The sequence below is a fragment of the Apium graveolens genome, chromosome 9 (assembly GCF_009905375.1).
Source record: "Apium graveolens cultivar Ventura chromosome 9, ASM990537v1, whole genome shotgun sequence".
Classification (NCBI taxonomy): Eukaryota; Viridiplantae; Streptophyta; class Magnoliopsida; order Apiales; family Apiaceae; genus Apium; species Apium graveolens.
Window position 1 is genome coordinate 23037226 of NC_133655.1, and position 72089 is coordinate 23109314.

The 72089-nt window shown below is 35.9% G+C and overlaps 3 protein-coding genes across 5 annotated transcripts; all 3 read left to right on the top strand.

Moving 5' to 3' along the window:
- Window positions 1–22981: 22981 nt before the first annotated feature.
- On the top strand, window positions 22982–30093 carry LOC141687358 (uncharacterized). Of its 3 annotated transcripts, none has more exons than XR_012560992.1 (7): window positions 22982–23254; window positions 24104–24485; window positions 24780–24976; window positions 25954–26098; window positions 26652–26805; window positions 28999–29140; window positions 29466–30093. XR_012560992.1 is itself a non-coding variant. In XM_074492600.1 (6 exons), exons 1-6 carry the CDS (start codon window positions 23205–23207, stop codon window positions 29019–29021), a joined length of 951 nt encoding a protein of 316 aa, XP_074348701.1. In that variant the 5' UTR covers window positions 22982–23204; the 3' UTR covers window positions 29022–29415. The 3 variants fall into 3 exon arrangements, 1 of the variants encoding a protein (XP_074348701.1); XR_012560993.1 differs by having other exon boundaries at window positions 29479–30093; XM_074492600.1 differs by lacking the exon at window positions 29466–30093 and having other exon boundaries at window positions 28999–29415.
- A 4842-nt stretch (window positions 30094–34935) lies between these two features.
- On the top strand, window positions 34936–35698 carry LOC141682522 (large ribosomal subunit protein eL39-like). The gene is made up of 3 exons (XM_074487211.1): window positions 34936–35079; window positions 35210–35313; window positions 35454–35698. The coding sequence occupies exons 1-3, from the start codon at window positions 35077–35079 to the stop codon at window positions 35500–35502; spliced, it is 156 nt and encodes a 51-aa protein (XP_074343312.1). The 5' UTR covers window positions 34936–35076; the 3' UTR covers window positions 35503–35698.
- A 7715-nt stretch (window positions 35699–43413) lies between these two features.
- On the top strand, window positions 43414–43821 carry LOC141685119 (uncharacterized). The gene has a single exon (XM_074490243.1). The coding sequence runs from the start codon at window positions 43414–43416 to the stop codon at window positions 43819–43821; it is 408 nt and encodes a 135-aa protein (XP_074346344.1).
- The last annotated feature ends 28268 nt before the right edge of the window (window positions 43822–72089 follow it).

The following is a 72089-nucleotide window of genomic DNA, read 5'->3' on the forward strand; positions in this document are numbered from 1 at the left end:
GTACTTGTAGCTGAAGGTCAACAACAACAACAATCTCAACAATTGGAGAGAATGGTACAGTGTTCCAAGGCTGAGGAAAATATGTTAGTAGCAGAATATGATCCTCCTACTACAAATCAATCAAGTGATGATTTTTATTCCTTGGAAGAGCTGGAGCAATTGGAAGACGAGTCAATGGCCCAAATTGTCAAGAGATTCTCCCATGTCAGATTCGAGAAGAATCACAAGCTTAAGTACAAGTCCAACTACAACAAATTCCAGAAAGGTGGATCTTCATCCTCTAACACCAGCAGTGGTGGATACAAAACAGGGATGGTTGATCGGAGCACCATTAGATGCTATAACTGCAATGAGTTGGGACACTTTGCCATCGAATGTAGGAAGCCAAAGCAAGTAAGAAAGAACTCTGAAAGGGCTTATCTGGCAAAGGGAAGAAGCTGGGATGATACTGACAGTGAAGATGAAGAAGAATGAAATCTTGCTCTTATGGCTATTGATGGAAAAGCTTCATCGTCAAGAATAGAGGTAAAACTTTCTGATGCTGAAATGGTTTATCATCTAAGAGGCAACTTAGATAATGCACGTCGTGATAATGAACTATTAAGTTTACAGATCAGAGACCTTGAGAAAGAGGTCAATGAATTAAGACTTGTGCATATTAATCAAGACAAATTAAAAGAACAAGTATCTTTTCTAGAGAATAGAGTTGACTGTTACAGAAAACTCGAAACTATTCTCAAAGACAAGATCACCGATCTTGAGACTAAGGTTAGAGCCTACTTCAATTCTTGTTCGAAGGCTAAAGAGTTCTACAGTAAGCAAGCTGTTAATCAAACATCTGGAATAGGTTATGATTACAATGCTGCTATTGGAGAATTAGGCATAAACTCCCCTCCTCGTGTCTGTGCTAAAGGGAGGGAAGTACCACATGTGCTTAAGGGTGTTGATGAACCCCTCTATAAACCATCAATTGCTGAACCATTTGATGCGACCTCTTCTGTTATTCAAGAAGAAATACGTGCTGAAGATCTTGCTAATGAGAAGGTTGTTTCCAAGTCGAGTGTGTCGAAAGTTCCAGTCAAAGTTGTAAAAGCAACTGAGACTAACTTAGACATACATGAGTTGGATAACAAAAATGCCATGTCTGCCATGCATAAATTGCCTGCTGTTAATATCTCTCATAAAGTATGTGGTGTTTCTAATTGTATGTCTTGTGCTTTTAATATGATGTATGCTTATTTTAATGGTAAGCATGTTTCTAATGATAAGACTACTCCTCGTCAGCATGTGAATAACAAGAAGCATGATAGGTCTAAGACTGCTAGTCCTTCTAAGGCTAGAAAGGAGACATTTGTGCCTAGGCTTAAACAGAAATTTGTTAAGGCTGTTTACAAGGTCAAATGTTCAGTCATTGAGAAAGTTGAGACAATTAAGATTAAAAATGTTGTTTTGCCTGACAAAGGACAGTTCTACAAGTATGCCGGGCCCAACCAAGTTTGGGTTCCGAAGAAGGGTTAATCCATTTGTGTTGCAGGGCATTAAAATAGGTGAAACCGGAAGTGTGGATTCTTGACAGTGGATCATCAAGACATATGACCGGAGATAGAGCCCTGCTCTCAAATGTGGATTGAGAAAGCTGGCCCCCTGGTTACCTTTGGAGATAACAACAAAGGTTTATCCGAGGGATATGGCTATTTGCAAGCTGAGAATGTTATCATTGAAAATTTTGTATAGTGTGCTAGGTTATTATCAGGAAGCATCATCTAACATATAGCACCAGTGACGAGACTTGAGAATATTACGATATATCAGGCACCTGCTGCACATTACACTTGGAATTGGACACTAGTTATATGTGTACAAGTGTACTTCTGGTTGGTGAGTCAAAAGAGGAAGTCAATGCACCACAGTTCATGGACTTTGCAGCTGCAGATCTATTGGACTATGCAATCTCTTCTTCACAATCTCACTTCAGGTTGGTATGAACTAGTGTACTACTCAAGCAATCGTCAAGAGCGTGGTATGGCACTCTAACTGAAGTTATTGTTTAATATGAACTAGTAGAGTCGTCATATTTTTAACTCTCTTATCATTAGGCACAATCATATTGTTTTATATGTGCAGTGATATATTGCTAATGCAACATAACAATTAGTATCTAAAGTACTTGACAAGTATCGGTCAATGATATGTTGTTAACATTATGTTGCAGATATTTGTAAGCTTTTGGCATGAATGAGAATTACTTAGACTTTACCCTAAGTGATCAATGTTTTATCAAAAACTCATTCATATTAAAAAAAAACAAAATCAAACTTCTTTCTACATTAGTGATTTCTTATTTCATGTAAAATCCTTTGAAATCACTATTGTACATCATTACTCTCAAAAGATTAAATGTATAATTTTCATTCATTATAAATCTTAAATACATTTTATCTCTATAGTGCCATATATTTTGTGTTACAGGTTCAGTCTCCAATGACTTTCTTTCATTGACAGTCATGAGGTTGAAAACCCACAACGTCTATCCCAGACTGTAAAAACAAACACAAAAACAGAACCAACCAACACTCTCTTACCACTAAATGTAGTATAAATAAGCGTGAGGGAGATAGTGCCTTAGTGCACCACATAAGAAAGGTTCTGTAGTCAACCCAGTAGCTCTGTCTCCTACAAAGATGAGTAGTATTTAAACCGAGACAACTGTTAACCCCCATACATCTTCTCAAAAAGATGTAATGGTTGAAAAGGCACAAAAATAGTTACTAGATTCATTCTCTCAACAGGGTGCGTCTATTGAAATTTGCCTGTCGGCCAAGTTATCCTATGTAGTGTCACCACCTCAAATATAAACAATTCTTAATGCACAAGGAAAGGTTACACACACAAAGGATGAGTTGACGAAAACAAGAGTTTCGACCATTTTAAGGTCAGATTCGATTGTTCAAGGTTCGTTAATGGACCAATTGCCTTTACAGGTGTTAGGAGAGGATACTGATCCAAAAGCCATATGTCAGTGGTCAGTGTCTACCTCCCCAGGCTTAAATCCCCTGGATGCATCTGCGGATAGTGGATCTGACATAGGCACAGATCGGCAACTTGTTGACAATGATTCAGATATTACCTGATGAGTCACAAGGAAATGTCTTCACAGACATTAGAAGGGAACTTTGATCTTTATGCTAAATTCTTTGGATCATTGTTTACCTTCCCAGAATTCAAATCTGGAACCCTAAAAGGGAAACTAGCAACTTGTAGATTATGACTCAGATTCATCTGATGAGTTTAACAAGGATGGGGATTTGCGAACTCCCATTGCACCACCTGTGACCTCCTTAAGGATGGCTACGGTGATTTTCCTTGCAGGTACAGCTGGATTATGGAGCTATGAGAGAAGAGTGATACACTTGTGAGAATGAGTGTAAACACGAGTGGAGAGAAGAGTGAAACACATGGGAGGTACACTAAACAGAATCACACACTCACAGTGAGGAAGAAAGAGAAACTTCTTGTTATTTCTTTTCCAACCAAGTGAAATATGAGAACTCCTTCAGACGACGGCAAACATTCCTTCTTTAAGGGGGAGATAAAAGCTTAAGTAATAGTTTGGAGGATTCCTCAACTAAGGGGGAGAAATAGCAGGGAGGAAGAAAAAGATCATATGTACACTACACCACACCATTGTTGTTTGTAACTACGGATCCTATTGTACGGGAGAGGTGGTAAACACAAGGTGATTTTCTAGTAAGGGAAGAAGCTGTTTTCAAAAGGGGAATACTATTGGTTTTTATCTGCGGATCCTATTGTACGGGAGAGGTGGTAAATGAAGGTGATTTTTCTTTAATCAGTTGATTCTCATAGGGGGAGAAGCAAGAGAGATATGAGCTTCTCAACAGGAAATGTGGTTGTACAAATGAAGATGGAACTACTTGAAGATATGTTCAGTCTAGAGGAACATCTACTTGGAATCTGGAAAATGTTAAATCTAGTCCAGAACTTTTCTACTATTTACTTTGCATTTCTCTTTATATCTTTTTCTTATTTGTTAGTTGAGTTACAAAATGTTAAATCTAGTCCAGAACTTTTCTACTATTTACTTTGCATTTCTCTTTATATCTTTTTTTTATTTGTTAGTTGAGTTATCCTCTAGGTATTTGTGTGTTATTGTCTAACAAACAAATAGGGGGAGATTGTAAGTCATATGTCATAGCCTATTTGTATATTCGAGGATTCAACTCAACTCAAATAAGAATGTAATAAGTAAATAGTGGATCTACCGTCAAAAGAGATCTCACAGAGTAATATCTGTCAAAGGATTCAGAAACAAGGTTCATCTACAGACTTGAGGAATTAATTCACTGGAAGAAGTTCAAGAAATTGATCATGCCTCAGTGATATAAATCAAGAGTGTGGATTTAATCAAGTGACAGAGATCTCGTCAGAGTATCATTAATTACAAGGATTTAATCTGAAGAAAATCAAAGTATCAAAGTCAAGACATGAAGAAACGTCACGGAAGTTAGTCACTCATGAACCAGACAGTACATCGAGTGTCAACGTTGAAGTGGTGGAATTGATTCATAATTCTCAGTGATTTTCAGAAGATATTCAGAAGATTGGTTGCTGCTCAGGGTTAGTATTAATTCTCTATTAATTAATTAAGCCATATAATTTAATTAAGAAAATAAATTATATCTGCAAAGATTAATTTATTTGATTAATTAAATTAATTGATTAATTAATTCAGAATTAATATTAAGGATTTTCAGAATTTAAATTGGATTAAAAACAGTATTAAATCAGCAAGACAATTGAAAATGAACTAGCATGACAATCAGGATTGTCATACCGATTGTCATGCCAAGTCATTTCAATTGTCCTACCGAAAGTTCTACTGGGAAGGAGATAGTCTTGCTAGTTCAACTGATTGTCATACCGAAAGTCATTGTAGTTCAATCAGATTGTCTTGCTAGTTCAATTCATTGTCCTACCGAAAGTCTTGCCAGCTATAGGATTGTCATTCCAGTTCAATTCAATTCTGTTGAATGAATTAAAAAGACACAGAAGCAGCAGAAAGAAATATAATCATCCAATCAAGAACACAGAACTCGAGAACAAAGAAAAAGAAGCAGACACAAATATTTCATCTCATCTGCAACTTCAAGATCAATTTCTAGATTGTAAAGTTAAATCCAATCAACTAGAAATCTTTATCCTGTTCTTGTGTAACAATCTAGCGGATCAAAATCCCTAGAACTTAATCTCAAATTGCGTTTAGCATTTGAATCTTTTTATTACAAAAATAGAAAAAGTTCATGTCGAATTTATTCTAGATTTGTGATAATTAATTTGAGATTAATTCCTTGTAATCGATACAGTTGTTGTAACACCTTTCAAGTTTAATAATATTTTTATTTAACTTGAATTTTGTTTCACATTTTTTATTCCGCATTTAATTCGATTATTCAGTACTGTTTGTATTCGACCCCCCTTCTACAAATATATTGGGACCTAACAGGACTCCTTTCCTTGCACGATCAACTAGGGTTAGACTCATTTGTCATCATCTAATTGTTGCATGATAGTGATTTGTGCTCATTTGAACACTTTTGACGAGCTTCTAGAAATGTCATAGATGAACTGAACCTCTTAATCTTGTCATCTTGATGTATTTGACTGTAAATGGGAATATATATCATAGATGTATGATCTACATCTTGTATTCCACTTTAATGCTTCTCATAAACCGTTATTTGTGTGGCCAAATAGCGTATATCTACAATTAAAGAGTCTTTGTCCTTTTTCCAACCATGATTTTGATGCCTAACTACAAAATCTCTAAGCTGAAGCCTCATCAGCTACCTAAATCTCGCAGACATCAAACATGTGAACCTTTCTGATGAGTGAAACATATGGATAAATGACCTTATAAATAAATAGACCTCCCTATTTATACCATTGAATTGGGCTTGTTCGAATGGTATCAGCCTTAACTGTATTTATACGAAAAATGAGGCACAATAAAAAAAGTAAATTGTAAATCAAATTATAAATTTACACTCCTTATTTTTATGTGATTCATTAATTTAAAATCATTAACTTAATTAAAAAATACTAATTAATAATCTGTAAAAAGTTTCATTTTATTAATAACTTTCAAACTTGAATTACATAACATAGTATTGAGACATATCATTTATGTGAGAACCCAGATCAAGTACCGATTTCGAGTCCGAAATAAATCGAAGTCTACTGACCCAAATACATTATAAGAATATGATTTGTTGGAATAATTAATAATAGTAATTGCCTTACAAACGAAAAAAAATCCTCATCGACGTGGAACCGAGGTGTTACAATTTTAGTTACGATAATCAATATATATTAAAAATATAAAACAAACTAGAATTTTTTATTTTTTAATACTAGAGCATGACACTTGGCTATTTGTTAGGAATATGTTGTGAACTTGATGATAAGTCAAATAAAACACCTTAGTAGATTTAACTTAGTATTTTTGTAACTCTCGACGGATGTTCTAATATAGTCCCGACGGATGATCTTTATAGTCCCGACGGATGACAACTGAACATCCATCGAGAGTGTAGCTTAAGTAATAATAAGTATTGCAGCACATTTCCGCAAACAACAATGTTTAGTCTAGTAGATTCTGTAGGATTCTCTAAGTCATGCTGACTACTAGATTGATATACAGAATAGGTTGGCTAATTGTAAATATCAGATGTCTTGTAATTCTGTATAAGTGAAATGGAGTCAAGTGACAGAAAGGCTTCCGACGGATGATCTACAAAGACTACCGACGGATAATCAACAAGGCTCCCGACAGATGATTAACATAGTCCCGACGGATGATCATAATTCAAAAAGAGTAGTTAACAGTGACAACACAGTCACATGCATCGGGTGTTTGTAAATGGAATGTGGCAGCCTAATTACAGGTTTTAGAGAACAAAGAAGCATTACTATTTCCATGCAATTATGAAGATATTCAAAGATGCTGGAATAGAGTAGTGAAACAACATGAAGTTAGACTAGATATAGTTTGTCTTTGTCTTACTGTCATTAACTTGGAAATATATAACACAAGTGTAGCAAGTAGAACTTAGAACTGAGTAAGCATTATTTTCAGAGAGATAGAAAAAAAGTTGTATCTGTTAAGAATTTTTCTGTAAGTTTGAAAGTTCACTTGTAAGCAGTTGTGTGTTATTCAAGCATCACAGAGTTCTCATACTAATATATATCTCTGGTGGTTAAGTTCAAATCCACCAGAAAGTTTTAAAGCTTTGTGTTTTATTACTTTGTGTTTTGATTTCTATTCAAGTTTTATTCCGCACTTCTTGCAAAATCAAACACTGTTATATATATATATATATTTATTTATTTATTTATTTATATATATATATATAGGGTCAGACTCAGTGGGTAACTTATTTATTAAAGTAACTAAGTAACTAATTTTGATAGGTCCACGTATATAATAGTATACCATACAAGTTCTTCACCCAGTAATCACGTTTACACCCAGTAAGGAACATTTATGCCTAACTTTTTACATTATTTACTAATTTTTTTGTTCTCTCTATCTTATATTTTGTACTTTTTATAAAAAATTTATACGTGTTTTTATTAATTGTTCTTCAATATTTTTGTATATGTGTTCTATAATTAAGTTTATTTATGTTTATGTTCTCTAATTATTTTAACACATTAGATTATAATTGAACACATATTTTCTGTATTGTGGTCTACTATTTTTTATATTTTTTACTTTTTCTACTCCAAAATTTTATATATCTAGCATGCATATGTCCAGTAAAATTTATACATTTGCTCTAACTATTTTGCATGTATACTGTATTTTATTTTTAATTATTAAGTGTTAGTTAATTTTTTATGTGTGTACTGTAAATTTCGGTAACTATGTACTCTAAATATGTAACTATGTACTCTAAGGATGTTATGTATCTATATGTACTGTCCGGTAACTATGTACTCTAAAGATGTAATTGTGTACTCTAAAGATGTTATGTATCTATATGTACTATAATGATGTTTTGTGTCTATTTTGTATGTTCTGTATTTATTTGTGTACTGTAATTTTATTTTTTCTTTAGTGTTCTGTATTTTTATTATTTATTAATGTTGTGTTCTGTATTATTTTTGTGTTCTTTGATTAAATTTATTTGCATGTCCTGTATTTTTTTGAATTCTTTATTTAATGTTCTTTTTAGTTTTTCTTATTTTTCAATCCTTTATGGTAGGGATTAAAACTATTTGAAAAATAAATTGATGAAAAAATAAAAATTATTGAACGCATGAACACATTTTTTTTAATTTTCATTACAAAAGGTAATTTATTGTGTTGTAATTAATTTTTTTAATCAAATAAACATATTTTGATCAAAAAATAAAAAATTATATGTCTTCTATAATTAGAACATATAAAAAGTTGTTTAAAATATTGTAATTTAATATATTAAAATTGGTATGACATATATATAATATATATCTTTCTGTTCTGAATTAAATTTATTAAAATTTAAACTTAAAAAATATATATTGAATTTAAAGATTTTTTTCATATTTGAAAAGAAAATTAATCTAAAAAAATGTCAAGCATATCACATTGTTTTTTAAAATTTTTGGTTAATGTTATACTTGTAATTTCAGAAATTAGGAATTTAATAATAAAAATGTTGATCATAATATGTTTTAAAAAGATAAGTTAGATTAGAATATATAAGAAGAAGAAGAAGAAGAAGAAGAAGAAGAAGAAGAAGAAGAAGAAAAATTAAAATATAAGATGTACACATGAAAAGTAAATATGTAATGTGCATATTTTGTTTTGTGTTTTCAACAGACAAGTTAGTTTTTTAAACGTTGTTCCCTAATGTTGAAAGTTATTTCTTAGGTTTTTTAGATAATCTGGACCATCAATATACAATCAATCTGACGACTGCAATTTAGTTACTTAGTTACCCGATCAAAAGAATTACCAGATGATCCCTCCTCTCTCTCTCTCTCTCTCTATATATATATATATATATATATATATATATATTAAGTAAGAACAGTCTTAAAATTCAAAAAGGACCCAGAATTACATTCAACCCCCCTTCTGTAATTCTTGTTGCATTGTTTGGGAATAACAATTGGTATCAGAGCAAGCTCTTGAAGTACAAAGAGTGTAAAGATCACAACAATCAACAAGATGAACAAAAAGGATGTTAGAGTAAAGATTTCATTTCTGGACAAAGACAACTATCACCACTGGAAGGTGAAGATGCACCTACATCTTTTCTCTCAAGATGAAGCTTATGTGGACTGCATTGAAAAGGTCATCATGTCCCTATGAGAGCTGCTACAAGGAATGAACCATCAGTTCCAAAGCCTGGAATGAATGGTCTGATCCAGACATTGAACAAGTCAGGAAAGATAAGAAGGCCATGAACATACTGTTTTATGGTGTTGATGGTGATATGTTTGACAATATCATAAACTGTAAAACAACTAAAAAAGTTTGGGACACAATTCAAATTATATGTGATGGTACTGAGCAAGTCAAGAAAAACAAGATGCAACTCTTGATTCAACAATATGATCATTTTCACTGTGAAGAAAATGAATCACTCACTGATATATTTAGTAAATTTCAAAAGCTACTGAATGCTCTCAAGTTGCATGGAAGGCAAGTTGCATGGAAGGGTCTATCAAATAAAAGACTCAAACCTTAAATTCCTTAGATCTCTGCCAAAGGAATGGAAGCCCATGATAATATCTTTAAGAAACTCTTAAGATTACAAGGAATTCACCTTGGAAAGACTGTATAGAATTATAAAGACCTCTGAGCTTGAAATAGAGCAAGATGAAAGGATGAAGAAAAGAAGGAAGAAAGGAAGATCCATTGCACTTTTTGCTGAGCAAGAGAAGGAAAAGGAGATGAAGGTTGAAGCTGTGGAATCTACATCAAACTCAAGGGTCAGTGAAAGCAAGGGTAAAGGGATGGTAGCTGAAAATGAAGAACAATTGAGCCAAGATGACATGGATGATATAGATGAGCATCTAGCATTCTTATCCAGGAGATTTGCCAAGCTCAAATTCAAGAAGAATTTTGGAGCAGTTAAGCCAAACAGAAACATAGTTGACAAGTCTAAATTCAAGTGTTTCTTATGTGGCTTAGCAGGTCATTTTGCTAGTGAGTGTAGAAAGTATGATTCTAGCAAGAAGAAGTTTGAGCCTGTTAATTATAAGCAGAAATACTTTGAGTTGCTCAAGCAAAATGAAAGGGCTTTCATTACACAAGAAAATAACTGGGTTGCAGATGGATTGGATGAAGATGAGGAAACAAACTATGTCAATCTAGCCCCAATGGCCAAATCAGATGAAACAGAGACCAGCTCATCAAGCAATCAGGTACAACTAACCTAGCACATTTATCTAAAGTTTAGTGTAATGATGCAATAAATGATATGTCTACTAAACTATATCACATGTGTGTTACTCTTAAGTCTCTCACCAAAGAAAACAGTAAAATTAAGGAGAATAATGTGTTTTTAAGTGAGAGGAATAATGTGCTAGAGACTCAATTCATTGAGTTTGAAAAATTGAAATTAGAATGCAAGGTTTCCAAGGATGAACTAACATAATCCATAAAGAAAGAGGAGATTTTAACAAAGTAACTTGAACGAGAACATGAAGTGATTAAGGCATGGAAATCATCCAGAGATGTTCATGCTCAAATCACTAAAGTTCAAGGTATAGAGTCTTTTTGTGATTCATCCTGGAAAAAGAATAAAGAGAAGCTTGATTCCAACTTGGTTGAAGGACTTTCAACAGATGTGGACTCGATGGATGATAAAAATTATCCGTCGAAAGACAATGAGCCACATCCTTCGAATGTAAGTAAGCCAGTTAGCAAAGCTAAGCTACCTAAGTTGAATAATAAAAATGGATCAGTTTCCAAAACCTTTGTTCCAGGAGAATCAAGACAAGTGAGGAAAGAAAAGAGAGTTAATGTTTGGCACATGTCTATCAGGCAATTGAATGACATATTAGAAAAGACTGAGGTTATAACAGAATCAAAAAGGAAAAATAATAGAAATGGGAAGGTAGGGATTAACAAACATAACAACTATACACCTGATAAATATGCTCCAAGAAAAATCTGTGTTAAGTGTGGTAGTGTTAATCATTTGTCTGTTAATTGCAAACTTGTTATGCCTACTCCCATGTCTGCACCTTCTTCTTTTCCCAACATGACTACCATGTCTGCAATGCCTATGAAAGTTTTGTATGCACAGAATATGAATGCACAGTTTGCTAATATGCCATTTGCACCTAATCCTTATTATGTTGCATTTAGTATGCCTCAAATGCCATTTAGCATGCCTTACTGGAATAACATATTTGCAAACAACATGCCTTTTCATATAAACCAAAATGTGCATGATAATTCTGCTTCAATGAACAGTTTCAAAGGTCCAACTCAAATGATAAAGGATGAATCTGAAATACCTAAGTCATATGAGGTCAAACCTAAGAAACCAAAGAAAAAGGCTAACAAGGCAGGACCCAAGGAAACTTGGGTACCAAAATCAACTTGATTTGATTTTGATGTGTGCAGGGAAATAGAAAGAATCTTTGGTATCTAGATAGTGGTTGCTCAAGGCACATGACTGGAGATTCTACCCTGCTCACTGAGTTCAAGGAAAGAGCTGGCCCAAGTATCACTTTTGGAGATGAAAGCAAGGGTTATACTGTGGGATATGGATTGATTTTAAAGGATAATGTCATCATTGAAAAAGTTTCCCTAGTGGATGGACTCAAGCATAATCTGTTGAGTATCATCTAGCTTTGTGATAAGGGCAACTCAATCACTTTCAATTCTGAAGCCTGTGTTGTGACCAACAAGAAGAGCAACAAGGTGGTTCTCACTGGAGTGAGAAAAGGAAATGTGTACCTAGCTGATTTCAACTCATCAAATGCAGAATCAGTAACTTGTCTTCTTAGTAAAGCAAGTCAAGATGAAAGTTGGCTATGGCACAAGAAGTTGTCCCATCTAAACTTCAAGACCATGAATGATCTAGTCAAGAAAAATTTGGCTAGAGGTATTCCTCAAGTGGAGTTTTCAAAGGATGGATTGTGTGATGCCTGCCAAAAGGGAAAACAGATTAAAGTATCATTCAAGAAGAAGCTTGATTCAACAATTGAAGAACCTTTGCAACTGTTACCCATGGATTTGTTTGGACCAGTCAATGTGTTGTCCATCTCTAGGAAAAAATATTTCCTAGTAAATGTATATGATTTCTCAAAGTTCTCTTGGAAATATTTTTAAAAATTTAAAGATAAAGCTAGTGAAATCATCATCAATCACATAAGAGAAGTCAACAATCATCCTGATCTCAAAGTAAGAAGAATCATGAGTGACAATGGAACTAAGTTCAAGAATTCTGTGATGAGACTATTTTGTGAAGAGAATGGGATCATGCATGAGTTTTCTGCAGCTAGAACTCCACAACAGAATGGAGTGGTGGAAAAGAAAAACAGATCTCTTATTGAAGCTGCAAGAACAATGCTAGAAGAATCAAAGTTACCCACATATTTTTAGGCTGAAGTTGTGAATACTACATGCTACACTCAGAATATTTCTTTGATAATCAAGCCAAATGCATGACACCCTACCAATTGTTCAAGAATAGGAAGCCAACTCTAAATTTCTTACATGTTTTTGGCTGTAAATGCTATATCTTAAGGAATCAAACTGATCAACATGTAAAGTTTGATGCCAAAGCAGATCAAGGAATTTTTGTTGGATATGCTGTTGGAAAAGCATATAGAGTCTACAATCTGAGAACCAAAATTGTTATGAAATCAATACATGTTGTGTTTGATGATAAATAGATTGAAGGAATGCAAGATGGAGATTTCCATGAGAGCCTCAAATTTGATAATGTGGAGATGATTTATGAAGATAGTGATGATGATAGCGATCAAGAACCAATATCCAAGGACAATGCAGAAAAATCTACAACTAATGAAGCACATAATTCAACATCCGTCAAAAGACCTAGTGCATCATCCGTCGAGAGACAATCTGTATCATCTGTCGACAGGAAAAGAACATCATCCATCGACAGGCAAAGAACATCATCCGTCGACAGGCAAAGAACAACATCCATCGATCCCTCAACATGAGTTGGAAGTCAAATAAGATCACAGTCAGAAAGAACACCATCGTCAAGTCAAAAATCCATAAACTCAGGGGGAGTTTCTGATAATCAAAACTTTACTAATCATCAAGACAATAATGAGGCCTCTTCATCTAGAGCTAATCTACCACAACAGAGAAAATGGACTAGAGATCACCCTTTTGAGCTCATTATTGGTGATGCGTCTTCTAGAGTTCAAACAAGGAAAATAACTCAAGAGGAATGTCTGTATAACAGCTTTCTTTCTAAGGAAGAACCAAAGAAGGTAAAAGAAGCTTTGTTGGATCCTAATTGGGTTTTAGCTATGCAGGAAGAGCTAAACCAATTTGAAAGGAACAAGGTATGAAAGCTGGTACCCAAGCCTAAAGAAAAGAATCCAATAGACACCAAGTGGGTATTCAGAAACAAGATGGATGAAAATGACATAGTTGTCAGGAACAAAGTTAGATTGGTTGCTAAGGGCTACTGTCAACAAGAAGGAATAGACTTTGATGAAACTTTTTCTCCTGTTGCAAGACTTGAAGCCATCATAATTTTCTTAGCCTATACAGCCCATGCCAATTTCAAAGTCTATCAAATGGATGTCAAAAATGCCTTTCTGAATGAAGATTTGGAGGAGGAAGTCTATGTCATTCAGCCTCCTGGTTTTGAAGATCCAAATTTTCCAGAATATGTCTACTATCTTTTGAAAGCACTTTATGGATTGAAGCAAACACCTAGAGCCTGGTATGATACTTTGTCAAAGTTTCTCTTAGAAAATTACTTCACGAGAGGTACTGTTGACAAAACTTTATTCTTTAAAAATGTTAATGGCTCTCGTATACTTCTTCAAATTTATGTAGATGATATAATTTTTGTCTCTACAGATAAAAAACTTTGCAAAAAATTTACCAAATTGATGCAAAGTAAGTATGAAATGAGCATGATGGGAGAACTAACTTACTTTCTTGGTTTACAAGTTTAGCAAGTTAGTGATGGAATATTCATTAGTCAAACCAAATATATTTATGATCTTTTAATGAAGTTTAATCTAATGGATTGCACATCTGCAAAAACTTCCATGACCACTACAACTAAACTTGAATTAAACACCACTAAAAAGTCTGTGGATATTTCAAGCTATAGAGGCATGATTGGCTCACTTCTGTACTTAACAGCTAGTAGGCCAGATATAATGTTTGCTACTTGTCTTTGTGCTAGATTTTAGGCTGATCCTAGAGAATCTCACTTAGTAGCTATTAAGAGAATTTTCAGATATCTGAAGGGCACACCAAAACTTGGCATTTGGTACCCTGGAGATTATGGTTTTGATCTAACTGGTTATTCAGATGCAGATTATGCAGGCTGTAAAATAGATAGAAAAAGTACAACAGGAACCTGTCAATTTCTAGGAAATAAGCTAGTATCATGGTTTAGTAAAAAACAAAATTTAGTTTCTACTTCTACAGCTGACGCTGAGTATATTGCTGCTGGTAGTTGTTATGCACATATTCTATGGATGAAAAAATAACTGTTGGACTATGGTCTACAAGTGGACAGAATTCCTATTTTCTGTGATAACACAAGTGCAATTGCCATCACTGAAAATCCAGTACAGCATTCAAGAACAAAGCACATAGACATCAAATACCATTTTATTAGGGAACATGCGATGAATGGTACTGTGGAACTTCATTTTATTCCAAGTGAAAAGCAGCTTGCAGATATCTTTACCAAGCCACTTGATGAATCCACCTTTACTAGATTGGTAAGTGAGTTAGGTATGCTTAATTATTCTTAAATTATTTCTGATAATTTTGCAAGTTGTAATGCAACCAAAAACTTAATTAATTTTTTCTGTTTTAGATGAAATTTTGTCTAAGTCAAAATTTACATCTCGACGGATGTTCATTATCCATCGAGTTTGATCATCCGTCGAAATAGAATAGCTTGGTAAAAGTCAATTACTTTTCTGGATTATTTTAAACCCGACGGATAATTGCTTTATTCTCATCCGTCGAATTGTCTACATCTTAGCCGTTAAAAGTACCGAACATTATCCATCGGATATACTTGCAGTCTGTAAGTATATCACGACGGATAATTGACAGAATTTTGACAGTTTATTTTATTTTTAAATGACTATTTTGGGCAATTCTCATTGGGTCTTTAATTTTTATCTTTAATTTAATCCCATTTTATTTGAGAGTACATAAAACCCTAACTTCAGTTTATTTTTGCTTTTATCTCTCCCTACTGCAATTAACTGTTCTCTTCTCTCTCAAAGAAAAACCCCTTTCTTTCTGCAATTTCCTTGCTTTAACAATGGCACCAGTAGTAAAAATCATGTCTCAGCCTGGATTCATATATGAGAAGAACAATTTTGTGGCACTAGTGAACAAAGAGATTCCAGCATCTGAGGATTATCACAAAATGATGGATTTTGTGAAAGGATGCAAGCTTAGCTATGTCATGCTGGAATCACCCACAATCTACTGTGATGTTGTGGAAGAGATGTGGACTACAGCTGTGTACCAAGCAACCGACAAAACCATCACTCTCTCCATTTAAAAGTAAAGAACATTGCATTAACAGTGATATTATCAAAGCATGCTTTAAAATTCCTGATAACATTACTACTAAGCCACACACAGATGCTGATATAGTTAATTTGCTTAATTCTATGGGCTATGCACTTCCTACCACTAAGTTAAGTGAGATTAGGAGAGTAGGTCTTAGAAAAGAGTGGAGTTATCTGTGTGATGTAATTACCAAGGTGTTCTCTGGTAAAATAAGTAACTTTGATTTTGTCAACACTACAATGCTTAACATGCTTCTTACTGATAAGTACTACAATTTCGGTGATGCCATCATGTTTGAGTTAGGATACAAGTTAGGGGAAATCAAAAAGAGATCTAAAAATGTTTAGTATGCTAGATTCTTCATGATTATTACTAACCACATTTGTGAAAATCTTGTAATTGAGAACCCAACCAACAAACTGAATTGTTGGGTTCAAGAAAGAAGAGTGATTGCAGATTTAAACAGGGTTGATCACCACAAAGAGGTGCCCCTTGTCTATTTGCCTATCATGGAGAGCCCTCAGGTAAGTGAGGTAAGCACCACTATCCTACTATCTCCACTTCTCAAATTTCTTTGCCATTAAGTGTGGCCATGGTATCTGTGTCAATGACCCAACAGATGCCTAACCAAGGCACAAAATCTAAAACTTCTAAATCCAATTAAAAGAAACGATACTCTGGTGTCTCTCAAAAGATGCCAGTTTCAAAATCCACCAAAACCAAAGAGGGGAGTGTGAAGGGTGGTAAGATAGGTGAGGGACGGGGTGAACATAAAAGAAACCCCAAGAATAAGGTTGGAGAGTTGAGTGAATCCCATCCTAGCCACACTGCAGTTTCCCAACAAACTGCAGTGATTATTAAGGACAACAGCTCATTGCTAGTTGCATCCTCCCAAAAGGATGTGACTATTGAACAAAACTCTCAGCCAAGAGTACATGCCAAGAGGGTAAGGGACACAAGCTCACCCCAAACTTATGCCAAAAAGAAGAAATCTAAACACATTGGGGATGCACAGGGATCACACACAGTGCAAACTGCTGCTAAAAACTCAGTCACTGCACCATCTCAAATTCAGTTTGATATGGCTCCAATAAATGTGAAGTCACAGCCAAAATCTTTAATAATAGAAGCACCACACACATAAAACTCTCCCACCAACTCTCTAGATGTGGATATGATCAACACATCAATCCCCGATTCTCATTCTTTAACTCTGTTGGAGAAGCCAAAATTTAATGCAAGTGAGCATCATCTTTTAGATGATTTGCTGGCTCACTTGCCAATTCTTTCAGGAACTGTTGAGACTTCTATGCCAAAATTATCATCAATCTGCGCAGAGTCCACAATAGTTTCCACTCCAAACTCTATCATTTCTTCTTTACCGGTAGATATTGTTCATCCGTCGGTTAGTGATTGTATCCCGACGGATATGCCTAACAGCAGTCATCCGTCGGCTATTCTAACTACTACCCCGATGGATGTTCCTCATCCGTTGGTACTCACTACACAAGATGAATTTTTAAAAAATTGTTTCAAGTGTAGATGAGTTAGTGGTTGTACAATCACTCCTAGGTTTGAGAGAAGGGAGTGAACAAAGTGAGAGGTTGAGTTGCTCTCAGGCAAAAGGAGAGGAAATGAGAGAAATAATGCAGACTACTTCTTCCAGTCTGGAAAAATTGAGTGAGGGGAGTTCCACCTTAGTAGTGAAGGTGAGGGTGTGAGGGTGGTGAGCCAAGGGGAGCCCTTGATGCAAGAACAGAGAGAAATTGAGAGAAAAGCAGGTACAGCTGAATGGGAAAAGCCCATTATAAGTGAGTTAATGGATGTCAATGAGGCTGAAAAGAAATAACTAATTCAGCAAGAATATCAAGCTGTCTTAGATTCTGTTTCTTATGAAGCTGAGGCATTTACTCACCCTGTCTCAACTTATCAAGTTCTAGCTGAGCAGGACAATGTGGCTGCAGAAAGAATGCTAAATCTGGTGCGTACAACAGCCTCCATGCAAAGAGCCAAAGATGTCATCTCAGCCATGCCTCCCAAAGCTGGTGATGATGTTGATTATAGAATTGGTGGTTCTGAAGAGTTCTTTGGAGATGAAGATGATAATGAAGAAGAGCCAATGGACATAGGGGGAGAAGAAGGCCCTAGCTCAAGATCTAGCATGCTATCTTGGGCATTTTCCAAAGATTGTGATGAGCACCATTTCAAGTCAACCCTCTTCCACATTATTCAACAAACACAGACAGCTCTTCAAGCCACCACCAATGCTCACACCAAAAAGCTTCTTCAAGCTCATATCAATTCTCTCTAACTTCACCAAATTCAATCTCTTCAACACAATCTGGATGCCACTGCAATAAAAACAGAGATTGATCAGGTCAAGAAGGATGTTTCTGAGAGGTTCGATGCTAAATTTCCAAACACAACCATGCTTGACATCAACAGACAACTGAGGAAAAACTTTAATCTTGCAACCAAAGTAAACTCCCTGGATATAAGACTAAAAGCACTGGAAGCCTCTCTCACTGCAATTCATTTACATCAAGCTCAACAAACCCAGTTGCTTCAAAAGCTAGTGGTTGCACAAACTTCTACCTCCACTCAATTTGATGCTAACAAAAAGGGGGAGAAAGATCCAATAGTCCCAGTTAGTCAAGGAGAGCCAACAAGTGAGGGGAGAGTGTGTTCAATATACAAGCCAGTCAAGTAATTGTTCCAAAAATTACTTACCCTAAGCCACCAGTTTTAGACAGCATTGATCTGATCCAGATAGCAGCTGTTAAGTTGAATTCAAAGTCAGATTTCAAAAAGCTTAATATTGCAGCAACTGAAAAGGAATTAAATGATAAATGGAAGAAGATTGATGAAGAAATTCAGAAGAAATTTGGTCTAAAATAAAAAAACCAAACAAGATCTTTCATCACTACTCCCAAGTCAAGAAATTTTTTGTGAATGAATGGGTCTGAGTTATTTGGAAAAGGGCCAAACTTCATGCATTAAGTCTCCAAAAGCTAACCTGGTTTTGAAACCTAAAAGGAATTATCCAAAGTCATCAGACAAGAATCCTTTGGATCTCATGTTTGAGACTCCAAAACAGATGAAAAGAAGTTGTTGGCAAGGTCCACTGCATTCTTTAAAGATCCAACTGATTCAGTATAAAAGAAAAGAATTGCCAAAATCTACAGGAATGGGAAAAAGATCTGTGTGGTGGCTGGACACCCTCAGTTTACAGCAGCTAAAAAGGAGGAAAAAGAAAGAATCAAGCAAGAAAAGAGGCAAGCTGCTTTAGATGCTAAGAAGCTCAAACAAAAGAAAGAGCAAGCTGCTATAGTAGCCAAGCTTCAAGCTGTGAAAACTGCAACTGAAATCTCTGAAAAGCAACATGTAGTAGCTGAAGATCAGGATGAGAAAATGCACAAGGAACCTCAACAGAAAAGGAAGTTCAGATACAAGCTCCATTCCAAAAGAAAATTGGACTTCAGTGATGAGGAAATGGAAGATTACATTCCCAAACAGTCTACAACTTCAACTCAAACATCCAAGCCCTCAGTGGTACATGAGGAATTTAAGGTGGATCCAATAAAGAATTTTCATGGTGAGCCTATAGTTCCCAAGGATGAGCCAATAGACTGGGAAAGTTTGTATATACCTGAGCTTAATTTACCAATTTTCAACAAAGCAAAGAAGATAAAGATAAGAGAAATCAAGAAGATCAAGCCCGTGACTCTCAGAACCAAAACCTTAGCCAAAGCTCAACCAACTGTCAACAAGGGAGATCTTCTATATATCTGTGACATCAAGGAATTTTCAGATATAAATCTCTATTTGGATGAATTGGAAGAAGTAAGAGGGATTGATGCTCACTGACATCTCCTTGAAAGATTGGTATTCAAATACAAAGGTGGTAGAGAGATCATATGGCCCCTTCACAGAATTCTCCAAAAAAGTTGTAATGTTTTGATAAAGATCTTCTCATCCTTCAAGAAGAATTTTGGATTCAATGTGACAGCCAAGAAATTGGTTCTAAAGAAGATAGAAGAACTGAAGAGCAGAAAAGCCTCAAATGCACTTCCAAGAACTCTAACAATTTCCTTCACAAGAAGTACAGTGCACTTGAGGCCCAACTGGCTGATGGAATTCATGGATGAAAAATGTGTGAGAAGATTCTTCGGATTGGATGACCAATTGAGCATCTTAAGCAATGAGACTCTATTGGAAATGCAAGAAAAGCTAGATCTGTCAAATGCTGAAGAATTTGAATTCCACATGCAGCTCCAAAATCAAATAGAAGAAAATAACTGGAAACTTGGGAAGAAATCAAGAACATCAAGGAAATAGAAAATATTTTCTCAGACTAAAGGAGCACCTTGATAATGATTGTGAGAACTCTTTGTACACTTTACTTTGTCCAATTTTCAATAAATTATAGCACTTACTAGTTTCATCTACTTTTATTCAATCTGTACATTTAGGGTGTTTTGTTATCATCAAGTTTCTCTTAATTTATGGCTACAATTCCAGTAGACATTAATTGGGGAAGATTGTTAGGAATATGTTGTGAACTTGATGATAAGTTAAATAAAATACCTTAGTCGATTTAACTTAGTATTTTTGTAGCTCTCGATGGATGTTCTAATATAGTCCCGACGGATGACAACTGAACATCCATCGAGAGTGTAGCTTATGTAATAATAAGTATTGCATCACATTTCTGCAAACAACAATATTTAGTCTAGTAGATTCTGTAGGATTCTCTAAGTCATGTTGACTACTAGATTGATATACAGAATAGGTTGGCTAATTATAAATATGAGATGTCTTGTAATTCTGTATAAGTGAAATGGAGTCAAGTGACCAAAAGGCTTCCAACGGATGATCTACAAAGACTACCGACAAATAATCAACAAGGCTCCCGACGGATGATTAACATAGTCCCGACGGATGATCATAATTCAAAAAGAGCAGTTGACAGTGACAACACACTCACACGCGTCAGGTGTTTGCAAATGGAATGTGGCAGCCTAATGTTGAGTGGCATTCATGACACTTTATTATGCTCCGTAAAGCTTTGAATTGGTGTAAATGTACTCAAGTTGTTGGTGTTTTAATGTGTTTTCTAGTGTTTTTACATTTCAGGCATTATTCTAAGAATCAGGTGAATTAGCATTATTTTGGTGCTAATATGGTGTTAGGATGATGTCCAAAGAATAAAGCTCTGGAATTCAACTCGATTGCAGCAGGAATTAAAGAAATTCAGAAATTTTTCCAGAAGCACGGCGCGCACGCGCTGGTCTAGCACGCGACCGCGCCCATTTAACCTAGTATTGGTTGTGCTTATTCGTCTTATGAGCGTCGCGAACTTATAAGATAGTGTGTTAATCTTTAATGAAGCGACAGTGAATTTAATGATTTAGAACTTGCCATGCTAGCATAGGTTCATGTGTTATTTTTATGCATGATTCGTAGGTAATTTTAACCATCTTACCTGCCCTATGTAATCACGATAGATAATTTGTGCTCTAAACCTTTATGTTGTCAAATTCTATAGACATATAGGGTCTCAATATAATTGGTGTCTATTCAGCTTCTATCTATTTTGTAGATGTCTGGTAGTATGGTATTAGTGCAACGAAAGTTGGCGTTTATCAGTTTCGTGTTATCTGATTAGTATCATCACAATTACATGCTAAGGTTAAGAACAATAAAGCTATTGAATGAAGTATTTAATGAAGTTAGAAACCCATGTTGTCATATATATATTAATTCAACCATTCTTATTCTCTTAGTTTTAATTGTTAGTTTAATTCTTAGTTATAAACAAAAACCCAAATTGTTATCGTCTTAACATTGGATAATAACTAATTATCGGTGCATAAGTGCATAAATTAATTAGTTAACCAAAGTTAGTTTCTGTGGGAACGAATTAGAAATAATTTTATATTACTTGCGAACGCGTATACTTGCGTGTATTATTAGCGCGTGTTTAGCGACTAACACCAAATTATAAGTTTTTGAGAACAAAGAAGCATTACCATTTCCATGCAATTATGAAGATATTCAAAGATGCTGGAATGGAGTAGTGAAACAACATGGAGTTAGACTAGATATAGTTTGTCTTATTATCTTGTCTTACTGTCATGTAACTTGGTAATATATAAATCAAGTGTAGCAAGTAGAACTTAGAACTGAGTAAGCATTATTTTTAGAGAGATAGAAAAAAAAGATATATATGTTAAAATTTCTCTGTAAGTTTAAAAGTTCACTTGTAAGCAGTTGTGTGCTATTCAAGCATCACAGAGTTCTCGTTGTAATATATATCTTTGGTGGATAAGTTCAAATCCACCAGAAAGTTTTAAAACTTTGTGTTTTATTACTTTGTGTTTTGATTTCTATTCAAATTTTATTCCGCACTTCTTGCAAAATCAAACACTGTTATATATATTAAGTAAGAACAGTCTTAATATTCAAAAAGAAGTCAGAATTACATTCAACCCCCCTTCTGTAATTCTTGTTGCATTATTTGGGAATAACACTATTTTTATTTCAAAAAATTAAAAAATTCACTTAAAACAAAAATTAAATTTAAACTTAATGTACTCTATACATCTCTTACTTTTACTAACTTTAAAAAAATTATCTACTGATTATAAAGTTTATATTAAATATAATAATTTTAAAAATTCTATTTTTACTTATATGTGATTTTTGTTTACATAATTTAATAAAAAAAAGTACAACTATAATGAATCAAGATAATTATTTTAACCAATAGCATTTATATTGGATGTATGAGAGGATATAAATATAAAATTCTACTCTAATTTCTACATATAAAATATGAGAACATCCAGTGAGCATCTGGTAAGGGACAACAAAATTTTAATTTTTTGTACATTTTTTCCCCATTCACAAATGTGAATTATATAAAAGTACTCCAATAATTGAAAATATATGATATATTGATAAAATATAATTGATTTTTTTCGGAAATTTAATTTCTGAATCTGCATTTGAATACGAAATACGCGGCTTAATTTGGTCATAGGCTGCAAACGAGAATAATAGGAGGAGATTACTTGACAAATATTCAACGTAGACGGGGATGATGGGATGATAAATATTACACGAAACTCCAAGAATATACACATATGATGCTGATTTAATTAGCCTAGGGAACTAACAATAAATTAACTAGTTAGTATATTTATTCTTAATAAAAAGCATTCATTAAACCATATATACGTACATTACATACAACCAAATAACGACCTAACTTCCTTCCGCCCAGGCAATAATATTCTTAATCATTTATATTTACATACATCTTCAATTTTGTTTGTCTTATCAGATTTCAATCAAACCACGAACAACAATAACAAGATAAATTCAGCTGTGACTCGTTGTTATTTAAATGGAGCCAACTTCTTCCCAAACAAATCCTACAGAAATCGATTGGGACAAGTATTTCCATAAACCTTTTATCTCTTGTTTGTTTTTTTTTACATTTCTATATGTTTATGATTCATTTTTCATTTAATTGACTGCAGATTGTTTTAATTGAGTTATTTTTTGAGCCTGTTTTTCAATTTTTTAGATATGATGTTATTTGTAGGAACGTAGATTACTTTGTAGGATCATTTGTTGGGGGTTTGATTTGTATAACGACTTAGCAATGTTGTAGATTAAAAGCTTTGACTCGAAGTGGCTTTCGTATATCTCGAGTTTCTAGAGTTATATATTTATTATTAATCTGTTTGTAAGTTATGGTTTTGTATAATTGAACCTGTGTTGACCTAGAAATGCTCAACCACTGCCTCAGCCTAGTGTTGTTTAACCTGCTGGCCTGCCCTATTACGTTTTTAGTTGTGTAAATTGCGGTTGTTTGGCAGAGTATGGTTTCCGAATTGGGGTGGCTTTATGTGTTTTTATTTCATAACAGCTTACTATGGGATTTTGAACGCAATGCACAGCAGTTTCTCACCTGCATTTTTATAAGTTGTTCTATTTGTGATTTCGTCTTAGCTAGGAACAAGATATTAACCTTTTGTTAGATCATTTCTGTATACTATTCAAATCCTGTTAATCATTGTTAGGTGTGGTTTAGATATGGGATTTTAAACTGGCTAAATTCATTCCCGTTCCCATGAAGAGTATAGCAGGATTCATCTTTTTTTATGCTTGTTTCTATGTGTTTTTTCCCTGTGGACTGTTCTCCTTCTCAATTTATCTTCAACTTTCTGATCTAAGTGTGTTGGCCTTTTTATGTTTTTGATCCATAACTTCTAATATGTTGTCCTTGTCATCATGCAGGCTTGATAAAACTAAGTTTTATGTTGTAGGAGCTGGGATCTTTTCCGGGCTTACGGTTGCACTATACCCTATCTCTGTTGTAAAGACCAGGCTGCAGATTGTTACAAAGGATTCGGTTGAGAGGAATGCATTCTCTGTTGTCAGAGGCCTTTTGAAAGCGGAAGGTGTTCCTGGTTTGTACAGAGGTTTTGGAACAGTTATTACTGGAGCAGTGCCTGCCAGGATTATATTTCTTACCGCGTTGGAGACAACAAAAGTAGCTGCTTTCAAGATGGTTGAACCATTCAAATTATCGGAAGCTACTCAAGCAGCCATTGCAAATGGAGTTGCTGGCATGACAGCTTCACTTTTTGCTCAGGCTGTATTTGTTCCAATTGATGTGGTATGTTGTCCGCTATCTGAATGGAGAATTGTCTAGAAAATTTTTGGGGTGTGCTCTGAGTGAGACTCTTTTGAGTCTCCTAATTGAGGCTACCCGTGAAACATGGAATTTAGATTGACATGCAGATTAATTGAGTTATATTCTCTGTTTTTCTATGTTCTTGCATTCAAGGCTGAATGAGATTTACCTTGTCTCATTATAAATAATTTGTTATGTTTCGTAGTTTCCTTTTTTTGGATGATGTGAACTTTTAGATTTGGCCGGTATCTTACATCTGTTAATTTCTTTCATCAGGTTAGTCAAAGATTAATGGTCCAGGGATACGCAGGTCACACAAGCTATAATGGAGGGGTGGATGTTGCTCGCAAAATTTTAAAATCAGATGGAATTAGAGGATTTTATAGAGGTTTTGGTCTCTCAGTTATGACATATTCTCCATCTAGTGCTGTATGGTGGGCAAGCTATGGTTCAAGTCAACGTGTTATATGGAGGTGAGACAATTGTTTGCTTTTCATTATTGTGATGTGCTGCAATGCTTTCCCAATATTTTAACGTGGCCAGTAAAGCGGTAGACTTTTAATTTCTCCTTTTAGCATCGACTGCCAAAAAGGTCCAACTAAACTACGAATAAGATGTGAAATAGGTACTACATCTTTAGCTGATAGGTTACTAATAAGGGCAGGAGCGTTGAGACTGGGAAATATGGGACCAGGGAGATTATCAACACTTTCATGGAGCTCATTAAATAACATTTCCTAGATTGATCTTTTTTGGGGCTTTAATGAACATTGTAGCACGTTTACTGAAACTTCATTTGTTTTACAGAAAGCATGTCTACAGTCTTCTTACTGATCAATTGCAATTATGTTTCAAGCTTTAAAAATTCTGCAACAAATTAATGGGTTTTACTTCCATATATTATTATGTTTTGTATCATGTATCCGTTCCAAATATTTACTTGTGCAGTAGGTAGTCTAATTTACATGGGTAAATTATAGTTTTGGCTATCCTGGATTGGTGCCAAGTCCGTGCTTTCAGCCGTGACTGTTGAGTCAAGTCTTTGATCTTCATTATGGTCTAGTAATCCTAGTTGATAGATTTTTGAAGTTGATCATGATATAATAACTACATTCAGTTTGCATAGATTTTTTTTATTTTTTTGAACTTGCCACATTCAGGATAAAAATAGACTCTCCATTTCTATTTACACCGAGGTCTCTCTTTATTTTATTTTATAGAAAATCCCTGAGGGGTCTTAGTTGAGCCACGACTTGTGTCTCATCCTTTGTTCCATTTCATTTTCAAGATATATTCTTCCAGTTCTTTCTTTTTCTCTTAGCAGTTTTTCAATCGGAAAGTATAGATCATATTTGTTGGGTAGAGGTGTAAAATTTGTTTCTTCAGCTATTTTAGATTCTCCCAGATATAATATAATTTGTTTTCTCTGCCATTTGAATTTACTGAGCAGGTTATTAGGTCACGGAACTGAGAACGAAGATCCCTCTCCGAGTGAGTCGACATTAATATTAGTCCAGGGGGCTGGAGGAATTATTGCTGGTGCTACAGCATCCTGCATTACAACTCCACTGGATACTATCAAGACTCGGTTGCAGGTATGACTAGTTGTCATCTAGTAAGTTTTTTTTTCGACACACAGCAATTTTGCTGTTACATTTCATAATTATATCCCAGCTCAGGACTTGCTCTTCTAACTTGGATGCAATTGGTAGCAAGGACTTTTATTCTTTCTGGCTTATCTATTGTTAACTTGAAATGCTATATTTCTTTCTACGTTTAAAATATGAGATCTCATGTCAAATCTATGGTTTAAATTTCAATCAATACAAGTATAATATATTACAACATTAACATTTCCGTTTTGTTCTAGGCAGTGAATATTTTATGTAATGTTTTAGTACATGTTAGAAATTCTAGAGTAAATTGTTAGTTTTAAAGATTGAAAGCCAATCCCATCTTTTTCCGACAAGGTAGGTAGTTTCTTGTTGTCTTGTCATTTTTGTCAGAAATACGGCCCTTGCTTGAAGAAAGAGAAAACTGTTTCCAAGCATGTCATACTCTCGCTGAATCTAGATTTTTGATCTTATATTTCTGGTTTCTAACCCATCACACTGGTTTAATACTAATCTTTTCCTTTTCAATTTGTAGGTGATGGGGCATGAGAAGAGACCCACTACGAGACAGGTAGTTAGACGATTGATCGCTGATGATGGTTGGCAAGGATTCTACAGAGGACTAGGTCCAAGGTTTTTTAGCATGTCGGCTTGGGGAACCTCAATGATACTTGCCTATGAATTCCTAAGTATGACTCTTTCTTTCCTCATCCATGCTTGCTGATTTATATATGGTCTAGAATATAGAACTCATGCCAAAGTTTGCCTGTATGCATCATGAGCTAGATGGAAATGTGGTACCAGTAAAGTAGTTTCTTCTAGTTGTTTTCAAAGACTTGCCATCGTATATGACCACCATCTTGTAAACCAGTGCCGACTGAAAAAGGCACGAATTAGGACCTTCATCAGTCCCTTCATGCCCAGTGGTAATTTGAGTATCTGGAGTTTCAAATAGTATATAAATCTAGCATGTTACGAGGCTGTGTGTCCTTATGCAGCAAGACATGCAATCCTTAGTGTCCGGCCCAGTACTTTATATTATAGTTTTAGCATAATACTCAATTGTCATGTCCACTACCACCGTTCATCAAATGTGACTTCTCATGTTAGGGGTTGTATAGATGGTTGGCTTTTGGTCTTGGCTGGTTTTACTCATTCCTAGATTTTATTAGCGATAATGATAGATCTCAATCTGAATATACTTTTGAGAATCTAGATCCGTATTGGATTTTTTGGAAGTCATACTTCAAACCTACGTTACCCGGGCTCCTCAATTTTCCCCTCATACCCATGTCGATCGGACATGACATTGGTGTGTGTATGGGATCTGAGTCGGATCCTTCGTATGGAAACGGGACATTTTTGACTTCAAGAAATCTAGTTCAAAATAAATTACAAGGCCTTACAACAACTTAACTCTAGATAGAAATGTCAATAGATTACTATTTGCATGTTATCCTTTTGATTTATGCAATAATATGACATTACAATTATGTATATGTTTTCTTTATTTGGTAGAGGACACTAATTTACAAACGTGGAGTATAAAAAGTAGGTACAACTTCACTTATGTGAAGGTTTAATGCCGAATCTCTGCACCCGTGTCCAATTTCGGATACATATCCACGAATCCTGGAAACTAAGAGTCCGACACTTGGATCCGCGCCCGTATCCGACGCCCGACCCGAGTCCGGGTAACTTAGCTTGAAACTTCCATAATCTGAGTCGTGAGGGTCTTTCCTAACTTCAGTGCCATGACCCTTTCAAGTTCAAACTTCCAACCATGTCCACATTGTGTGTTGAAGCATGCTAATTTTATTGGTAACTGGTTTAGCTTGCTGGTTGCGCTGATCAGTCATCATGTTCTTTCATGTGGTCCATCCAATTAACAGCATTTTTTTTTAATTTGGCTAATATATGAATGCACACTGAGAGAAGAATTTGCATTAGGTGTCCGTTTGAGAAATCTTAAAATAAGTAACTTATAACTTAAATTGAATAAGTGGCCGATAAGTGATAAGTTAATAAATGTTTATAAGTTATATAAGTGTTTGGATAATTTAATTTATAAATCAGAAATTTTTTTATTTAAATGAACTAAAATAAATAATTTTTAAATATAATTATCTTAATTTATATAAATTAAAGTTTGATTAACATTTTAAAAGTATATTTTTAAACTAAAATTGATAAAAAAATGAAAAATAAAAAATAAGTTGAGAAAAAGTACGTCGTTATCAACATTCAACTTATCAGCTTATAAGTTGTAAATTCAACTTATAAGTTGGGTCGACAAACACTCGTCAATAAGCTGTTACGGGCTTATAAGCCAATAAGTTGACTTATCGGAATTGCCAAACAGGCCCTAAGTAATGAGCATAGGTTTTCTGGACGTAAATAATCGTGAAGAAACTCAAAGAGCATATGTTAGGAGAGTGGTATGACCGTATGAGAAGTGGTACACTGGTCAATACATCTTGCAAATGAGGCCACTAGATGAGATTAGAGATGGAGTTATTTTGGGTCAACAGCTTACGCTGTCAATTTCTATAAACATTTTAGATTTTTTTGGCAGTCGCTATTGTTAATGTTTATATCAGAGCATATATCAAAAGTGTAACCACAAAGTCTAGACATCTATTTATCTTAGTTTACTTGTCTTTTCGTTCTATTTAACAATTGAAGGGAGGATGATATGCTTGTAGCAGGCTATTTATAAGCTAATTGCTCAATTGTAATGTTTGTATAGAATGCTTTGGCCCTAACCCCTTATGTGCCATGCCAACTTGCTTTAGCTATAAGTATCATCTCCAGATTTACTTTTGAGAAGTACTAAAACAATATATCTTTGTTGGATTGACCATTCTCATTTTAATGTGCAGAACGATCTTGTACGAAAGAATGATGAACTCATTATCAGCGATGTTGACAGCAGCCATATTATTTTTTGTCCTTGAGAGGATGACTTTTTCATGCATAGATAGATTGAAGAATTTGAGAAGGATAGTGAAGATCCCTGTATTGGTATGCACAGATAATTTTCATATCTATTCTTATATAGAATTAACATCGGTGAAACAACAGTCAGGTTATTTATTCGACTGCCGTGAATCTGGAACACGGTCACCGTTATAATCAGTTATCATTCTTTTAGCTGGATTCAGCAATTCATCTCTTGATGTAATATGATTACGTGAACTTGTAATAAAGTTATAAAGGATAGCATAGGTTCAGTCCACCGACTTACCCTTGCGCTTTCACACATACCAAAACTATTTGATTGAAAAACTGTTGTTTTATGGTTCGTATCTGATTATTTCTGATATATCCCTTTAATGTAAGTCATCAGTGTCAACTGCCAGGTCCTCGATGGAAATCTAACATCTTGTAGGACTTTACGGAAGTGCCAAATGAAAGAGGTATTGATAGTCGAGCTCTTTCTTGCTCTTCTTAACACCCTCTGGGGCTTGCTCCCGAGTTTTTTAATGGGAAGGGAGGAGGCGAATAGGAGGTAAAGTATTTTTATCTCATTTTTGGATTGAAAGTTTTGGAGTGAAAGATTGTCAAATTTACATTTATTAACACTTGTTTTCGCTTTTTTTTTAAAAACTCGGGAGCACGATTACGGAGTGAAATTACTTACCCTTTACTTGTTTTACTTCCTTTTTAAAACTCCGGAGCAAGACATAAGTATTCTATTCATTAGTTCCAAACAAATACAAACCGGAGAAGCTCCGCTTGTATTAACCCGCCTTGCAGGCCGTAGCCAGTTGGTATTGTTGTCAAGAATAATCTTATTTTACAACCTTCATTCGAAGATCAAATTATGAACGCAACAGCCAACAGGAAGACTGGTTCATTTAAATAGTAACAGAAGGAGTTTATTTATCAATCTCCTCAGTTATTTAGGTGCATGTATAAATTTACTTACGACGTGCTCACAACATTTTTATGGAAGAAGAGAACGGAAGGGAAGATAAAGGGAAAAGAAGTGAAGCAAAAAAATTTCTTTAAGATGTTCCTAAGTTATTTCTTGCGAATGAGATAAATTTTTAAAAATATTGATTTGGAAGGAAATATATTAAAAAGTATGTGAGAGTTTCTCTCAAAATTATCTCATTTTTTGGGAGAAAAAATTTGGGTGGATTTTTTTTTAAATTTTATCTTTCATTATGAAGAAACTCGTGAGCACCATTATGAAGAAAAATTATAGAAATTAACTTTCATTTTTTTTCTTTTCTCTCATGATTTTAACTCGGGAGTACAACGTTAGTGACGTGTTTGGATAAATTATAATTTATAAGTTTTTTTTTTTTAAAAAAAGTTAATTGTTTAATATAATGTTTTTTATTGTATGGATTTTAAATTAAAAAAAATTAAAAAAATATTTTAAAAAGTTAATTGACACTAAACAATGATGGACATAATCGGAGATGAAGAAAACAATGAAGAAAACCCCCCTCCACTCACTCCCTGAAAAGAAGAACGTAAATCAAGATTGACACAATATTTAAAGGGGATTGGTCGTGATATATCATTACATGATAAAAATGAGAGTGAGAGAGGATGGGTATTGAGAATTTTACCATATCATCGCCTTTCCCGAACACTGGATCCATATCAAGTTTGGAATAAAAGCGGTTATATTCTCCTCCATTTATACAGTTTTATTCAGAAGTAACTTTGACACTAAAAAAGTGTATCTTGTTCATCATGTAAAGGATCCAACTTTCTTTCGAGCGGTTACTTTTTATGTATTTGTTCATCATTACCCATTTCAAAGTAGATTTTCAAAATTCTTGTCTGATTGGTTGCAACTTGAGGGCGACTAGACAACAAACAACAAATAATTAGGTTAGTCCTATGAAATTATACCATGGGCTAACATTTGTTTTGACTTTTTTCAGTTTAAGTCATCAAATTTTTCGTTTGTTTTAAGTAAGTATTAATTCTTGCGTATATGTTATATTGTTCTTTTCACTTTTTTATATTTTTAACGCGCACACACAAGCCTGATGTCTTTCATGAAATAACCTCTTTATTCTTCGGAATGAGAGGAAAGCTGCGTATATCTTACCCCCAAACCCTGTGTTAAGCGGTATATACTGGGTATGTTTTGTTAAGACTATGTTTGGGATTGTTGTTAAAAATTGTTGTGTTGTTAGAAAAAATGTTGCTGAAAAAAGTACCTTTGTAAAAATCAGATGACTGTTTTGTAATTTTTTTGATATGTATATGTTTTGATACAAAAAATTAAAAATAATAAGGGTTAAATATCAAAGTGGTCACTTAACTGAAGGACATATATCGAAAAACTGACTCTTGTTATCAGGACTCATTCACACAATTATAGTAGCAGGTAATCACAGTGCCGTTAACCTTGTTCGTTGACCTAACGGAAAAGGATTGACCATAACTCTGTTTACATGTGGATAGATGTGGCAACATTGAAAAGTTAGGATGAATCCAACTAAGCCCCCTAATATTTATAAACAAACGAATAATTCACACGTACACACATATATGTATATATCATATGTATCCTGAATTTCAGATTAAAAAAGCTTTTTACTTGATTATTTCATCGTATTATTTAAACAATTTGGGAAGTAAAATTGGTGGATGAACCTTCAAATAATCATGATGGTTATGCCTCCAGATTCCATAAATTAGTATTCGTGCTCTTTATTTTTTTCCTTATAATTTTAATGTTTCACTTGACCCCGAATTTCATTTTTTAATGGATATAGATATATTGATTATTTTTTCGAAAAAATTCAGTAATATGTAAGCCTTATAATATCAAAATTTAGATTATTATACTCTTAAAAATAAAATATTTGCTCAATAATCTTTTATGTATAATAAAAAAACTCACTGTTCCTTTAAAAAAAATAAACCCATATATTTTTGTAAATTTGTAAAGTAACATAAAGATTTTGTAAAAGAAAATTTGAATTTCAGTTTAAAAAACAATTCGTTTTTATTTTATAAGCATTTTTGGTATGAATTTTTATATATTTTTGTTTATATACATTTTACTTTAAATTTTTATATTTTACCTTACAAGTCCAAAAGTTTCCATATTTGAATATTATAAGCATTTTATATTTGAAAGTATAATATAATGTATTTTATAACATTCAAAATAAAAGTATGAATTAAAATTGGAACTCTTGATTAAAATTTTAGCTTTTTGACTAAAAGAAAGTTAAATTATGAAATTTTTAAAAAAACATCAAAATTATTTTTATTATAAAATATAAAATAAACATTTTTTACAAAATTAAAAAGGAAACTTTTATTTTTCTTTTGACAACTTTTGATTTAAGATAATAGACTTAATTTTAATTTAAAAGATGCAATTTTTTTTATCTTCCCCGCGTTTTGGGATTTTCAGTTGTTAATCTGTTAAAGTCAACCATTTTTCTGTCAGGTCAACCAATCTTGTTAACGGTCGTGTCATTACTGTCAACTAAATTGAGTCCGTGATAACATGAGTGAGTTTTTCGATACATGCCCTGCAGTTAAATGACTACTTTGATATTTAACCAAAAAATAATAATGTTTTGGTAAGATTTAATGGTGAAATCAGCATTTACTTTCCGCAAAAGCTGAAAAACAATTTTTTCTAAAAATATGGGAGCTTACTTTTTTGAGCAGCAGCTTTGAAGCTAAAAATACTATTCCGAAAATCAGTTTTTAAATTTTATCAAGTAATTTTTTAACTATTTTTCAGTAAAAAGATAATCAACAAACCCCTAGTTTGGTTGCGGGAAAGCTAAAGTCCTAAAAGTTTATCTATTATTTTATCTATTGTCCACGAGATTTTTTAATAAAAAGAATTCAAGATATGAAAGAAGATAGATGCGCTTTTGCTTGAAAACAAAATATTTTTGAATGAAGAAAATTTCTTTGAGAAAAGTAATTAGTTCTAGAGAATGATTTTCTCTTTTTAGAATGGCAAATCATTTTTTAAAACGATTTTGTTCTCAACGTTTTCGTAACTCTCCCTAATATCCAAATACCGAAAAACACTGAATTTTTTTCTAAGAAAAATGTTTAAAAGATTTTTTTTTAGAAACTTGCTAACCAAATAAATACAGGGGTTTTCATAAACACTTAGGTTTTACCAATTTTTTACAAAAATATTATCATTTTTTAAAAATAGGTTCTGTAACTTTGGAACCATTTTACAACCACGTCTACAACTTAGAATATAAAAAATATATTTACGAGAATATGTTTTGCAAATTTATAACCATACTTGGAATATAATTTGTAACTGAAAACGCAACATCGAAAGCAATCCGAAATAGTTGCACAATTAAAAATAAATGCAACCTACCTATTATATAACATCGTATTTTGAAAATATTTTTTAAATAAAATAATACTTTTACAAAACTTTTTGAAAATGGATTAAATCACAAATAATTTAACAAAAAGTTATAATTTTGATAAATGCGCAAAAATATTTCCAGGATCAAGCTCCTAATTATCCTTAGTTGGGCGTGGGACAAGTTTCTGATGCACGCCTGCTCGTCTGCAATGGTTTGAGAGAACTCTGATATTCAATTTGGGGTTTTAGTTTTCAAGGTTTTATCTTGAATCGTATTACTAGGTGTTTTTAAGGTTTTATTGAATTATTCAGTTAATAATTATTAGTATTATATTTTCAACAATAACTCTGTTCTGTTATTAATTCCAAATATTACAAGAGATTAAACGAATTCTTAATTATTGTGTCTGATGTTAATTATAATCAAGAGAAAACGATGCAACTAAATCAATCTCGGATGTGGCAAGTAGTGAGTGGTTTTTACTCTTAGTTTTACAAAGTTTTATCTATCATTATATATCAATTTGTACACATAAGCCGATGGTCTTTAAGAAAACAAGTTCTTCATTTTTTTGAAATGAGGGGAAGACTGCGTATAGTATATCCTCATCAAACAGGGTCCTAGATAGTATATGGTGTTGATTCTAAATGTTACTTTGAGGTTAAAAATGGTCCGAAATATTATTTCTGAAAAATAATGGCCTAAAATGTCATCTCAAAACACTATATCGTGCAGCGTTTAGGCCAAAAAACCAAAACGCTACATCGTGTAGCGTAATGCACCCTTGACTTTTTTTTAAAATGCGCAAAACGTGATATTAAGATAGAGTTTTGAAACCAAACACTGCATTATATAGCATCTTGGCCTAAAACCCTACTTTATCTAGCGTTTTACACACATATTTTTCTAAAAATATATATTTTTAAACTCAAATAAAAAATTAATAATTCCTAAAATACTAAAAAATTATTTAAATTATTTCTAAAACCCAAAAGTGACTGGTGAACCCTAATATGTTAAAATTTATTAAATTAAGTTACACTTTTAAATTTAAATTTTTAAATTTAAAATTTACATTTTTGGTTTCTAGGATTTAGGCTACAGGGACCCTAAACCCTAAATCGGTGTAATATTTATTAATTTCTTTTTTAATATTTGTAAAACCCAAAAAGAGATTGGTGCATCCTAAATGTTAAAATTGTTAAATAATGGTATAATCTTAAAGTTTAAAAGTTTTAAATAAAAAAATATTGAAAACGTGACATTAAGTGATATTTCCGGACCCCTAAATAACACATCAAAAGAAGCTCAAAATAAGAATAAATAAATAAATTTACACAAAACGTCACATGAATGAATTAACGTTTGGCACATTGAAAAATAAAAAAATAAATAACAAAAGGCTACATCCTATAATATTTTGGGTGATTTTTCAAATAATACACAATATAACATGGCTATAAAAAAAATGGGCAAGAGAAAGAAAAGAACGGCCCAACCCAGAGAATACACGGGCCAATGCATACATATAGCTAAGGCCCTTTACTTACATCCACAAATTAGGGTTTTACATTTTCTCCACTCATCTCTGCAGCTGAGCCGATCTTTCAACCCAAAATGGTGAATCTCTCTCTCCATCTCTACTATCAACATTTCTCTGATCTTAATTATACATAAATTAATATTTACATATAATTTTACATATCGATTTTAAGTTAATTAAAATATAATCGCGTTTGTTTTCTCGCAGCCGTCACATAAGACATTTATAATCAAGAAGAAGCTCGCTAAGAAGATGAGGCAGAACCGTCCCATTCCTCATTGGATCCGTATGCGTACCGATAATAAAATCAGGTATACTCTTTTTTTTATGTAATGGAGGCGGTGTATTTTTAATCTCGATAAATAATATTTTACGATATGAATAGATGAATGTATTAATTTTTTTTTTATTGTTTGTGATCTGGTGATTGATGTGATTTTATTTGTTGTAGGTACAATGCCAAGCGTAGGCACTGGCGCAGAACTAAGCTCGGCTTTTAAGGACAATTTCCATGCTCGGTCTCGATGTTTTCAATGTTTTTACGTTTTGAGTTATTATGTAGTTTTCGAGATTGTGGTAGCATTGCGACTTTGTCTCTGTTTTCAGCTTGATTGTCGTTTTTAAGAACAAAGTTAATGATTAATTATCGTTTTGAATAGCGTTAGTTAATTATCAATGATAGACTTTTTCTTTATATTTACTGCTCTTTTGCTGTGTTTATATTCAGAGTTTTAGCTGTTTAGTTCATTGTATCAATTTGGTGAATTTCTTCCTGTTTCAGTTACTAAAGTGTAGGCAATTGCAATGTTACAACTGCTGGAACATATATATACTTATATCTGTTGAGGTACTAGCACTTCTATATATATGTCAAAGAATTATAATTTTTTTTTATAATTTTACCAACGTGTTGCTTGGAAGTAGTATAGGATTATGTTCAAAGTATTCAGTCTATACTTGCAGTCATGTGAGTAGAGAATAGAGGCAGGGGTAGGGGATGAGGTGCTGGTTTTGTTGCAGATCTTACCAATTCAGGTTACATACGTTTGTTACTATATCATATTCTGCTAGTTGGATTGAAGTTCTTTAACCATTTTATATCCATTGCGTAGTTTGGTTTGATTGAATTCGTTATATGTGCTAAAACTCAATCAACTGAAATCAAAATGAAGACATTATTTTCTTATGAGAGATGGCTTGGTCAGTTGCAATTAGTATCGGGAAAAAAATGGTTTGCTTTCAGTAGTGGGTATCAGATTATTAGTTTTACATCCTAAACCTGCCAACAACCTGTGATTGTCATTGGTGTAGATATACTCCTTTGAATTAGTGTTGTTTTTTTCATTACAGTAAGTTTTGTATGTAATTCAGCAAATGTTGCAAGTATTCGACATACAGTTGTGCCTGTGTTCTTGAACATGTGCAGTGTTTAACATTGTTTTGTGTTGGGTGGTGTGAGGGAGTTCTTTTTTAGCTTCGAACTTGGTAGCTTGTAGCTTAATGAGCAGATTGACAGAATGTGAAAAGTTATTTAAGATGTTTAGCCCATCCAAAAGGGGAGTTCTTTCATTAGCTCCGAAGTTGGTAGCTTGCAGGTAAATGTGCAGATTGACCGAATGTTCAATGTATATGTTCTCTTTAAAATGTCAAACCCATCAAAGAAGAGATTAAATTATCCAAACCCCAATCTGTTATATATATATATATATATATATATATATATATATATATATATATATGGCAATCATGCAGAAATATTTATGGGGTTTAGGGGAAGATGTTTTATTAGCTTTAGAGTCGGTTGTTTGCAGGTTACCGTGCAGATTGAAAGATTGCAAAATAATGTATAATATGTCTTTGTGATCAAACCATCTAGGATGTTTTTCTTATGTACAATCCATATAGAAAGGTATATCAATCTCTGTGCATTACAATATGAATGGTATGTAGGAGAATGTTTATATTTATACATTGAATACCTTGTTATCAAGTTTGTTATTTATGTCCAATCCTTTTAGGATGTTAATTTTTTCTGTTTTGATATTTTCGTATGTTCAGTAATGGATTTTGGTAAATTTTCTCGGAAGGATTTATATGATATATTGGGAGATTAAGAAGACTTGCGACGGACGATGGTGGATATCGCAAGAGCTCAACTTTCATAACAAAAAATTGTTCATATTTTGGGGTATTTGTTACTCCAATATCAGTTGATGAAACTGATACATCTGAACATTAGGTTAAGGATGATACTTATGTGAATGTCAATAATCTTACTAGTTTCACAATCGGTATATGTTGGATTGCTCGATATGTTATTGTATTTTTTTTTTAAATTGAAGAATTTAAATATTTTATGTGTTAAGCGATCTGAAAACAAAACGGCTTTTTATTTAGCTTATTTTTTATTTTACATAAAATTGTAGTTGACGGTTCAAAATTTGTTCCAGCTGAGTTATAATGTTTTATTATATCTTTTCTCGTATCCGTAAAAAAAACAAAATGCGAAATAGTTTGCAAGATGTCATTAAGACATAAGATAATAATTATTCAAGCTCCAGTCTACTACATAAAACTAGAATAAAAGCACGTGCAAGGTACGTGTCTGTTTATAAATTAAAATAATTTCTCAAACGAAGCGAGACATATATTAAAATAATTTTATAATTAAAATAAAGTTTTCAAATTTAATTTAACTTTTTATAGTAATTTTTAAGTCAATTTTTTAATTTTGATAAGAACATGAACATATGTAAACTTGTATGATTTAACGAAATAACCGTATAATTATTAAAAATTAAATTGGGTAAATATCGGGGAGTATACGATGAACATATGATACAATCCTATTGTTGGCTGTAGGCCTAATAAGGCCCTCAGAGCGAAGGCCCGTCGGACGATTGAGCTTTTGGGTCGCAGGCCCACCAGGCCCATAAGCCGAAGGCCCACGGAAAATCCCAGGCCAAAGCCCATTCTTCTTCTAGACCGTTGGAAAGGAGAAGAGGCATAACGTCCCCTTTTCACTCCCTCCTTAATGATGAGTAACGTAAGGTGCAATCATGGTGAGATGGAGTATAAAATCCCTTGAGAAGTAAGACAAAACACACACAGATTCTCACAAACACTCTGTTTTTCTTGTATTATTTACCTCACCTTTACAACCAGATTCTTATTCTCACGCCGGAGGTGAATTGGGGGTACAAACCCTCGCATTCTCTTCGCTTTCAGGTATCAGCCGAAGCCACCTTCAAGGCAGTCGAAGTCTGTTACATCTCCCGAAGGAATCTCGGCGTAACATTTGGCGCCGTTTGTGGGAAATACGAGAGTTACAAGCCGAGATAACGAGAACATGACAGAAGTAATTCATGAGCATTCACCGCCACCTGGTTTTTCTGACAAGGGACAACTGTCCACCCTAGTGGACGAAGATGGGGTCATCACATTGACTCCTGAGGAAGAGGCCTTACTCCTAAAGATCCGGGCAGAAAAGGCCGCGGAGAAGGGCAAGGCCAAAACTGATCAAGCTGACAAGGAAGCAGAAGCCCGAGCGAAGCGAAGAGAGGCTGACGTTCTCCGGCTGAAGGCCCTACAGCTGCAAAGAGAGGATATTGAATTACAAGAACAAACTTTGCGTGAAGCGATGCGGGCCGACGAGTCCGGCAGAACGAATAAGGATAGAATGGAACGTAGGGTGCATGACGAAGAAGATGAGTCTGACTCTGATTCGCATCCCCGAAGGAAAAGGACCAAACAACCCTTTTCTTCTGATTTGGATGAAGATCCTGATGGATCCCGCCTCAGGCTCAATCGCCTGGAGAAGGCCCTGTTCGGTGATATGAGGGATGATAGAGAACCGGTAGTGACATAGGAAATTGAGCAATATCGACCCCCCAGGCGAAGAAAGGTAATTCCCTAAGATGAGCGTGTTCAGTGGAAAAGGAGAACCTGAGGACCACTGCGAAAAGTTCGAACTCCTAATGATTGGGATGGGTCACAATGATATCATGTTATGCAAAATGTTCAAGACCTATCTGAAGGGGTCGGCTTCGATGTGGTACAAATCCCTCAAGCCCAGGTCCATTGGATCCTACGAGCAGCTGAAGAGGAAATTTATGAAGTACTACTCGCACCTGTGCCGAAAGGCGAAAGATACTGAAGCCCTGGTCCACTGCAGACAAAGGGCGAACGAAGAATTGGGGGACTATCTCGCTCGATTTAAGGAGGAAGCCGAAATGGTTACTAATCTGGATAAGGTCAAAGCAATGGGCTTCTTAACGGCGGGGCTGAATCCCTATAAAGGTAAGAAGCTTCGCTCATCTCTTTACGATTTTCCCCCGAAATCCCTGAATGATATATATGTGAGGGGCGAGAACATTCACCGGAAAATGGAAAGTATTGAGGGATATAAGGACTCCCGTAGGGATGACCGATCAAAGCGAGCCGACAGATACGAGGGCTCAAGATCAGGCGCTGACCGAAGGGATGGTTGGGAAAGAAGGAAGAAAAGAAGCATTTCGCGAGGCCGAACGACGACGAGATAGAGATTCAGCCGTATTCACCACTTTGAATGCGCCGATCTCCAAGATTCTTCATGAGATTAAGGGAAAACCCGGATTCGTCCGTCCAGCTAAAATGAAGGTCCCAAACCACAAGAACAACCCCGATAAATACTGCGACTATCACAGGGACAAGGGGCATAACACTGATGAGTGTTATCACCTCAAAAGCTCATTGAGCGTATGATCAAAGATGGCGAACTTAATCAGTTCGTCCGAGATATGAGAGACAGGCTTGGGCCGAAGGAGAATCAGGAGGGGGAGATAGAGGCCGAGGAGCCAGAGCGAAGGGATAGGATAAGGGGTGAAGTAAAAACTATATCTGGGGGCAACATCCTGGATAAGGATAGTAAGACAACCAAGAAGAAATACGCCCGACAAGTGTACAATCTATATCACTTCGATCAGGCGAAGCCCCATATGCCCATGACCTTCAGCACAAAAGACTATGATGATGTCATTCGCTCACATGAGGACCCTCTTATTATAAATCCTATCATCGGACATAATAAGATATGGAAGGAAATGGTAGATACCGGAAGCTCGACCAACATACTGTTCCACAACACCTACTGCAAGATGAACTTGGCCGGAGAATAGTTAGAGCCCTGCAATGAGGCTCCCCTTTACGCCATTGGAGGACATGCCATTCAGTTTGAAGGAACGATCACTCTCCCAGTCCTCCTTGGCAAATTGCCATATACTGTTGAGAAGCCAGTGAAGTTCTACGTGGTTCGGATCGAAAGCCCGTACAATACAATATTTGGGAGGCCCGTCTTGTCAACCTTTGAAGCGGTGGAGTCTATACCCCATCTTAAGCTCAAGTTTTCAACTGAGAAAGGGGTAGGAGAAATGAGGGGTGATCAAAAAACCGCCCAAATCATAATGCTGGAAGATCTCGAGAAGGATCAGGAATACGAAGGACCGGACGGAACTGGAAAGAGAAAGCGGGCTGAATCCGAGCCCAACGGAAGCCGAGAGACATTAAATATTGAGTTGAAGAAATTTGAGGTGAATCTCTCGAGCCCGATAGCCGAACCCGCAGCGGAAACCGAAGAGATAGAATTGTACGCAGGTCATTTGGGAAAGATGCTTCGGATTGGGAAAAACATGAGGGCCGATCTGAAGGCAAAGGTAATAGCTGTCATTCGGCAATACCATGATATGTTCTCCCGGGGGCCGAAAGATATGCCCGGCTTGGATCCCAAGACGGCAAAGCACTGCTTGAATGTGCAGCCCGATGCCAAACCGGTGAAGCAGAAGAAGAGGACATTTGCAGTCGAACGACACGAGGTTATAGAAGCCGAAGTAGAAAAACTGTTGGAAGCCAAATTCATCGAAGAAATTGAATTCCCCGACTGGCTAGCCAATGTGGTGGTTGTCAAGAAGTCAAATAGGAAATGGAGGATGTGCGTGGACTATACGGACCTCAATAAAGCATGTCCGAAGGATCATTACCCCTTGCCCAACATCGACCAACTAATAGACGCTACGACAGGATATGAGGTACTTAGTTTTTTGGATGCTTTTTCTGGTTATCATCAAATTGCTATGAATGACAAGGATGTGCCCAAGAAAGCGTTCATAACTCCGAAGGGGACTTATGCTTATATCAAAATGCCCTTCGGACTGAAGAACGCTGTAGCCTCATTCCAACGAATGGTAAACAAGGTCTTTAAAGAGAAGATCGATCAGAACACGGAGGCATATGTGGATGACATGATTGTAAAATCACTATTCCAAGATCATGCCGAAGACTTGAAAGAGTGCTTTGAGACACTCCGAAGGAACAACATGAGGATCAATCCGAACAAATGCACCTTCAGAGTCTCCAGTGGCAAGTTCCTTGAATACATGGTTAGTGCCCGGGGGATAGAGACGAACCCCGAGAAGATAAAAGCATTCATTAATATGGAAGCCCCTGAATACATCAGAGACATCCAGAAGCTGACGGGTCGGCTCGTCGCCCTTCGGCGTTTCATCTCCCGATCAGCCGAAAAGGCACTCCCCTTCTTCGCCGTGCTCAAAGGGTCAAAGAATTTTGAGTGGGGGCCCGAGTGCCAAAGGGCATTCGAGAAAGTAAAAGAATACCTTACTAAGGCGCCACTCTTAATGAGGCTCGATTCGAAGGAAACTCTCCAGCTTTATCTGGCCGTGTACGACAGAACCCTAGGGGCGGTGCTTGTGAAAAACTACGAAGGCAATCAACACCCCGTGTTCTACGTGTCCCATGTCCTCACGGATGCAGAAACGAGGTACCCCAATGTCGAAAAATTCGCATATGGGTTGGTTATGGCCTCCCAAAAATTGCGACATTACTTCCAAGGCCGAACGATTCAAGTTGTCACAAGTCAACCTCTGAAAAAGATTCTAACAAGGCCCGAAGCCTCGGGAAGAATAGTGGCTTGGTCCATCAAACTTGGGGAATTTGATCTCGAGTATGTCCCCAGAATGGCGATGAAGGCTCAAGCTCTGGCCGACTTTGTGGTCGAGTGCACCTTCTTGGGGTCGAAGGATCTTACACCCGACGAACAGCTAATTCGGATCCCTGGGAAGTGGAAACTTTTTGTAGATGGGTCGGTAGCCGGGAGAAAGTGTGGGGCCCATTTAATTCTCTCCAGCCCCGAAGGATTCGAGATATGCAAGGCTATAAGATTCGATTTTCCTTTGATAAATAATGAAGCAGAGTACGAGGCACTCCTCGCAGGGATGGAGCTGGACCGAAGCCTTGAGGCGAAACATTTAAGGGCCTTCAGCGACTCCATGCTGGTTGTGAAACATTTCACGGGGGAATATGAGCAGAGAGACCCTCGAACGAAAGCCTATGCTAGCAAGGTAAAAGATGTTTCTTTGTCATTTGAAACCTTTGAGCTAAGTCAAATTGGCAGGGAGAAAAATGCATGGGCAGACACACTTTTCAGGCTAGCTTCGGCCGAGACACGGAACCTAACTGGTTCTATTTACCTCACCGAAGCCAAGATGACTTCGATCGAGAAGAAAGAATGTCTGGAGATTCACCTGGGGAGCGATTGGATGAGTACCCTAAGGAACTTTCTGGAAAAAGGTTTCTTACCTCCGGACCGAAGGGAGGCCCTAAAGATCAAGTACAGGGCATCGAGCTACACCATCATCAATGGAAGGATGTATCGCCGATCGGTCAGTCAGCCCCTCCTGAGGTGCCTAAATATCGAAGAACAGCGATAAGCACTTGAGGCAGTGCACGAAGGAATCTACGGAGAGCATCTGGCTGGTCGGTCCCTCGCCTTTAAAATCTTTCGTCAGGGTCTTCTGGCCAACCCTGAAGGCCGATGCCAGCGAATATGCCAAGAAGTGTGTATAGTGCCAATTATTCGCCACTGTCCCGAGACAGCCTTAGAAGAAATGACCTACGTGCTAAGTCCCATTCCATTTGCCGTGTGGGCCATGGATATAGTGGGCATTCTACCAACAATCACGAGGCAAGCAAAGTACTGCATAATTGCCATTAATTACATGACCAAGTGGGTCAAAGCTCGACCTCTGTCGACCATTACCGAAGAAGCAGCAAAGAAGTTCTTCTTGGAACATATTATTCTTCGATTCAGAATTTCGAAGATTTGCAACTCTGATAATGGAACTCAGTTTATTGGAAACAAATTTCGTAAGTTCCTGCACCACTTCGGAATTGAACAGAGGTTTAACTCAGTCGCCCATCCGCAAGGGAATGGAGCAATCGAAGCTGCAAATAAAGTAATCTTTCAAGGAGTAAAGAAGAGGCTCGGCGAAGCTAAAGGGAAATGGGCAGAAGAACTTCCTTGGATCTTATGGGCCTACCGGATGACCCCCAGGACTTCAACGGGGGAAACCCCTTTCTGAATGGCCTATGGAACCGAAGCCCTGATCCCAGTCGAAGTAGGCTTGGAATCATACCGAATTGAGGCCTATAATATAGAAGCCAATAGCTTCGAGCTAAGGGCGAACGTAGACTTATTAGAAGAAGAAAGAGAAGCTGCCCACCAAAGGAACATGAAGTACTTGCTACAAGCGGCACAACATTATGACTACAATGTCAAAAAGAGGTCTTTCGGGATCGGAGACCTAGTAGTCCTAAGGGAGCTGGCTGCATCTATGCCAACCAAACAAGGAAAGCTTCAGCCTAACTGGGAAGGGCCCTATAAGGTGATCGAGGTCATTCCTCCCGGAACATACAAGCTTGAAACGCTATCAGGCGAAGCAATCAAAAACACCTGGCATGCCAGTCGCCTTCGAATGTTTTATCAGTAAGAAATTTCTTTAAAAGATAAGTTTGTACTTAAATTTTATATGAGGAATGTAAGCAGTTCAATCATAAATAAAGACGCACTTTATGTCACATTTTTTTATTAAGTACCAAAGTCGCGGCCGCATGAGTATTATCTAGGGGTGATCCCAAAGACGATAAACTCTCCGGCCGCCGCCTTTGTCCAGTTTATTAATGAAGCATGTATCATAGGGGCAATCCCACGAAAATCAAACATCCTTCACTGCAACACTTACATATAGTGAGGACGAATGAATGATCTTAAGGGGAAATCCTAAGATAAGACCTTATCCTTCGTCCTTCCCTAATTCATGCGATATTAAAGAGGTCCGAAGGAAACCCTGTCCAGGGGAAATCCAAGAGAAGTATATGATCCTTCAACCTCAATCACACATATATTTAAAAATATATATATAACAAAGACGGCCTGGTCCAGGGGCAATCCTGAAGAAGACCAGTCGAACCTTCTTATTGACCGAATGAACAACGACATTCTGGTCAAGGGGCAATCAAAGAATGATCAGCATCCCTGTTCCTTCGCCCAACAGCAGCCTCTTAAAGCATTAATAGCCCGAAGTCACCTTCGACCTTTAAGCCTTGGGGCCATAAGGGGTAGTAGGGCATTAAAATTGTTAAGGCAAATGAAGCCGAAGATACAATTTGTTTTATAAAAATTGTTAAGGCAAATGAAGCCGAAGATACAATTCATTTATAAAAATTGCTAAGGCAAATGGATAAGGCCAAAGATGCAATTCGTTTTATTAAAATTATTAAGGCAAATAAAGCCGAAGATACAATTCGTTTTATTAAAATCGATAAGACGAATAAATAAAGACGAATACACGGTTAAAATAAAAAAAATAATGTTGACAAAAGATGAAAGATGCATTAAAATATAAAAGCCCGAAGGCTAGTTAAATTACAAAAGCTCGAAGGCAGGAGTATCGATTACAAAAAATAAAATTACAAGTTAAGAAGATGAACGAAGAAAGCCACTGCAAGAGCTGGGTATGACCATAGAAACGCCAACGACAAACTTCGCCACAAGATCATCTTCAGTCATGTCAAGCACCTCGGTGCTGAAAGCTTAGACCTGGGGTTCTTCATCCGAGAGCTCTTCGTCTTCGCCGGAGGAGACAGGAGGGGCTTCAACTGTTGGTCGACCGATGGGATCCTCCAGGCTGTCATCCAGCAGCTGCTTATAATCCCAATTCAGGCCATGGTCCTTCTCCAGGAGATAGTCAGCGCCGAACTGGAAGCTGCGCTCCTCCGTCTGGTCCAGCTGTTTTTGCTTCTTCCGAAGCTCCTTTCAGGACTTCTTCAGCTGAACGTTCCGGTGGGAGATCCTCAGGTTTGCCTTCTCAAGGGCCTCCTCCAGCTTGGCCTTATCCCCCTTCAGAACGGTGGCCTGGCCGTCCAGGACCTCATTTTGAGTTTTCACTCTTTCAAGTTCCTCCTCGGCTGCCGTGGCCCTCCTCTCCAGCTCCTTCACCTCAGCCATCCGAGTCTCCATATCCCGAACTTTACCCTCCACGGCCGCAGCCCAGGAGTAGCTTGCAAAAAAGATAAGGTAAAAGCATTAAACGAAGGAAGAGAAAGGTGCCGAAGGGTAAAAGGCGAGCGAAAGAAAAAAACAAAATTAAAACATACCAGGAATAAAAAGAACAGAAGCTCAGTGCAAGCCTCGGTCGGAGAAGTCGAAGCAAAGGGCGGAAGATCAGCCGGGAGCTGGAGGCTGTGGCACAAGTCCGAAGCCACCTCCTTCGTAGACTGCCTCGCCGAATAGATAGTGTGATCAGACGTCAGCATGCCCCATGCAGGTACATAAGACTGAACGATCCCCTCCCAGATGCGGGTCCTTTTGGAAGGGTTCCCTTCCCTCACCACCACCGGCTCGTCCTCCTCATCTCTGTCGGAAGCAGCTGGAGCTTGATGAAGCGGCGTGACCCTTTCCGCCTCGGGCCTCTCCTTCGTCTCCCCGGAAGGATTCGGCGTGGCCCCTCCATCAGTAGCCTTCTTCGCCGCCTCTTCTGCGACCCTCTTCTCGGCCGCCCTGGCCTTTTTCCTTTCAATCAGGGCCTCTCTGGAAGACATTGAAACAAAAATAAGGCAAAATGCGTCAAATAAAAAAGACAGAATGAAGGAGCGTATGGATGAATGAAAGACAACTACTAAAATAATCAGACTATGATAGACAAAGGAGAAGTTTGTTACCCCCACCCCACAAACTTAGCAACCAGTCTCTATCCCGAAATTCCTCGGGACCCAACTTGCTCACGCGGATATCTACCAGGGCCGCGTAGTCCTCCTTCTCCCTCTCTGTTAAACTTGGAGCGAGGAGCAGTGAAGGGTTCACGTCCCGCCAGACCGACATTGGGGCCAACCTCCGCCCACTCATGAAATACCAGTGAGTATGGGTCTGCTTGTTGCTGGAGTAAGTGGCTGCCCAATCCGCCCGGCCAGCCCGACGAGCAATGGTATAAAATCCCGGGCTCTTCGAGTTCCTTCGGAAGTCGTAATGCCACCAGAATAGCCTCGGAGTTGGAGTAACTCTGGCATAGAGGCACCTATTCTGGAAGCAGTTAATGTGGATGAACCCATTGGGGTCCATCTGCCCCAGAGCGATCCCCATTTGTTTGAAGAGATGCTTCACAATCTTCAGTGTCGGCACTCGGAAGCCGCATTTGAATGCCGCCTCCGAAATCCCGACAACACAGTCGCCGTACCCTTTCGGCACTCCAGGCATATCGTAAATCCGCTCGTTCTCCTTGGGGGCATAGAGCCAGAAGAAGTTCCGAGGGATGAAGAAATCAGAAAACATCTGAATTATCCTCTTCTTCGACAACTCCGACCGGTTGTTCGCCGCCGGATAATTCGCCACCGATCCAAAGAGATCCCGACCCGTTCTCTCAGGGCGAATTGAAGATGTTCCCGCCAAAGTGCCCGACCGTGGGTCTCAAGTCTCTGGTGGGGCGATTCGCTCGGTCCATGTCCCTGTATTCAGAAACAGAGAGACATTAGTCCATGTACTCGGGACAAGACAAAGAAAAAATGAAAAATATTAAAAGGCCGAGTACATGTCCCAGAACCGAGCGAACAAAAAAAGATCTGGAGTCGGCTCCCGAAGGATGTTCTAAAAGGCAAGTTCCCCGAAGAAAGTTCTTGCCCCCAGAAACCCTTCGCCTGCCACCTTTAAACTCCAAACCGCCAATCTGCCTCTGGGTCGGCTCCCGAAGGACGTTCTTAGGCAAAGAACCCCTCGAAGAGAGTTCTTGTCCAAAAAATGTCTCACATGCCATCTTTGAACCCACGGGGGAACCAAGAAACCCAGAAAACTTCTATTGCCTTCCCAAAAGTACCCATAAAATTAAAAAACCCAAAAAACACAACAATGTACACTTAAAACCCAGAAATATCCCATAAACTCAAAGCCCTGAAAAAAGCCACTGAGCCCACATGCAAACACCATAAAACTCAAAAACTTGCATGCAAGTGTAAAGAGCACTTGAAAAGCAAAAAAGAACTTACTGATTTGAAGGTGTTCCTGTATTGAAATGGGATAGTCTGTAAAGACGGAGTTGTTGTTTCCTGTGATTGAAAAACTCGCCGCAGTTCGTTGCTGTGTATAGAGAAAATGGAAGTGATAAGGAGAAATGGAAATGCACAAATGGACTTTATATAGGTGCCCGAAATGAATTTAGAAAGGAGACTTTTGGGGGTTTTTAAAATAGACATCCTAGATTAAAACGGTTGAGATTCAATGGCTGGGATTAATCCGTGAAATGACGTGCCAACAGCTGTCACTTTAATGCACCACAAGTTCCCAAAGACGTGCCACGTGTATGAACGAAGATCCAGGCAAAAATGAAGCGGTCGCCCTAGGGTTTCATCGCCCCAATATGGGCCTGAATTGATGTCCTTCAGACCGCCCGAAGGCCCATCCGAAGGACAGGGACATGTTGGCTGTAGGCCCAATAAGGCCCTCATAGCGAAGGCCCGTCGGACGATTGAGCCTTTGGTCGAAGGCCCACCAGGCCCATAAGCCGAAGGCCCACGGAAAATCCCAGGCCAAAGCCCATTCTTCTTCTAGACCGTTGGAAAGGAGAAGAGTCATAACGCCCCCTTTTCATTCCCTCCTTAATGATGAGTAACGTAAGGTGCAATCATGGTGAGATGGGGTATAAAACCCATTGAGAAGTAAGACAAAACACACACAGATTCTCACAAACACTCCGCTTTTCTTGTATTATTTACCTCACCTTTACAACCGGATTCTTATTCTCACGCCGGAGGTACAAACCCTCGCATTCTCTTCGCTTTCAGGTATCAGCTGAAGCCACCTTCAAGACAGCCAAAGTCTGTTACATCTCCCGAAGGAATCTGGGCGTAACACCTATTATTATTGGGTAAAGATCGAGCTTAAGATTCTCTTATCTTTTCTTTTTATACATAAAATCTATGATTACATATATGGGTCATTGCTCCATGAACAACAAACTTATTAGTATTGTGTAAAGATCAACAGTAAGGTTCTCTTCCTTTTTTTTAAACATAAAATCTATGATTACATATATGGGCCACTACTCGATAAAGAACCTTCTTATATGCAGAATCATGGAGAACCCTTGATTTTATTATATAATCGCATCACAAATTGTAAAATTTTATTTTAAAAAATTTAAAATTCGAGGCTAATCTAGAATAATAATTATATTTGAATATAATAAAAAAATAATTAAAATTTTAAAAAAAATGATTTTAGATTTAATTTTACAGTGAAACAATTTTGAATAGATGTGATTCCGCTCTGATTCTGCCATGGAACCATTATAAACCTTTTCTTTTCATTAAATTTCAAAGTTTTGTTAAATAAAAAATTGCGTAACTTGGCTTTTTAACTTGATAATTAAATTTTTTAATCATATATGATGAAAAATGAAATAAATTGTAAATTTTATATTTATTAAGTAATTATTCTCCACGATTCTCTATATAAGAGGGTTCTTCATGTAGTGCTACCATTTAATCTACCAAAAGAGGGCCAGTTGGTTCGCCTGACCGAGATTGTAACCAAATACATAGTTATACATAAAATTTCAAAACCTGAAAAAATGAGTCACTTAAATAATATAAACTAATATTTTATTTACTTCAAAGTTAAAATAAAAAATTGGGTTAAAATAAAATTGTGATTTAACTAATAAGATTTTTAAAACAAACGTGAAACTCAATTTAACACTTATGACATGAAATTCTAAGAAAGAGGTCGTTGGTTCGATACTTAGCTAAAACAAATTCATCTTATTTTACATAAATAAAAAAGATATGAATTAGAACATCAATACCTACAACCGAATGCATAAATTAGACCCAACAATCCATCATAATTTCATCCTAAAAGATAGTAATTTGGTACATATTAGTTGTTGACTTGTATCTATAAAAACTCCGAATACTTCTATTCCTATTGACTTGGGACGTTACAAATAATGCGATGTCTTATTGGGTCGACGTCCTTGTCGAGCCCATAAACACACATGTAACGACTGGGAATTTCACGACGTAATTAAGTGAATAACGTATGATTCTGTGGTGTAATTATAATTTATGTGATTTAATAAAGGGATTAAATGATTTTGTTGGTTAATTGTCTTTATTGTATATTAGTAACTGGGAACGTAAAATGACGCGTTCTAGTTTGATGAGTCAGCTTAGGGGATAAGCTGTGTTGTCGGGCCGTCAGGTAGAACGGGACCCGTTTTAAAAGAGGTTAAAAGTATTTGAATTTGAACTATGTGCTGTTATGTGAAATGGAAAAGGGTTAAGAGAATATTATATTCCAGTGTCATGTCAGTTGGTTTAAAGTATTTATAGTTAAGCGTAATTGAGATGCTCAGCGTCGGGCCGTCAAGTAGAACGTGACCCGTTACGCGAAAAGGGGGTAATATAATAAAAAGGGAAATTCGTGATTGAGTTAGAGTCGTGATATGTGAATACGTGCTATTGCTTGAGAATATGATTGATTATGTGCTTTGTTGATTCTTTAAATGATTTACGGGAATTATCTGATTTAAAATGAGGTTTATAGAACCTTTTAAATGTTCTTGTAAAATTATCCGAATATGTTCAAGGTGTGAAATTTGTTTTGTTTTCTTCAGAATAGTCCTAGAGACTTTATAAATATAAAAGACGGATTTATTTCGTGATCAGAGTATTTTAAAATGATTTTATCAGGTTATAATTCTATTTTGCGCACAATCTTGTAAAATCCGTAGTAAATCAACCGTTCGCTCAAAAATTATTTCGAAAATATGGCCGAAAAGCTAATTTTGAGATCTTTATTCTAAAATTATTTTCTTTGCATTCCCAACTTTTCTGAGATAGTTATTCATTGTTTAATTCATTTTTGGAGTTTAGAATAAAAGAGAAAAGAGAATAGAAATAAGAAAAATCATGTAAATACCTAAAGTGCCCCTCCCTTTTATTATAAAAACCCACCTCCCCTTTTATTTTTCTTTTCTTCACCCGGATCTACTCTCCCTCTTCTCTCATTTTCTCCCGTCTCTCTTGCTCTCGAAGCTCTCTCTCTCTCCACCTATTTCTCGATTCGGGGCGTGAAGGCATTCAGGCTAGGAAAGAGAAAAGTGTACTAGGTGGCAGTAGTTCAACCCTTGTGAAACAGGAAAGAAAATTCGGTAAATTGTTATAGAGAGGATATTGTTCATGCCATGGTAGAGTATTGAACTTTTATAGCACTTATGAAGCTGTCATTGATTCTTGAACCTTGATATTGAATTCTTGTACTATACCCGTTATTGATTCTTGAGAAACCCTGTTGTTGTTCCCTGTGAACCTGTTATTGATTCTTCCAATGATTTGATATGATTATTTCCCAAACCCTTGTAGTAACCCTGTTGATTCATATTCTAATTACTTACTGATTCCTTTGGATACCCTGAATGCTCATGATCCTTATAAGAACCTTTACCCATTTCTCCTGCGTATTACTGATTAATCTTTCTTTTGAATACCCTATTCTATGATGATCCTTAGAACTATTTTGATTCCCTATCTGGATACCCTGTTTATCATTTGATCAAGATTCTTGGTATTAATCTTTGCTTACTTTTGATTCGATCACTTTCTTTGAATTCTTGAATTGAACTTAAGAACTCGACTTGAAAGAGTCCGAATGATTTCATATTCTTGGTAATGTTAAAATGAACTTAGTAAAACCATTCTTTCTTCCAAAGGTTTTTCAAATGAATTTCTAATGGATTGGATTGAGGCGTAAGAGACTAGTGGGACTAGTCCAGCCATATAAGAGACTAGCGGGTCTAGTCCAATTTAAGGCTGAAATTATGCCATAGGTACCTTAAAGACCAGATGGGGTCGGTACGGGCTTATCACCCATATTATTAATATGAATTAAAAGTTAAAGTAGTCCAATCAAGGGTTCCATATCGTTTAATAAGAGAAATTGAATTCCTTATTCAACAAATGATTCTTTGAATACTGAAATGGTTTAAAATGATCTGTGATGAGTTGATTAATATATTGTTTGATATTCAGTTTTGAGAACTCTGATTCTATTCTGATAATGATATCAATCATATAATTGCTTTCCAGAGTTAGATATATTCTTGCTTTCCTGGAGAGAGATCCTTTGAGATCCAAATGTTGATTTGTGATGAATGTTGGCTTTCGTCCTATCTTAAGCCTTGATTCCTGAAATCCTAAACCTTTCTTCATAACCCTTTCATAGCCCAAAGACAGAAATCTGCCACCTAGAGATTTTAAAGTAGAATGCCTTAAAAGCAATAATGGTGTATTGTGGATATTATATCGTAGAAATGTCATATAGTTACTTGCTGAGTTTTATACTCATATGTTTTGCTTTCTTCTAACCATGGCAGTTAAACAAGAGGATGGCCAGACTTAGGCGCACTGCTCGTAAGAGCATACCTGGTGGCCCCTACCGTGTTGTAGGTTTCCAGATACCAGAGCAGGTAGTACAGGTTATGTGTGAGCAAGCGCTTAGTCGGAAAGTGTGTAAAGATACAATGGGTTATCTGTCGGTTCCAAGTCGGAATCGATTGTGTAAATTAAAGATTATTTTAGGTTGTAATTTATATATTATGGTTGGTATTTGTAATCTTGTCTCAAACTTTATCTTGTTTGGTCTTGTTAATAGTTAATCAGGGTTTATGCAAATTTAATGATAGTTTAATGTTGTGTGGATCCTCATTTCCTAACCCCGAGATTGAGGTCGTCGCAAGTTGGTATATATCTATATCGCGAGAGTGTTCGACTCATATAGAGTTGAGTTAGACTATTAGGTATAGTTTAAAGAAAGTGTATAAGCTAAAATGGCAACTAGAGTTAGGGCGTGAGTTAGTTGGAAGTTTTATTTAACCCTAATGCTGTTCTTGGTTGCTGTTTTGTGTTTTCTCTCAGGATCCCAGTAGTGGTAGTGATTCCGATTCAGAGATTAGTTTGACTGGTACCCCGGTTGACCCCATTCCACCCTCTCCAGAGGAGCATATGTATGTTAGTTCAGATCCAGAGGAGGATCCATCCGAGAGTAGTGAGATTCCTATGCAGATATCACTTTTGAGGCCAGAGTCAGAGACCTCAGCTCTTGAGCCAGAGTCTGAGATGCCTAAGATTGTACCTGTCAGTGTTGGTGGCAAGTTAGACCAGGATCGAGACTTTGTTTACTCCCGCATTCCTGAGTTCAGAGCTTTGGTGGATAGGTTAATTCGAGACTCTAGGCAGATGACTTCAGTTGTGATGGAGGAGTGGAAAGCTAGGATTCAGTTGGTGGAGCAGGTTGCCCGGAGGAGATTGGATAAGGTCCATCCACTAGTGATGCTGATGCTGAGGCCCGGAGGCTGTATAAGATCATTCGCTGGATGTTGGTTGTGTTAAGAGAGATTCTGGATGATTAGATGATAGTGTTGATCAGGCGGGACATTTGGTGGAGCCCGTAGTAGTTGTTGTTGTTTTTCAGCGCCGGTAGGCTTTGGGATACTTGGTCAGATGTCGGGATCCCTTTTTCATTTATTATGTTGTATTGTATCTCAGGACTTTGTAGTATTAGTTGTTAGAAGTAAGGTGTAGATAGCAGGATGTTTTCCAGTTTTTCCTCTGTTTAACCCTGCTATATTATTGTACTTTATTTCCAGAACTTACTGTAATCAAACCTTTATTTATGTACTTTTGGCTTGTTGAATCAACCATATATCTTGCTTCCTATTGTGAACCCTGAAAACCTTTATAACTGTTTTGCATACCATGTTTTTATACAACCGTGTTTAATCTTTTTGCGAGAATTTTCACCCTGTGCCATGAGAAAACGAAACTGATATGAGAATTATGTAGTAATAGGATTGCATGTGCAAAATTGGGTAAAGCTTAAAACCCGCAAAAGTGAATTCGTAGTAAAATGTTGTTATATATATCAATGCCATGCTATCATATTGCTAAATAATTTCTTAATCAGGTTTGTAAGAAATGGCCAACTCACCAGATCACCAAGAAGAAGAAATTCAAACCCAAGACCCAGAGTTGAACCAATAAACCATTATGATGAGCCTACTTGCCCAGCTTTTACAACAACCCATAACCCCTAAAAATGGAAACTTCAGACACTTTAAATCCGTTCATCCCCCAGAGTTCTTAGGTTTTCCCGACCCGATAAAAGCTCATTCGTGGTTGAGAGAAATGGAGAAAGCTTTTGAGTTAGCAGAAGTTAAGGATGAAAAAAAAGCCCAATATGCGAGTTATTACCTTAAAGACGAGGTGAGTTTCTGGTAGGAATCTTCTAAAACTTTGCTTGAAGGGAAGGATTTGTCGTGGGAAAAGTTTAATGAGATGTTTCTGGAAAAATATTTTCCATGTTATATGCAAGACCAGTTGGAGATAAAATTTTTGGACCTTAGACAAGAAGATATGTCGGTAGCAAATATGAAGTGAAATTTTCAAGGTTGTCTAGATTTGTACCTGAGTATGTGAATACGGAGTCGAAGAAGGCCAAAAGGTTCCAACAGGGACTTAGGCCATGGATTCGAAGTCAAGTAGCGCTGTTGGAGATCAAGAAATATGCCGCCCTGGTGCAAAAGGCAATGATAGTGGAATGAGAATGTGAAGCTGCAAAAAGAGAAAATGATAGTAGAAAAAGGAAGTTTGAGAGCTCGGAGCAAGAGCAAGGAAGCTCGAAGTTTAGAGGGAAGTTTGGAAAGAATGGTGGAGGTCAGAACCAAAATTTTCAGAAGTTCAAACCCGGTAACGGAGCTCAGAAGAACCGTTTCAAGAAGTCAGGACAACCGGGAAAGGATAGTAGACCTCAGATTCATGAGTGCAAAGTTTATGGGAAGAGACATCCAGGAAGGTGTAACAAGTTGGATGTAACCTATTTTAAGTGTAATTAGAAAGAGCATTATTCATCGGAATGCCCAAATGGAGCAAAAAAGCCTGACTTAACCTGTTTCAAGTGTGGAAAAGTGGGCCATATGGCCAGAAACTGCAAGGAGCCTGTTCAAAAGGCTAATGTTCTTAGGATTGCTGGACCGCCGCCTCTCCCAGCACCAACAGCTCAACCTAGAGCTAGAACCTTCAATATGACAATGAGAGATGGCGTGCAAGATATGGATGTGGTGGCAGATATGCTTGCTATTAACTCAGTAGAAGTAAAAGTATTAATGGATTCTGGAGCAACTAGATCCTTTATTGCTGAAAGTATTCTTGATAGACTAAAATGTGTTGCGTACCCTCTTGAACCTAACTTGATTATAGAAGTAGCAAATCAAGAGTTAGTCACTGCTAATAGGATTTATCCTAATAGCGATTTGGTTTTAGAAGGTTGGCACTTTTCTGCTGACTTAATTCCTTTTAAGTTAGGAGAATTCAACGTTATATTAGGAATGGATTGGTTATCAAACCACGAGGCGCAAATAGAGTGTAAAAGCAAGAAAGTGAAGTTAAAGACCAAGGATGGCGTTGAAGTGATATTCGAGGGGGAAAAGACAAGAGAGGAAGTTGTTATCGGCTATTCTGATAAAGAGATTGTTACGACAAGGATGCGAAGCTTATTTGGCTCATGTCAAAGATGTGGAGAAAGAATCAGTAAGGATGGAGGATATTCCGATAGTAAGAGATTTTCCCGATGTGTTTCCAGATGAATTTCCTGGATTACCTCCAGATAGAGAGATAAAGTTTATAATTGATTTGGCTCGTGGAATGGAACCAGTATCGAAATCTCCCTATCAAATGGCGCCAGTTGAGATGAAGGAATTAACAGCGCAGTTGCATTGGAAAAAAGAGTAATATGCCCAAGTGTATCCCCGTGGGGTGCACCAGTGTTATTTATGAAAGAGATGTGTCCTAAGTCCAATCATGTATGATGATTTAGGAATAACTTTTATGTAATCTGTTTTGATTTTATTGATATTAATAAAAGACTTGTTTTGGTTTTATTGCGGGCTTTATCTATTTAAGTGTTTAAATAAGATATACCATAGTTTAGAGTAAAGCTTTTTATGGATTATGATGAGATCATAATAATGAGACCTAAAAGATGATAACTCTAAACTTAAATATTTCCTGGTCGTAGGATTACTAACTAGTAATTAGTAATCCGCAAAGATCGGTACATACTATGCTTGCTTCATTATGAAGGATTTCTGTTCTCATAGACATTTGTGTGGTGACACTATAGCTAGTATGTAGGTGCTTATTATAGAATAAGTTCACTGAACATGACTCACACAGCTGAACAACTGATGGAGTTCATTAACGTGTCAGCAGTTATTCACATAGTGATAGTTGTACAAGTATCCTTAGACTTGAGATCGTCATAGTCATCTTGTGTACACTGAACTATGATTTGGTTTAGTTATTAGTCTCCAGGGATAATTATAAGGGCTCTACTGGGTATAGGAATTTGTACACGAAGATAGTGTATGATCAATAAAGGATCTACCCCTTCCAGTGAAGGAAGAGAATGTTCAATGCTGATCCACTTATGCTATTTCAGGAATCTCTGGCCAGCGTGAATGAAATTAGAAAGGAGTTTCTAATTTACATTAAATAGAACTAAGCATAGTGAATGGGAAAGCAAATTATTAAATAAGATAGGCTTGTGCTTGACACAAGTTCCATGCCTTGTATTTAATCGTGACATTGCAGGGTAGAAGAAATTGATTGTACGGTAACTACTCACTGAATATGTTCTTGGTATTCTAAGCAGTGAATTCGTATTATCCGGATAGTCGCGATATGCTGAGAAGTATCCCTCACGATGTAGAATAAATATGATTAATTTATTAATTAATCATATTTAATGAATTAGAGAATTTATATAAATAATGATAAAATAGTTTTATTACTATTTATTTTTACTACCGGCTTAATATTGAACCTACAGGGTCACACCATAAAAGAGAATGATTTAATGGTGTAGGAATTAATTAATAATGGCTGGTAATTATTTATTTGTGAAATAAATAATTAATTAGCAGATTTAATAATTGATTAAATGAGATTTAATTAATTTTTAATATTATTAATTAAGAATTTAATTTTGAAAATTAAATCAAGTGAGAGAATTATTTTTCTAAAGTGTTTAGAAAATGGATTAATGATTAAAAGGTGTTTTAATTATTAGTTTATTGGTTAATAATAATAATCAATTAAAGGGTTAATAATAATAATATTTTATGGAAAATTTTCAGCTGAAAATTTTGCCTATAAATATACTATTATAAACCCTATTTGCCTCAACCCAAATAAAAACCCTAATTCTAAAGTAGAAATAGAGGGAGGGAACTAATTCTTTCAACCTCTTCCTCCTCCATTACATTGATCTCTTGGTGGATACCGGTGGAGTGCTTCACACTTGAGGAGCAGCTGCTAGGGATCTCCGCTCATTGTTCTTGGATCGCTATTAAAGACCTCCATCTTTCCATTAACGTAAAACTTCTTAAGGTAAACATACTGAACTACGAATTAAATATTATTTTTCGCATGGATCCTGCGGAGGGTTTCGGTTTTTTTAAGATTTAAATTTACGTTTTTGTTGCGTTTATGTGCTAAAAACCCTTCAATTTATGAAAAAGAAAGATGGAAGTATGAAGGTTGTGCATTGACTATCGCGAATTGAATAAGTTGACGTTTAAGAATAATTACCCTCTACCGTGAATCGATGACTTATTTGATCAATTAAAAGGAGCTACTTGTTTTTCCAAGATTGATTTAAGATCTGGGTATCATCAGCTAAAGATTAAAGCGGAAGATATACCCAAGACAACATTTCGAACGAAATATGAACACTATGATTTTTTGGTAATGGCGTTTGGTTTGACGAACGTGCCAACCACATTTATGGATCTTATGAACAGAGTGTTCAAGCAATATTTGGATAAGTTCGTTATAGTGTTTATCGATGATATATTGATATATTCCAAGACGGAAGAAGACCATATGGAGTATTTGAGGATTTTTTTAGAAATCTTGAGAAAAGAAAAGTTATATGCCAAGTTTTCAAAGTGTGAGTTTTGGCTAAAGGAAGTATAGTTTCTTGGACATGTAGTCAATAGAGAAGGAATCAAAGTAGATCCAGCTAAGATAGAAGTTGTGATGAATTGGGAAAGGCCCAAGACTCTTATGGAGGTCAGAAGTTTTCTGGGATTAACAGGATACTATAGAAGGTTTGTACAAGATTTCTCTAAGATTGTTGTTCCATTGACTAAGTTGACCAGGAAAAATGAGACGTTTGTATGGACAAATAAGTGTGAGGAAATTTTGAAGAGTTAAAGAAGAGATTGGTAACCGCCCTAGTTTTGATATTACCATATGAAAAGGGAGAGTTTGTGATCTTTAGTGATGCTTCGTATAAAGGATTGGGATGTGTGGTAATGTAACACGGGAAAGTAATAGCATATGAGTGAAGGAAGCTAAAGCCGCATGAATAGAAGTATCCCACGCATGATTTGAAGTTAGCAGCAATTGTGTTTGCTCTTAAAATTTGGAGGCATTATTTATATGGAGAAAAGTGTGAAATCTATACGGATCATAAGAGTTTAAAGTATATTTTCACTTAGAAGGAGTTGAATATGAGATAGAGAAGATGGTTAGAATTGATCAAAGATTACGACTATGTGATAAATTATCATCCTGGAAAGGCGAATGTGGTAGCGGATGCATTAAGACGCAAAGAAAGATTGAATATATTAACTTCATTAGAAGAATTGATCAAGGATTTTGAAAAGATGGAAATAGAGGTACAAACCCCAGAATTTGGAAGTGAAGCAATGTATGCGATATCATTTCAACCTAAAATTTTGGAAAAGATTCGATGTTGTCAAGAGCAATTGATGAACCGCGAGAAAGATAAGTTGTCAGGGGAGGAAGTTAAAGCTCAAAAGGATGGAAAAGGAATATATCGTGTTAACTCACACATTTGGATACCTAATATTGTGGAGCTTAAGCATGAGATTTTGCATGAAGCGTATAACTCAAGATTTTCAATTCACCCTGGAAGTACGAAAATGTACAAGGATTTAAAAGAGAGTTATTGGTGGCCAAACATGAAAAAGGAAATCGCGGAATGGATAAGTAAGTGTTATACGTGTCAAAGAGTAAAGGCGGAACATTAACGACCAAGTGGATTGCTTCAACCACTAGACATACCAGAATGGAAATGGGAACATATCGTGATGGATTTCGTGGTAGGATTGCCAAAGACCAAGTCTAATCATGATGGGATTTGGGCAATAGTCGATCGAATGACGAAATCAGCGCATTTATTGCCGATAAATGAAAGATTTTCATTGAAAAAGTTGGTCAAAGTGTATCTGGATGAGATCGTGATGCATCACGGAGTTCCAGTATCTATCGTGTCTGATAGAGACCCGAGGTTTAACTCAAGATTTTGGCGACAATTTCATGATCATTTGGGAACTAAGCTGAAAATGAGTACAGCATATCATCCGCAAACTGACGGACAAAGTAAAAGGATAATTCAAACGATCGAGGATATGTTGCGAACCTGTGCAACAGATTTCAATGGAAATTGGGACGATCATTTGCCATTGATTGAGTTTTCCTACAACAACAGTTATCACGCGAGTATTGGCATGCCGCCTTATGAAGCGTTGTATGGAAGAAAATGCAGATCCCCTACATATTGGGACGAGGTTGGTGAGCGCAAACTAATTGGACCAGAAATTGTCCAACAAATTAAAGAGAAAGTGGAAATGATTCATAAAAGGTTAATTGCTGCTCAAGATCGACAAAAGAAGTACGCAAATCGAGATCGAAAGGATATGCAATTCAAGCCTGGAGATAAAGTGTTGTTAAAAAATCTCCGTGGAAAGGTTTATCCAGATTCAGAAAGAAAGGGAAGTTGAGTTCTAGGTATATTGGACCATTCGAAATACTACGACAAGTTGGAAAAGTGGCTTATGAAATAGCATTACCCTCGCAAATGCAAAATCTTCATAATGTATTACACTTATCTCTACAAAAGAAATAAAATGCTGATGCAAATCATGTGATCGAATTGGAACCAGTGGAAATACAACCAGATTTGTCTTATGTGGAACAACCAGTTCGAATCTTAGATCGAAAAGAGAGGACGTTTAGAAATAAAGTTGTACCTCTAGTTAGAGTGTTGTGGATAAATCCTAAAGTGGAAGAGTCAACTTGAGAATTAGAAAGTGGAATGCAAGAAAAGTATCCCCATCTATTTTCTCAGACTAGATTCGGGGGACATAATCCTTTTAAGGAGGTAGATTGTAATGACTGGGAATTTCGCGACGTAATTAAGTGAATAAAGTATGATTCTGTGGTGTAATTATAATTTATGTGATTTAATAAAGGGATTAAATGATTTTGTTTGTTAATTGTCTTTATTGTATATTAGTAACTGGGAACGTAAAATGACTCTTTCCGGTTTGATGAGTCAGCTTAGGGGATAAGCTGTGTTGTCGGGCCGTCAGGTAGAACAGGACCCGTTTTAAAAGAGGTTAAAAGTATTTGAATGTGAACTATGTGCTGTTATGTGAAATGGAAAAGGGTTAAGAGAATATTATATTCCAGTGTCGTGTCAGTTGGTATAAAGTATTTATAGTGAAGCGTAATTGAAACGCTTAGCGACGGGCCGTCAAGTAGAACGTGACCCGTTACGCGAAAATGGGGTAATATAATAAAAAGGGAAATTCGTGATTGAGTAAGAGTCGTGATATGTGAATACATGCTATTGCTTTAGAATATGCTTGATTATGTGCTCTGTTGATTCTTTAAATGATTTACGGGAATTATCTGATTTAAAATGAAGTTTATAGAACCTTTTAAATGTTCTTGTAAAATTATCCAAATATGTTCAAGGTGTGAAATTTATTTTGTTTTCTTCAGAATAGTCCTAGAGACCTTATAAAAATGATAGACGGATTTGTTTCGTGATCAGAGTATTTTAAAATGATTATATCAGGTTATAATTTTATTTTGCGCACAATCTTGTAAAATCCTTAGTAAATCAACCGTTCGCTCAAAAATTATTTTGAAAATATGGCTGAAAAGCTAATTTTGAGATCTTTATTCTAAAATCATTGTTCTTTGCATTCCCAACTTTTCTGAGAGAGATATTCATTGTTTAATTCATTTTTTTTTAGTTTAGAAGAAAAGAGAATAAAAATAAGAAAAATCATATAAATACCTAAAGTGCCCCTCCCTTTTATTATAAAAACCCACCTCCCCCTTTCTTTTTCTTTTCTTCACCCGGCTCTACTCTCTCTCTTCTCTCATTTTCTCTCGTCTCTCTCTCTCTCTCTCTCTCTCTCTCTCTCTCTCTCTTTCTCTCTCTCTCTCTCTCTCTCTACCTATTCCTCGATACGGAGCGTGAAGGCATTCGGGCTAGGAAAGGGAAAAGTGTACTAGGTGGCAGTAGTTCAATCCTTGTGAAATAGGAAAGCGAATTCATGCAAGTAACTCTGATTACTTGTATAAATTGTTATAGAGAGGATATTGTTCATGCCATGATAAAGTATTGAACTTTTATAGCAATTGTGAAGCTGTTGTTAGGAATATGTTGTGAACTTGATGATAAGTTAAACAAAACACCTTAGTAGATATAACTTAGTGAAATTTGTAGCTCTCGACGGATGATCTAATATAGTCCCGATGGATGAACTTTATAGTCCCGGCATATGATAATTTGACATCCATCGAGATTGTAGCTTATGTAACAAATAAGTACTGTAGCACATTTATGCAAATAATATGTTTTAGTCTAGTAGATTGTAAAGGGTTATCTAAGTCATGTTGACTACTAGATTGATATGCATAATAGGTTGACCAATTGTAAATATGAGATGTCTTGTAATTCTGTATAAGTGAAATAGAGTCAAGTGGCAGATAGACTCCCAACGGATGATCTACAAGACTCTCGACGGATGATCAAAAAAGCTCCCTACGGATAACCATCAAGACTCTTGACGGATGACAAACATAGTCCCGGCAGATGATCAAATTCAAAGTAGTTGTTGACAGTGACAACACAGTCACATGCGTTGGGTGTTTACTAAAGGAATGTGGCAGCTTGTTAAGCAGGATTTTAAGAACAAAGAAGTATTATCATTTCCATGCAATTGTGAAGATATTCAAAGATGCTGGAATAGAGTAGTGAAGCAGCATGAAGTTAGACTAGATATGTTTTATTTTATTATCTTCTCTTATTGTCATGTAACTTGGTGATATATAAACCAAGTATAGCAAGTAGAATTATTATCCAAGCAAATACATTTTCCAGAGAAACATATCAAGCTGTATTATGTAAGAATTTCTCTGTAGTTTGTTTATTCAACTTGTGAAGTAGCTATGAGCTTTTCAAAGCTTCACAGAGTTCTCAAACTGATATATATATATATATATATATATCTGGTGGATACATTCAAATCCACTAGAAAGTTTTAAAACCTGTGTTTTATTACTTAGTGTTGTGATTTCAATTATCTTTTTATTCCGCACTACTGCAAATCAAATACTGTTATATGTATTAAGTTAGAACTGTTTTAAAATCTCAAAAAGAAGCAAGAATTACATTCAACCCCCCTTCTGTAATTCTTGTTGTATTGTTAGGGAATAACAATTGGTATTAGAGCAAGCTCTTGAAGTACAAAGAGTGTAAAGATCACAACATACAATAAGATGAACAAAAAGGATGTTGGAGTTAAAATTCCATTTCTGGATAAAGATAATTATCACCACTGGAAGGTGAAGATGCACCTACATCTTCTTTCCCAAGATGAAGCCTATGTGGACTACATAGAGAGAGGTCCTCATCTACCAATGAGAGCTGCAACTGGCAATGAGCCATCTGTTCCAAAACCTAGGCATGAATTGTCAGACCCTGACATTGAGCAAGTCAGGAAGGAAAAGAAGGCCATGAAAATATAGTTCAATGGAGTTGATAGTGATATGTTTGACAACATCATTAACTGTAAAACAGCCTAAGAGGTTTAAGACACAATACGGATTATATGTGATGGTACTGAGCAAGTAAGGGAGAACAAGATGCAGCTCCTGATTCAGCAATATGAGCATTTCCACTGTGAAGACATTGAGTCACTCACTAATATATTTAGTAGATTTAGAAAACTTCTAAATGATCTGAAGTTGTATGGAAGAGTCTATAAAAAAAAGACTCTAACTTTAAGTTCCTTAGATCTCTCCCAAAAGAGTGGAAGCCAATGACAGTCTCATTAAGAAATTCACAGGATTACAAGGAGTTCACCTTGGAGAGACTGTATGGCATCCTGAAAACCTATGAGCTTGAAATAGAGCAAGATGAAAGGATGGAGAAAGGAAGGAAGAAAGGAGGGTCCATAGCTCTAGTTGTTGAGTCAGAGAAGGAGAAAGATATGAAGGAAGAAGCTGTTGAGTCCACTTCAAAGGTCTGTGAAAGCAAGGGTAAAGGGATGGTAGCTGAAAATGAAGATTAGTTGAGCCAAGATGACATGGATGATTTTGATGAACATGTAAAATTCTTATCCAGGAGGTTTTCCAAGCTCAAATTCAAAAAGAATTTTGGAGCAGCCAAGCCAAACAGAAACATGGTTGATAAGTCAAAATTCAAATGTTTTAAATGTGGCTTGGCGGGTCATTTTGCCCGTGAATGTAGAAAGTCTGATTCCAGCAAAAAGAAGTTTGAGCCTGTTGATTATAAGCAGAAATACTTTGAGTTGCTCAAACAAAAGTAAAGGGCTTTCATCACACATGAGAATGACTGGGCTTCAGATGGATTAGATGAAGATGAAGATGAAGAAACAAGCTATGTCAATCTAGCCCTAATGGCCAAATCTGATGATACAGAAATAAGTTCTTCAAGCAATCAGGTAATCACTACTAACCTAGCACATTTATCTAAAGCTAAGTGTAATGATGCAATAAATGACATGTCCACAGAATTATATCACATGCGTGTTATACTTAAGTCCCTCACTAAGGAAAATGCTAAAATTAAAGAAAACAATTTATTTTTAAGTGAGAGGAATAATGTGCTAGAGTCTCAGTTTATTGATTTTGAAAAATTGAGAATTGAGTGTAAGATTGCTAAGGATGAATTAACTGAGTCCTTGAAGAAAGAAGAGATTTTAAAGAAGTAGCTTGAACGAGGACAGGAAGTGATTAAGGCATGGAAATGATCTAGAGATGTTCATGCTCAAATCACTAAAGTTCAAGGTATTGAGTCCTTTTGTGATGCAGCCTGGAAGAAGAGTAAAGAGAAGCTTGAGTCCAATTTATTTGAAGGATTGTTGACAGATGTGGACTCGACGGATAATCAAAAGGATTATTCGTCGAGAGACAAGGAGCCAAACCCGTCTGCTGTGAGTAAACCAGTCAGCAAATCTAAGCTTGCTAAGTTGAATGAGACATATGGATCAGTTTCTAAAAACTTTATTCCAGGAAAATCAAGCCAAGTCAGAAAGGAAAATAAAGTTAATGTTGGTCATTTGTCTATCAAGCAATTGAATGACAGATTAGAAAAGATTGAGGTTAAACAGAAGCTAAAAGGAAAAAACAATAGAAATGGGAAAGTAGGAATTAACAAATATAACAACTACACACTTGATAAATATGCACTAAGGAAAATCTGTGTTAAGTGTGGTAGTGTTAATCATTTATCTTTTAATTGCAAACTTGCTATGCCTACTCCCATGTCTGTACCATCTTCTTCTCTCAACATGACTACCATGCCTATGAATGCTATGTCTACTCAGAATATGAATGCACAATTTGCTAATATGCCATTTGTAACGCCCCCAAATCCGGGGTCAGAGGATTTGGTCGTCACTATAAAATTCAATCCAAATTAACCTGTTTAATCAATAATTAAATGCCAGCGGAAGATATTTATCATAAATGACCCCAAACTATTCCAAGATCTTTTAAGATTACAAGTCTAGAAACAAGATATCCAAATTCCAAAAATAAATTTTCTCTTTCTTTTAAAACTCTTTTCAACAAATCTCAATCTCAAAACTAAACCCACTAGTATAACTTCGAAATGAAGTATACTAGGCCCAAATAAAATTATACAACTATAATATAATATAACATGAACAACTTTATACAATAAAACTTACACTAGTTCGCAAACCCTGGACCAACCACCTTTCAAGAGCTTCTTCTTTGCTTCCTCGAATTACGCAGCTAAACAGCGCAAGCTAATCCTCACTGGAGGTTAAATTCGAAAACAGGCAAGTATGAGCGAAAGAAATGCTCAGCAAGATCATTATAGCGAATATGGGGTCGTTTTGATATAAAACCGACATCTGCATCAGAGCAGAACATTTAAAAAAAATCATAATTGCTGAACCATAAAATTTTAGTTGAGGAACCCCAGAATTAATTCCTTAATTGTATTCAAAACCATTTTGAAATTTTTGAACGAAATGCTTCAGCAATACTTTGAATCTTGACGAGAATAAAACTCGTAAAACAGTGTTTACGGAAATATCGTAAACAACAATAACATGAAACAATGATTATAGAATGAATCATAAACTTTATTCAAAACTCAACTCTTGATATTAATATTCATTTTGAATTCATATCAAATTAGATATCAATCCGAACTTTGATGCTCACAACCTACCCGCGCTAAAGTATGGAAGTCAACATCAATCATCTGCATTAATACCACCTTTGATATTTAACAACTTAAATATCAACATCAATCAGCAACCGAATCCAAAACTGTATTCCACCTTTATTCAAAACCAAAATAGTTGATAAAACAATTCTTATAAGATTATCAAAAACAATATAATAATTTAGATTGGAATCCTCGAACCACGGTGTGTTGCCGCTAGTGATTAGCCGCGGAGCAACACCGGTATGCCGAAGCATATCCAACTAAACAAATGGGGTACCCAAGGCACATATCGGCCTAATAATATTATATCCTGTATAATACCTAACTCTCCGCTGGACCGCCACCACGGCCTCTTACGCAATCATCCAATCTTAAAACATTTTATTGAAAGGAGTCATAATACTCGACACCCTTATAAACTTTTATTTGCCCATTAACTTGGGCAGTAAAACCAAAACAACGTCATCTTTCTCAAAATCCAAAACATTTATAAATCCAGTAATTTGATAAGTAAAACATTTACCTATTCTGAACATAGATTATCAGAGGGTACTTGCATGATAAGCATTTTAATTCAGCGATATGTAAAATATTTATCTATTCTAAACTGAGAGTAGGGAAAACAATATTTGTATAATGAGATTCAAAATAAATATCAGTTGAATAATAAGTGATGATAGGGATACTTGCATAATATGATTCAAAATAAACGTCACTTGAACGATAAGTGAAGTCAGGGGTACTTGCCTTTGAGATTTAGTAGTTAGTCACACTCGCAAAGACGCATCTATTCTGACATTCTGTCTCAAAACATCTCCGTCTTGCTTCTCAACATTTACTGATATGTTGCTCCTACGATTGCTAGAAGCCAGATACCCAATACCATTCCATCTCATTCTTTATCCAACGTCTTGTCCCGATCAACTCGAGAGATCCGCCTCTATAATTAAAAGATATAACTTTAATCGTCTAAACGATAATCACTCGACGAACTACGTGTCAAAAGCCTATCGTCTACCCATACGATAGCCAACACACAAATATAACAGACAAACACAGGACTCTTGATCCACATACACACATAATTCACATAGCACATAAGCACATATTTCATGTATCACATATTTCATATCACATATGACTCGGTTCACCAAAAGGTTCGACTCGGTATGTTTAAAACTGAAATCGGGTCAGAAATAGAATTTATCGATCAAAAATTGACTCAGAATCATTCGTAAAACAAGCGACCTTTCGAAACAAAAAGGATTTGGGTCTCTAAAGTATTTTTATTAAAAGCGAAATATTTTTCTGAGTCTAGAGGCGTTCGTTTCGTATTAAACGGATGAACGGTTGATTTATTATGAATTTTTGAACATTAACGGGTCTCTGACTCATTTAATAATTAAATAATAGGGGTCGAACACCCGAAAATAATTTTATAAGAATTATCGAGCCTGGAAAATAATTTAAAATAATATTTTAAAGCTCGAAACTATTTTTCGGAATTTTTAAATCAAAAATAAATAATTAAATCTAATTAAATAATCAATTAAAATTAATTAATAATTAATTAAATTAATTAATCAATTAATATTTAAATTAATTGACTAATTAAATAACTAATTATCAACTAAAATTAATTAATTAAATAATTTAGATTTATTTTTTGAATTAAAATAAATTTTCAGAATTAAAATAATGATTTTCAAAATAAAAATGAATTTTCAGAAATTAAAATAGGATTTTTGAATTATTTGTAAAAAGAAAATTCAGAAACATATTTTCAGAATTTGAATTGGGAAATTTTGGATTGAAACCGGGTCTAATTCCAGGTCAGAAAAGGGGTAAAAGGGTCAGACGAAGAACATCAAGAACAAGCCGGAGTTTTTCCCCAGAATCCGGTGAACCCGATTCCGTCCAAACTCCGACAAGGCCTTAACGGCACCGATTGGGCTGAAAACAACTCGGTTCGATCATAATTTCAGTCTTAAATCGATCCTTACAACCCCATCAACTCAGGCACCGCAAAAACCAACACAAACAGTTTACAGTTCATTGATTCTGGCCAAAGAACTCCATGAAAACCGGCGGTTCAAGCTACAGATTCCGGCCAACTCACTTTCCATCGATTTAGCAATAGAATGAACACAATAATAGCATAAATAGATTGTAAACAACGTCATAAAGCTATACAAACCATCAAAACAAGTCAAATATTTCTTAATCAAAGAGCCCAAAATTCGGGTATAAACCATAAATTACGAAATTGATAAATTACCCATAGTTTGAATGATTTAATGGCATAAACAGATAGAGTATGAAAATTTGAACATTTTGGTTACTCATACTTCAAATTCTGAAATTTGCATCACCCTCAAATTTGGATTTGATTCTCAGAACTTTTCAAGAACACCAAGAACACATATTCAAATAATTTTCAGAGAATCAAACCTTAATTTCTATATGATACTGAACTCTATTTTTGAAGTATAATATACCAAATTGACCAGAAAAATATTATCTACACGATGGAAGCATCAAATCACATCAACAACATCAAGAACAAATTTTCATAATTTAATTATCAAATAATCGAATATAAATAAATAAATAAGAAAATTACCTTGATTTCTGGGCAAAACTGATGATTGATTCAGAAAGAAAATTTCGAGAGCTTCGTTTTGATATGCTGCACGCCCGAATCGGAGTTCCATAACGCCTTCGTTCGTACGATTGATTCTCAGGAAATTATCGGTTTTCTAGGGTTTTTCTCTGTATTTACGGTATTTTTACTGGTTGCAAATGAATAAACGGAATAATTGAAATAAGAAATAGGCTATTTATATTTACGGAATATTGGTTCGTTCTGGATTATTTTGGATCGTTAAATTAGTTGCTTAGCCGCTAAGTAATTACAAAATGATCCAAAATAGATTACTTAGCCGCTAAGTAACTATAAAAGCGATACAATTAAATACCAGAATTGGATAATCATCAAAACCGAGCTTTTCATAAAACACCATGTACGAAAATAACGTAAAAATATCCCGTCTCTCGAGAATACGGGTTTTGTTGATTTATCGAAATAACTATCTTATTGAAAATCTTGCGCCGGGCCGCGCACGGCTCAAACCGTAATCCGGATCGAAAAAGTCAAAACACGGAAAATGTCCGGAATTACCAGATTAGGTTAGGAAGGATTTTTCGGAAGAGTTTCGGTTTGTGAAAACGCAAAAACAGTTGAAGTTGGAAGATTCCCGGCTTTATAAAATAGTTTTGTAATTACTTAGAAAATAATTAATAAATACATAAATCATTATAAAATCATATAACACTACAAAAATTACCAGAAAAATATCACAATTATCTATATTTTATTTGGACATATAAAAATTCAAATACTCAGAGAATATCATATATAAACACCTAAACATCAATTCCAATTACCAGATAATTCACCAAAATTCACATAAAAATCACATAAACAATTCCAAATAATAATAATAATATCTGAAAATATGGGATATTACACCATTTGCACCTAATCCTTATTATGCTGCATTTAATATGCCTCAAATTCCATTTAGCATGCCTTATTGGAATAACATGTTTGCAAATAACATGTCTTTTCATGTAAACCAAAATGTGCATGGTAATTCTGTTTTAATGACTGGTTTCAAAGGTTCAACTCAAATGACTAAGGATGAATCTGAAATTCCCAAGTCAAATGAGATCAAACCCAAGAAACCAAAGAAGAAAGATAACAAGGCAGGAACCAAGGAAACTTGGGTACCAAAATCAACTTGATTTGATTTTGATGTGTGCAAGGAAACAGAAAGAATCTTTGGTATCTGGATAGTGGCTGGTCAAGGCACATGACTGGAGATTCTACCCTGCTCACTGACTTCAAGGAAAGAGCTGGCCCAAGTATTACTTTTGGAGATGACAGCAAGGGTTATACAGTGGGATATGGCTTAATTTCAAAAGATAATGTCATCATTGAAGAGGTTGACCTAGTGGATGGTCTCAAGCATAATTTGTTGAGTATCAGCCAGCTTTATGATAAGGGCAACTCAGTTACTTTCAATTCAGAAGCCTGTGTTGCGACAAATATAAAGAGCAACAAAGTGGTTCTCATTGGAGTGAGAAAAGCAAATGTGTACCTAGCTGATTTCAACTCATCAAATGCTGAATCTGTCAATTGTCTTCTCAGTAAAGCAAGTCAAGATGAAAGTTGGCTATGACACAAAATGTTGTCGCATCTAAACTTCAAGATCATGAATGAGCTTGTCAAGAAATAATTGGTTAGAGGTAATCCTCAAGTGGAGTTTAGTAAGGATGGATTGTGTGATGCCTGCCAGAAAGGAAAGAAGATCAAAGCATTATTCAGAAAGAAGCTTGATTCAATAATTGAAGAACCTTTACAACTGTTGCACATGGATTTGTTTGGAGCAGTTAATGTATTTTCTATCTCAAGGAAAAGATTTTGCCTAGTAATTGTGGATGATTTCTCAAAGTTCTCTTGGACATATTTTCTAAAGTCCAAAGATGAAGCTAGTGAAATCATCATCAATCACATAAGGCAAGTCAATAATCATCCTGGCTTTAAAGTAAGAAAAATCAGGAGTGATAATGGAACTGAGTGAATTCTGTGATGAGATCATTTTGTGAAGAGAATGGGATTATGCATGAATTTTCTGCAGCAAGAACTCCATAAAATATGGAGTAGTGGAAAGGAAGAACAGATCTCTTATTGAAGCTGCAAGGACAATGCTTGAAGAATCAAAGTTACCAACATATTTTTGGGATGAAGCTGTGATACTGCCTGCTACACTCAGAATATCTCTTTGGTTAATCAAGAAAAGTGCATGACACCCTACCAATTGTTTAAGAATAGGAAGCCAACTCTAAATTTTCTTCATGTCTTTGGCTGCAAATGTTATATCTTAAGGAATCAAACTGATCAACATGGAAAGTTTGATGCTAAAGTAGATGAAGGAATCTTTGTTGGATATGCTGTTGGAAAAACATATAGAGTCTACAATCTAAGAACCAACATTGTTATGGAATCCATATATGTTGTGTTTGATGATAAAAAGATTGAAGGACTGCAAGATGGAGATTTCCATGAAAGCCTCAAGTTTGATAATGTGGAGATGGTTAGTGATGACAGTGATGATGAATGTGATCAAGAGACATTGGCTAAGGATAATGCAGAAAAATCTACAACTAATGAAGCACATAATTCAACATCTGTCGAGTTATAAAATGCTTCATCCGTCAGTAGACAATCTGCCTCATCCGTCGGGAGACAATCAACTTCAACCGCCGAGATATAAAGTGCATCATCCGTCAGAACAATGAGAGAAGTTGAAAGTCAGAATAGATCATCTACAGAAAATACCCCTTTCTCAAATCAAAGATTCACAAACTCAAGGGGAGTTTCTCATAATCAAAACTCAGTCACACATCAAGACAACAATGAGGCCTCTTCATCTAGAGCTAATCTACCTCAACAAAGAAAATGGACTAGAGATCACCCTTTTGAGCTCATCATTGGTGATGCATCTTCTAGATTTCAAACAAGGAAAGCAACTCAAGAAGATAGTCTATATAATAGCTTTCTTTCCAAGGAAGAACCAAAGAAGGTAGAAGAAGCTGTGTTGGATCCTGATTGGGTTTTAGCTATGCAGGAAGAGCTAAACCAATTTGAAAGGAACAAGGTATGGAAGCTGGTACCCAAACCTAAATGAAAGAATCTAATTAACACCAAGTGGGTATTCAGAAATAAGATGGATGAAAATGGCATAGTAGTCAGGAACAAAGCTAGATTGGTTGCTAAGGGCTACTATCAACAAGAAGGAATAGATTTTGATGAAACTTTTGCTCCTGTTGCAAGACTTGAAGCCATCGGAATTTTCCTATCCTATGCAGCCCATGCCAATTTCAAGGTCTATCAAATGGATGTCAAAAGTGCCTTTCCTGAATGGAGATTTGGAGGAGGAAGTCTATGTCAGTCAACCTCCTGGTTTTGAAGATCCAAATTTTCCAGAATATATCTACTATCTTTTGAAAGCACTTTATGGATCGAAGCAAGCACCTAGAGCCTGGTATGACACTTTATCAAAGTTTCTTTTGGAAAATCACTTCACAAGAGGTACTGTTGATAAAACTTTATTCTTTAAAAATGTTAATGGCTCTAGTATACTTGTTCAAATTTATGTAGATGATATTATATTTGGTTCTACAGATGAAAAACTTTGCAAAAAGTTTGCCAAATTGATGCAAAGTAAGTATGAAATGAGCATGATGGGAGAACTAACTTATTTTCTTGGTTTACAAGTTAAGCAAGTTAGTGATGAAATATTCATTAGTCAAATCAAATATATTTGTGATCTCTTAAAGAAGTTTGATCTAATGGATTGTACATCTACAAAAACTCCCATGGCCACTGTAACTAAGCTTGAATTAAACACTACTGAAAAGTCTGTGGATATTTCAAGCTATAGGGGCATGGTTGATTCACTTCTGTACTTAACAACTAGTAGGCCAAATATAATATTTGCTACCTGTCTTTGTGCTAGATTTCAGGCTAATCCTAGAGAATCTCATTTAGTAGCTATTAATAGAATTTTCAGATACCTTAAGGGAACACCAAAACTTGGCATTTGGTACCCTAGAGATTCATGTTTTGATCTAATTGGTTATTCAGATGCAGATTATGCAGGTTGTAAAATTGATAGAAAAAGTACAACAGGAACCTATCAATTTCTAGGGAACAAGCTTGTGTCCTGGTTCAGTAAAAAGCAAAATTCAGTTTCAACTTCTACAGCTGAAGCTGAATATATTGCCGTGCACATATTTTGTGGATGAAAAACCAATTATGGGACTATGGTCTACAAGTGGACAAAATTCCTATTTTCCGTCATAACACAAGTGCAATTGCCATCACTGAAAATCCAGTACAATATTCAAGAACAAAACATATAGACATCAAGTACCACTTCATTAGAGAACATGTGATGAATGGTATTGTGAAACTTCATTTTGTTCCAAGTGAAAAGCAGTTTGCATATAAATTTACCAAGCCACTTG

Bases quoted from the DNA above. Each gene is read 5' to 3' on its own strand.
- LOC141682522 (XM_074487211.1), top strand. The intron at 35,314-35,453 runs GTATACTCTTTT...TATTTGTTGTAG, and splicing joins CGTACCGATAATAAAATCAG to GTACAATGCCAAGCGTAGGC.
- LOC141685119 (XM_074490243.1), top strand. From the start codon at position 43,414: ATGGCCTATGGAACCGAAGCCCTGATCCCAGTCGAAGTAGGCTTGGAA.
- LOC141687358 (XM_074492600.1), top strand. From the start codon at position 23,205: ATGGAGCCAACTTCTTCCCAAACAAATCCTACAGAAATCGATTGGGAC. The intron at 24,486-24,779 runs GTATGTTGTCCG...TTCTTTCATCAG, and splicing joins TATTTGTTCCAATTGATGTG to GTTAGTCAAAGATTAATGGT. The intron at 26,099-26,651 runs GTATGACTAGTT...TTCAATTTGTAG, and splicing joins CTATCAAGACTCGGTTGCAG to GTGATGGGGCATGAGAAGAG.